The sequence below is a fragment of the Lonchura striata genome, chromosome 33, assembly GCF_046129695.1.
Source record: "Lonchura striata isolate bLonStr1 chromosome 33, bLonStr1.mat, whole genome shotgun sequence".
Lineage (NCBI taxonomy): Eukaryota > Metazoa > Chordata > Aves > Passeriformes > Estrildidae > Lonchura > Lonchura striata.
In genome coordinates, this window is record NC_134635.1 from 3,276,375 (window position 1) to 3,337,322 (window position 60,948).

Consider the following 60,948-nt stretch of genomic DNA (forward strand, 5'->3'; position numbering starts at 1 on the left):
GGGGAATAAATTGGTAATAAAGCTCTCCTGGCTGTGTTTGAAATGTTATGTAGTGTGTGAGGAACAGTGCCAGTGCCCTTAAGGATTGCAGGGTGACGTGGGAATGTGGCATTATTCCGGGGTAGTCACTCTTTCGGGAATTATTATCCCTATGTGGAAGGAAAACAAAGTCGCCCAGGCACTGTAATAATGTATAATTAATGCTGGCGAGCTCTGGAGCAGATGATTAAACCAGATTCTCCCCAACCACATAATCCTTACAAAAGGGAAATCCCCCAAACTTCAAAATCCGGGGGAAAAATCCCCCAAATCTCAAAAGCATTTGTTGTTGGGATTATTTGGGAGTGCATCTTACTTACACTTCTCAAGATGCTCTTTCATGGCCGAAATTGAGATCTGCATTTACCACAAACCAGAAAAATCAGTGAAGTGATGGAATTCTGCCAGTGGGTTTTGATAGAACTATTTTTGATACATTATTATTCATTTTGCTAGAAAAGCCCCTGGTGTGAAGTGTCCTTTCACAGGACTAGAGATACCAGGTGTCTCACTAAGAAGATTCAACGCCTTTTTAAGATAGTAACATTTGCTAAGATCTCTTAGGTTCCCTTAATTATCTTAATCTCTTAATTATTGAGCCTATTTTTTCAGTTTAATGATAATTATGGGTTAACAATATCCATTTAAATATGGCAAATTTTGAAATTCTTGTTTCTCTTGTTGCCATTTTTTTCCTGTTCCACGCCCCACTTTCCCTTCTCCTAAAAGGCTACACTCTTTAACAAATAATTTGAAAATTTAGTCCAGTTTGGGCCATAATCATGTGCCTAACTTCTCATTTGGGACGGGTTTAGTCTTTAGGGAAGATCCTGAGCAGGGAATCTTTGTGCTGGAGGCAGCTCCTGTGGCATCAGCCCTGTGGTCGGTTCCCAAGGGAACATTTAAATGGATAATTCCGCAATGAACACATCTCTGAGTCGGAATGGAATTACAGGAGTTGGTTTTCAGTTATTTAAATTGCCTGGCTGTCGCCTGTTATGATAATATCGCAGCCAGGCCACAATTTCCTCTCACCATCCCCACTTTTCCTGAACCTCAGGACATGGAAGAATTCAGGTTTTAGGATCTGGGAGAGATCAAAGAAGCTGCGGAGGAGCTGATGGTCGGGAACTGGAGCGACAGGAAAGGGGGAATTGGTTCAGACCAAAAGAGGGGAAATTTAGGTTGGATATTGGGAAGGGATTCTTCTATGTGTTCAGACCGAAAGAGGGGAAATTTAGGTTGGATATTGGGAAGGGATTCTTCTATGTGAGGCCCTGGCACAGGATATTCCATGGGTTCCCCATCTCTGGAAGAGTCCCAGGCCAGCTTGGAGCCACCTGGAATGGGATGATCTTTAAGGTCTCTTCACCCACCCAGAACAGGTGTAGGAGAAACTCAAATGTTCCTGAGACATCAGGACAGATCCATGGAGAATGAGCTTTGGTGTTGTCAGCCGATGCTTGGGAGGCCCTGGGAGGGGTCTGGGCTGCAATTCCAGGATGATCTGGCACTTCCTGAATTCTCCTGACGAGCTGGAATGAACGGCTGAGGAAACGTCCCGTCCCTGTTTGGTGACTCCTGCCGCGGGAGCATCTGGGGTGAGGAATTTTGCACTCCAGTGTCTGCAGAAGGTTGACCTGCAGCAGAGGAGGAGATCCTGGGGGTGCCCTGGGTCCCTGGAGCAGAGGGACGCCCTTGGAGCTGTGACATTCAAAGCAGGAAGGGGAAGTGAGGCGGGAGGCAGGTGGCTCCAGGTCAGCGTTGTGGCAGGAGATGACGGTGGGTGACAGGGCTGGGACTGGCAGGAAATCACCACTTGTGGTTCTGTCTCCAGGGAAAGTGCCTTGGGAATGATCCGAGGGGGACGTCAGGAGGGAAGGACATCATAAATGGTGCTGTGCTGGCAACCTTGGGCAAGGATGGAGGTTAAGTGGGGACCAAAGGAGACAGAATTTCACCCAAATCTTTGACTTCCTGGGTTTTATTCCAACTCCCCTCCTGTGCAAGGCTGTCCAAGCCCTTCCACACTCTCCGTGCAGGAAGGAGAAGGCTTTGTGTGCCAGAGGCATCTTGGGGAGATAAGCTGAGCTTGCCGTGCTGGGAGACTCCACCATTTCCTAACGCTTTCCCCGGGGAACCCAGCCCACTTCGCTGCTGACAGCAGAAGGGTTGCAAAACCTCTCTTAAAGGCTTTGCCACTTTCAAAGAGCTGCTCTGATTTACTGGGGCCGTGCTCTGCTTGGGGGGAGGCTCCTCCGTCACCTCCCCTTCCTGGGGCACCCCCGTCTGGAGCTGTCCTGCTCAAACTGGGACACTGAGGAATCAGACCAGACCTCCCTGGTGGCTGGGGCTGCTCCTGCCCAGACAAGGAAATGGAACTCTGGAGCTCATCTCTGCTCCTTGGAGCTGGCTCCAGGTTGGAGTTTTGGGGCAATCAATGACACGATGGAAAGAAATGGATGTTGGGCTGGAGGATCAGCGTTTCTGCTGACTAGGACTGGGTTTCTGACCATGGAATGGCTTCTCCGACCTCCTCCCTTAATTATTTTCTTGAGCCTTTCCTCTGCTTTGCTCTGAGAGCTGGGAAATGCAGAAATGCTTCTGCAGGAGGCCACCATGGCGAGAGGAGAGGTAGCCATGGCTATTTGTAGGAAATCAGCCCAGAGGTGACCCCTCACAGTCACTCCTGCAATAACATTTGTGACTCCTGCTGAGCTCTTTGATGTGGAGCTGGGCTCACGGGGGATCCAGGCAGCTCTGCCTGGGCTCTGCTTGTTGAAACACCTATCATCTTTAGTATTCTAAACCTAAATCGTCTTTAATATTCTAAACCTTAATAATTTTTAATATTAATTTAATATTTTTAATATTCTACATGTAAATAATCTTTAGTATTTGAAGTCTAAATAGTTTTAAACATTATAAATCTAAATAATCCTTAGTATTCAAAACCTAAATAATCCTAATTATTCTAAATCTAAATAATATTTTAGACCTAAATCATCTTTAGCTCTCTAAATCTAAATAATCCTTAATATTTTAGACCTAAATCATCTTTAGCTCTCTAAATCTAAATAATCCTTAATATTTTAGACCTAAATAATCTTTAGCTCTCCAGATCTAAATAATCTTTAATATTTTAGACCTAAATCATCTTTAGCTCTCCAGATCTAAATAATCTGTAATATTTTAGACCTAAATCATCTTTAGCATGCCAAACCCAAGCCAGGGCTCCTGCAGGGGCATGGCAGGGGCTGGCGGGAGCTCCCTGAAGAACCGGTTGCTCCATTTGCAGAGGAGCTGAACCTTCCAGTAGCTGGCCATGTCTTGGTTGCCTTTGGTCTTTTCTCTTGGGTGTCTGTATCACCAATGTTTTTCCTGTTATCACAGGAAAATTTTGGAAAGACTTTTCTGATGGAGTCAGGAATGCAGAGCTCCATGAAAAGCTGATATTCTAAAAGAAATTTAGGGCTGGTAATTCCTACCCATGTTGTCTCAGAAAAAAACCCTGAAGCAGCAGCAAGGTTTTGATCTGTGGCCTCTAATTCCATCAGGAGTTCCACCAATCGGCCTTGGAGATTCCCCCTCAGTCTCTCGTTTTTGTGGTTTACCACCCAAGCACGAACCCCGTTGCTCCAGGAACCTCTCTGGGGGCTACATCAACCGAGTGATGCCTCTTTCTGGTGAAATATTTGGGCAAACCCAAGGTCAAGGGCTAGTTATGGTTTCTTCTTCTGCTGGGGGTAATGAGTCAGGGCAGGAGCCATTGAGATGGAGGTGTGGTGACATCTGGAATCTGGACTGCCCTCTCATTGAAGAGCTCCCGAGGGTGGCTGGGGGTCCCTTTAAAGTGCCCAGACAAAAACAAAGCAGACATTTGTAGCTTCTAACCAGAGTGATTTTATTGGAAATGAGAAGCAGTGAGGATCAGAAAGCAGAGGTTGACAGAGATGCAAAAGGGGCTTTGGCAAGCAGAGCGTTCCCGATGGTGAGGGATGTTTTTCCTGGTGGAAATGGTGGAGTTTGCCAGTTCAAATGTGTTTCTTTCTTCTTCACTGTCAGGTGAGGTGCAGCAGGGACAGAAAACAGGAGCTCTTCTGCTAAAAGTTGACTTTGGTCAGAGTTGAACAAAGATGGATTTTGTTGTAGAAACTCCCACTGCTGTGGCAGCACGAAGTGGCTGCGGATGAACTCAAAAAGCGCTTTCCTCACACCCAAAAGTCTCTTTCTACTCCACCAAAGTGCTCTAAAGATGCCTCAGCCCTTTGAGAGTGACAGTTGGAAAGACAGGAGAACTACAGAGGGTTATACATGGATATCCTACACAGCCTAGCACCCACACACCCCCAGAGCCGGAGACGTGAGTGCTCGGCATTCCTCATCACCAGAACCAAAGCCATGAATCCGTGACCGGCATTTCATCCTGTGGATGCTACCCCTGCTGGCAGCACCTCGGACGATTGTCTCCCCAAACTGAACAGGGGAAACTTACTCCCATGTTTCCAAGTTACCCACACAACCCAGGAACCCAGAGAGCCCTTCGATCTTCCCAACCATCTTCCCAACCATGTCCCCATTGAGGCTGGCATAGACGGTGCCACTCATGCTCCCAGCAGGCTGGCAGACGCCCTTGAAGCCAGACGGGGTCACATCTTGGCACTGGTCCCTGCAGAAGCTGAAGGAGCACCCGGGCCGGAAGTTGGAGCTGCCAAAGCCACCAAAGTTTCCACTGCCACTCTGGAGACAACATGTTTCAGCAATCTTTGAAGGAATTAATCCTTGTTGATTAGGAGAGCCTGGAACACACACCCAGAAACAAAATTTATGGGCTGCTGAGGGCAGAGCAAAGGCTCCGACTCAGTCCCACCTGTGCATTGGCTTCACCCTCTTAATTAACTCGTTTATTTTTGTAATCTCCTCAATCCCAAACAACTTTGCTACTTTTTTTCCACATCAACGTTTGGAAACTGCTGACTAAATGTAGCGAATGAGGGTTTTGCCAGCTGAGAGCTGAGCTTTCCCACCTTAGAAATGAGATAAATGTAATAAATGAAAGAAAAATGCAATAAATATAACCCAGAACTGAAAGTGGCTTCTTACTACAAGACTGTGATAGAAAATTTCCAGTTTTCAGGGCTTTAAAGCCTAATGCTACAGAAACACAGGAAAGAAGAGCAAAAAGCTTTGAGTGGAGCAATTCCTTGAGACTCCAGGGAATTTTGTGTTTGCTGCTGGCTCTAAAATGACAAGAAATTTCTTACAGAATCTCTGTACCTGCACAAAGACACGGGTTTGTATTTTAACATTGTATAAATATATGTCGACAGCAGGACTTATTAAATAAATAAATAAACATGATACATTTAATATATATTCATATTAATATCCATATTCATATTTTCAAAAATAAATTTACTTATAAAGAAATATTTGGAGAAACAAATGCATAAAATAAGAGAGTAGAGTCAGTACAGACCTGTGCTTCACGAAGAGCAGTTGAGAGGAGAAGCTGAGAGGAGCGGATGACTTTTTGGATTCGGGGGTCCATATTTACACCTTCCAAAGTGTGTCACCCGCCTCCTTATTCCTCCAACCTACGTCACAACTATTTTCATCTTTAACCATGTTTGGCGTCGCGGCGCCAACGCAAATCCTTTAGAACTTCTTTCATCTTAAAGCATTTCTAGGGATATTGCCCTGAATTCCTTGTGGCTAAGTGGAGAGATACTTGAGGAATATTTATTAATCTGGGGAGATATTAACTTGGGGAAATATTCGGATTATTAAGGCGTTGGCCTCATAGGTGGTCCATTGGCTTGGCTTTGGCGCCATTGGCTTGGCTTTGGTGCCATTGGCTTGGCTTTGGTGCCATTGCCTTGGCTTTGGCGCCATTGGCTTGGCTTTGGCTCCATTGGCTTGGCTTTGGCGCCATTGCCTTGGCTTTGGCGCCATTGCCTTGGCTTTGGCGCCATTGCCTTGGCTTTGGCGCCATTGCCTTGGCTTTGGCGCCATTGGCTTGGCTTTGGCGCCATTGGCTTGGCTTTGGCGCCTCCGGTGCCGCTCATGGAGGACAAAGTGAGAGGCTTTGCTTTGGTGTGCTGAGGATTGAGGAGCCTCCAGTCAGCATCCCCATGACCTTCGTGGTGGAGGTCTCCCACTGGGTTTGTACCCCAGCTTCTCCAATAACAACCGAAAAACATTTTCCAACCACCCTGTGGGCTTTCCCAAATATTTCTTCCTATTTTAAGTGATTTTTTTGAGATACTTTTTTGGCTTTCATGGAAGAGCATCACCTTAACAAGGCTCAGGAAGCGGAAACCTTGAGGACCTTGACCATATTATTAAATCTGGAGGAGTCTCTTGGTGGAGTACTATTAATATTTAAATCCATCAACACTTTGCAGATTGAAAACATTAATGAGTGTTTATGAAGTGCTTTGGTATTCAAAATTTGGAGGAAGCCTCAGCATCCTGCTTGCTCATTATTACGCTTATTTTATATTCAAATTGATGCCAGAAATTAGGTGAAGGTCACCCAAGGAGCTCTGCCCTAAACTTCAGAGTTCCTCCCTATCGCAACTTCTACACGTGGTGATTCTGTGTGGAAAAAAATACCAGCAGGGTTCTTTTAGAGTTCATTTAATGCTCTTTTAGTGCTAATCCTGATCATTTCTATATTTCCAGATCAAGTTGAGGCTTGAATTCTCCACTTTGCTGTGCTGAACTGGGGTCAAACCCTCCAGTGAATGACTCTGTAAAAAATGCAGTGGGATTTTTGTGAAAAACATCCTTCCTGCTCCTGCAGCAGCATGGCTTTGATTCAGGAGCACTTTGGAATTAAGATTTATTTACAGTTATGTTCCTTTATCCTGAAGTTGATGAGGTTTAATGTAAAGTCCCTACATTTACAATTCCTTTAAATAAAATCCTGTGGTGCTCCTTTCTACCAAGCACAAATACTTTTAAACATGTGGGAATGTCTTCCTTTTTTTACTGAAAATTTTTCTCTCACCAATGACCTTGAGAAATCAGGAACGGCTTTTCTATAATATGAAAAAAATTTTGGATTTGACAACGGAGGCAATAAAATGGTATCAGGAATGTTGCTGGCCCAGAAAGCGTTAAGATGAAAGAAACCTGTAATATATGGGACATACAGGAACACAGTAATAATCCCAAACAATGAGGAAAATTACATTAATTGAAGATATGACGTGTACAGGCAAATTTGTTTGCCAACCAGTAGGGCTCCAAACCTTTTGAATCCACGGGGCGTCTGAGATAAGCCAGGAGGGCAAATCAGGAGTATAAAAAGGGCTTGGAGCTCAGAGCTCCTCATCAGTTCTCCTGCCTTCTCCACCCAGTGAACTCGGTAAGCTTTTCCTCCTTTCTCCTCCTGGACTGGGAATTTTCCTTTCAGAATTTTGGCTGGGGTTTTGGCTCCTCTGAACTGTCAGGTTTTGCTGTTCCTTTTACCTGGGCTTGCTGGGTCCAACTTTTAAAGCTGCAGGTGGAACTTTCCTGGTCCTGTTGGCACCTGGGTTCCCTGATAAGGGATTTTTAGGACAGCAGAGGTAGGAAAGGGCTTCCCCACCATGACTCTTGGTGGGTTTTTCCTTAAATCTCCTATTTCACGTGGGATTTTGGGTCTGTCTGGCTGCACAGAGGTTCTCATGTGTGTCCATGCTCCATGGTTTCTTCTGTGGGCTCTCAGCATTTCCAGGTGCAAATTTAAATGGGTGGAAAGCTCTGAAATGGGCCTTAGAGTGATGGACCCAGAACCTGAGGGGTGTTATCACAGGAAAATTCTGGAAACACTTTCCTGATGGAGTCAGGAATGCAGAGCTCCATGAAAAACTGATATACTAAAAGAAAGTTAGGGTTTCTAATTCCTACCCACATTCTCTCAGGAAAGACCCTGAAGCAGCAGCAAGGTTTTGATCTGTGGCCACTAATTCCATCAGGGGTTCTGCCAGTCTGAGGAATACAGAAATAGTTTAATACGACTATATTGAATCTACATTAATATAGAATATAAAATGATTTAAAGGCAGTGAGTAGATGAGCAGATTATACAAATGGGGCGTAAGGAGGAGCTGAGGTCATTATTTTTCCTCTGCTCTGTTCTCACGGGACCGGTGAGGAAGATTTTGGGCTCTCAGGTTGCTACTACTCCTTGGAGTATTTACTACTCCTCCTTTCCTCCCCGTTGCAGATTTTACCTCCATCTCCCAAAGATGACTTTCCTCCAAGGCCAGTGTGACGATGACTGCTACTACGGGGGTCTCTACGGCTACCGAGGCTACGACTGCGGGAGCCCCTGTGGCTACCGGGGCTACGGGAGCCTCTACGGCTCCCGCGGCCTCTACGGCTGCGGGGACCGCTACGGCTACGGCAACTTGTACGGCTACCGGGGCATCTTCGGCTCTGGGGACTGCTACAGCTCCGGGGGGCTCTATGGGGGCTACCGGGGCTTCTTCGGCTCCGGGGACTGCTATGGATACCCCGGGTACTACTCCGGCCGCTACGGGTACCCCTTCGGCTACCGCTACGGCCAAAGGTTCGGCTTGGGGGGCTGCTACAGCTGCTAAAGGCAGAAGGAGCCACTCCAAAACCCAGCCCGGGTTTGGTGGGATTGATGAAGAGTCCGGCGCCGGCGACCGCGGGTGGGCAGAGTTTTGGGGACTAGAGGCACGGCCGTGGTGCTCCGAGAGCTCCGCGCTGCTGCTGGAGGGCTGGCGGTGATTTGCCTTCATCCCGCTGCCCCGAGTCTCCTCTCGGCCCAGACCTTCTCCTCAATCCTCTGAGCAAACCAAACTCCGTGTTTTTGGCAGTGCTGTACAAAACGTTCCCTCTGACTGGATGATGTGGGTGTGTGGGTGTCATATGACTTTGGGAGTGCGGTCTTTCCGTTCTGTATCCCTTTAAAGTTACCTCTACCTTTCATTCCTATTAAAGGCTTTTTTCTGCATCAATTCAGCATTTCTGGGTTTATTTGTCATTTAAGTTTCTCAAAGAGCTTGAAGTCTTTGGTATCCAAAATCCTGAGGAAGCCTCAGCAACATGTTTGCTCTTTTTTTACGCTTATTTTAAATTTAAATGAACTCCAGGAACTGGGTGGAGGTTGCACAAATATAAATCCTTCTCAGCAAAAGGATTGGGAGACAAAATTATGAACTTTGTGAGTTTAAGGACTGGAGATGTCAAAGGGAACACTGGTGAGGTTGGACCTGAATCCTGTGTCCAGTTCTGGGCCTCTCATGCCAAGGTGGACATGGAGGGGCAGGAGCGTGTCCAGATAAGAGAATGGAGCTGGAGCAGATGGAAAAGGAAAAGGACAATCCTGAGGGAGCTGGGGGGGTTTCAACCTGGAGAAAAGGGGGTTCCAAGGGGAATTTTAGGCTCTTCAAGGGGGAATTTTGGGATCTGATCCCAGGGAACAGAGACAGGACAAGAAGAAATGGTGGTGGCTTTGCTTGTGTGCATATTGGCTTGGAAAACTCAAACTGCGCCCTTGGTCTTCCACACAGAACAGAAGAGAGTCCATTTGAGCTGAATAAAATCCATTTTTAGGGGTGCAGTTGCAATAACACACTAAATCCAAGGTCTAAAAGCCAGAAAATAGGGGGAGAAAGTGGGGGGAAAAAGACAAATACTTCCAAAGACTAAAAACCAATTGAAATGTCCTCATTCCTCTTGGACAGACCCTTCCAAGACCTGACCAGGAGGAAATTTCTCCTTGTGTCCAACCTGAGCCTCCCCTGGCACAGCTTGAGGCTGTTCCCTCTTGTCCTGTCCCCGTTTCCTAGGATCATATACCAAATTCCCCTCTGAAGAGCCCAAAATTTGCCCTGGATCCCCCTTTTTTACCAAGCTGAACCCCCCCAGATCCCTCAGGATTCTCCATTCCCTTTTCCAGCTACTCCAGCCCCGTTCCCTTCCCTGGACATTCTCCAGCCCCTCAATGCCCCCTTGCCATGAGGGACCCAGAGCTGGACACAGATTTGAGCCCAAAATATCCCTTCAGAATTCCACAGCTCCCAGAATATCCACCCAAACCAAGGACACAGGCAAGAAAACAACTGGATCACCAGAGGTTTTTTTTCAAATGCAGAAAGTATTTAATAGAACAAGAAAAAGAGCTGGCACGGATACAGAAAGATTATAGTTTTGGGATGCTGGAGGCAGCTCCGGGAGATGAGTCACTGCACTCCAGAAGATTCCTTTTTGCTGAAGTTGTGTTGTTCATCCTTCAGGTCCTCGTAAACGCAGATCAAAGGCGAGACAGCCGTAACGCTCCCTCACCCAGGGCTGCAGCGCCGTGCTGGAAGTGCTTATTGAAAATGCAGATGACACCAAATCTAATTTCACAGAGGTCCTCCAGCCCCATTGCAGCAACTCTGAGAAGTTTCACATGAATTGCAGATCGCCCCTCCCGTTGCTGAAGGGGCTGTGGGAGGGTTTAAATGCAGAATATCAGGAGAGTTGAGAAAGGCAGGAAGAAGGAGACAGAGACAACAACAAAACCAGAAATTCCAAGAGGTTTCAGAGCACAGCAAAGCCCCCACTCGTGGTGACTTCACCGTGGCGGCTCCACACTTGTGCGAACATCAACTTCGGGCTCATCCGTTCGTCTTCCGTGGGCGCGGGTCCGTTCGTGGGGATTTCCCCGGGATCAGCAGCAGGGGTAGCAGCAGGAGTAGGAGCAGCACGAGGGGTAGCAGTAGCGCGTGGTGCAGCGCCGGGAGGTGCAGCAGCTGCCGTAGGAGCGGCGGTAGCAGCTCAGGATGCGGGAGATGGACGGGGTGCAGCTGTAGGTGCGGGTGCAGGTGCGGTAGCAGGGGGAGCAGCACAGGGTGTAGCAGCACGGGGAGTAGCAGCACGGGGAGTAGCAGCAGGACATGGTGGGGTGCAGGGGTGGAGGTGAGCCTGGAACAGGACGGGAGAAAATGGGGGAGAAAAAAAGGGTTTGTAAGGGCAGAGTCGTGGTGTGAGCGAGGTGTGGTTGGGTGGAATCCCTCAGGTTTGTGGGGGAATTTCATGTCCTAGATTCCCAGAATTCCAGAATCCCAGGATTCCAGAAACCCTGAATTTCAGGATTCCAGAACCTCAGGATTCCAGAATTCCAGGATCTTGGGATCCCAGAACGCCAGGATCCCCGGATTCCAGAACCCCAGCATCCCAAGATCATTGAGGTTGGAAAAGACCTCCAAGATCGAGTCCAACCTGCACCAATCCCCAGCCCAGAGCTCCGAGTGCCACGTCCAGTCCTTCCTTGGGATGGGGACTCCAAACCTCCCTTCCAAATCCCGAAAACCCTTTCCAAGAAAAAAAAAATCCCTGAAGAAGGGATTTGTGTGTGTATGATGTCCAGGCTCCTGGGACAGGCTGAGGTAAATCCCATCTCAGTGAAGGAGTCCCGGTGTCTGACTGGAATCCCTCCCAGCGTTCCTGGAGTTCTTGGAAATGCACAACTCAAGGAGTTCATTAAGTCTCCAGCCTCCCTGTCTGGTTTTAATCTTGGCACATAAACGATTCCTTCTCCTGGGCAACACCGGCTTTGTCAGTGCCAGTTCTAGCAAGGACACTCTGCTGGACAGAGAGGGTTTAAAACCTGCAGCTCAGAGCTGCCCCAGGGACTCCAGAGGGACAAAAACAATTCCTGGGACTTTTCCATGTTCTCCATTGCAACATCCTACCACAAAAAGCCATTTCCTCCTTGCACAACCACTCTGCCCAGGCCTCAAAATTCCAGGTGTCACCACAGGAAAAAAAGAAACCCAGAACTCCAGAACTTCTAACTCAGCTTTCCATCATTCCAAAGACATGGGAATGTCCATGGGTTGATGTCCCCCAGATTGAAAACATCCAGGAGAAAACACCCGTGAGCAAAGGATTCCCCCCAGATTCAAGGATCCTCCAGAAGGGGATCTGGACTTACCGAGTTCAGTGGGAAGAGCAAACCAAGAGGAGCCGTGTGAGGAGCACCGGGCTGGGGAGCATTTTTATATTCCCATTGTGGAGGTTGGAGCAGTTCCCCGAGAGCTCCCCTTAGTCATGGGACAAATTTGGGAAGTACATCAGCAGCCCAATTGCTATAATTGTTTTCCTCCGCATTTAGGACAATTTTGGAATTCCTGGGGTTGAGCACTGTGATTACAGCCGGGGAGATTCTTTCATCTCCAAGCTTTCCAGGACAGAGGGATTTCTGGGAAAGCACCCAGAGGACATCTGGGAATGGGGCTGGAGGCTACACAGAACAGCTCCAGCCCCAATTCCTGGTCAGCTGTGAGCCCACGGATTGGTTCTTTACCTCGTGGCCCCACCAGGGAGGTGGGCACTGCACATTTTGGGGTGACGTAAAACAGCCGGGAAGAGGAGGAGAATTACCCTGAGCACTCCGGGATGTCCGTCACAATTAATGACAGGCATTCCATTGATTCTTTTAGTTTCTTCTGCCTATAATTTATCCTAGGAGATGTGCAGGCCAAGGCATGGGATCAATTAAAGCAGCATCTGAGAAATGTGGTTAATTTTTATGATGTGAGGGTTTTGGGTTTTTTTTCTATTTTTTTTCCCAGATGAAATGATTGGAAAAACTCGTTTGAGCTGTGTCTTGTGATATCATTCAGGTGTCTGATATTTATAAGGTTTATGATGAGATCCGTGGGCATGAGCTGGCGGCGTGAGCTCAGCCCAGAATCCCTCCCTGTCCTGGGCTGCATCCATGGGCAGGGGGTGAGGACGGGGCTTCTCCCCCTCTGCTCTCTCTGGTGGGATCCCACCGGGAATGCTGAGCTCAGTTCTGGTGTCCCCAAAGTAAAATGGACATGGAATCATTGGAGCGAGTCCAGAGGAGACCACGAGGTTGATAAAGGGACCGGAGCCCCTCCCCGATGGATCCAGGCTGGGAATGTTGGGAATGCTGGGGATGTTGGGAATGTTGAGAATGTCTGTGGAGACCCCAGAGCCCCCCCAGGATCTGCAGGGGCTCCAGGGAAGCTGGAGAGGGACTTTTCCTCAGGAACTGCAGGGACAGGACACAGGGAATGGGGTCAGGGGGACAGAGGGGAATTTGGGTGGGATTTTGGGAAGGAATTGTTCCCTGTGGGGGTGTCAGGTTATTCCATGGATTCCCCATCCCTGGAAGGGTCCAAGGCCAGGGTGGACACGGCTTGGAGCAACCTGGGATAGTGGGATATGTGGTCCTTCCAACCCAACCCCTTCCGTGGTTCCATGTCCGTAATAATGAGCCAAAGATCTTCTCTTTTGCCTTAAAAAAACTTCTGGTGTCCTCCTCATCTTTAGGGATGAAATCCAGGTCTCCAAAACTCACAGGAGTTAAAATTGTCAAATTATTTTCCTGCCTCGGGTGGGCTGGAGAGCACAAAGGGCTGGACATTCCCCTCGGGAGGGATTTTCCTGAGGCAGGAATTGCTCCCTGACCTGCTGTGGTGGCATTTTCCAGCAGGATCTCTGTCACTCTGCTCCAAGGGATGGCAGGAATTATAAATAAATATCAATAATTTAAATAAGGAAAACCCTCCCTTGGCCCCGGGGCTCCCTTCCCCGTTCTGCTTGTGATCCTTGAGGAATTCTTTAAACCGGGAGGGTTTAAATAATCCAAACATTGCCAAAGGAAATGCTAATGACTGTTTTGGGACGGCGCTGATACCAGAAATTCTGATGAGGCTCAGCACTTCCCCAGTGTCTGTCATTATCCTCATTTAATATGCAAATGAGGCGTGGCTCACTGCGGGAGAAGGTCATACAGGAAGGTATTTGCTGAATTTTCAAAAAGCCTCTTGATTTGTGCTGGGAAGGGTGAAAATCGGCATTAACAAGATCTGCTGCAAAATGATTTTATCATTTTAACTCCTCGTTAAATTCCCTTGTCTGTTTTGAAATCTGGATTTCATCACTAAAGCTGAGGAGGAGCCAAAAAGATTTCTAAGACAAAAAAAAAATGTGGCTTTTTATGTTTTCAGGTTGAGCTGACAACAGAATAATGACCCTGATGGAGAGGAAACCAATTATTTTAATTGAAGGTGTGACATGGGCAAATAAATTTAATTTTGTTGCTGTTTACATTGGTCAGATAATTTCCGAGTGACCAAAGCACCTCCCAAAGTGCTGAGGGACAGTGAAAGGCCAGGAATTCTCCTGGGAAGTTCAGCAAATGCAGGACATTTCCCAAAGGCCCTTCAATGATCCAAATTAATGCAAAATTTGCGTGTCCCAAACGCTGAAAATGTGAAATTGAGCAGAAACAGGAATTCACTTCTGTGCCTAAAAACACAGGGAAGAACTGAAGAAAGAGTTCGGTCATTAGGTGGAAACCTAATTTATAGCACTTCTTGTTAATTAGAGAAAGATTGAGTGAAATTCCCAAGGAATAATAAATTGAGACATTTAATGAAGGGCTCTGATTCATGGGACGGGTTAAAACCTGCTCATCCCCAGGAAATTTCAGGTTGTGGTTTTGTTGGTTTTTTTTTTGTTTGTTTGTTTTGGCTTTTATTTTAATATTCTATACAAAATTTAAGTCTGAACATTTTGGAAAAGTACATTCCTAAAATACATATCAATTCCAATTGCTTTCAGACTCTGCAACGGGAAAGTTCATTTTCTGCTCCACCAACCCTTAACTCCTTTTAAACTTCTAAACCAACTTCATGCCTAAACCAGAGCAAATTTAAATAAGAAATGAATCCCTTCAGCTGCTGAATTTGCGCGTCATGACCAGCGGAGGGAAACGTTGAATTGCGTTTTTAGTCTGTTTTATCAGATCTGAACTCCCGCAGAAAAAGGAAAGGCCGGAATTCCGGGGCTCTCCCGGGATCTCCTCGGCTCGGGAATCCGTCCCTGGAGCTCCTGGGATCTCCTGGGATCGGGAATCCGTCCCTGGAGCTCCTGGGATCTCCTGGGGTTTTCCTGGGATTGGGAATCCCTCCCCTGAGCTCCTGGGATCTCCTGGGATCGGGAATCCGTCCCTGGAGCACCTGGGGTTCTCCTGGGATCTCCTCGGGTCGGGAATCCCTCCCTGGGGCTCGTGGGGTGCTCCCAGGATTGGGAATCCCTCCCTGGAGCACCAGGAATCTCCTGGGATCTCCTCAGCACGGGAATCCCTCCCTGGGATCTCCTGGAATCTCCTGGGATCTCCTCGGCTCGGGAATCTCTCCCTGGAGCTCCTGGAATCTCCTGGGATCTCCTCGGAGCTCCTGGAATTTCCTGGGATCGGGAATCCCTCCCTGGGGCTCCTGGGGTGCTCCCAGGATTGGGAATCCCTCCCTGGAGCTCCTGGGACCTCCTGGGATCTCCTCAGCTCGGGAATCCCTCCCTGGAGCTCCTGGAATCTCCTGGGATCTCCTCGGCTCGGGAATCTCTCCCTGGAGCTCCTGGAATCTCCTGGGATCTCCTCGGCTTGGGAATCTCTCCCTGGAGCTCCTGGAATCTCCTGGGAATCTCCTCGGCTTGTGAATCCCTCCTCGGAGCTCCTGGAATTTCCTGGTATCGGGAATCCCTCCCTGGGGCTCCTGGGGTGCTCCCAGGATTGGGAATCCCTCCCTGGAGCTCCTGGGACCTCCTGGGATCTCCTCAGCTCGGGAATCCCTCCCTGGAGCTCCTGGAATCTCCTGGGATCTCCTCGGCTCGGGAATCCCTCCCTGGAGCTCCTGGGATCTCCTGGGATCTCCTCGGCTCGGGAATCTCTCCTCGGAGCTCCTGGAATTTCCTGGGATCGGGAATCCCTCCCTGGGGCTCCTGGGGTGCTCCCAGGATTGGGAATCCCTCCCTGGAGCTCCTGGGATCTCCTGGGATCGGGAATCCGTCCCTGGAGCACCTGGGGTTCTCCTGGCATCTCCTCAGCTCAGGAATCCCTCCCTGGAGCTCCTGGAATCTCCTGGGATCTCCTCGGCTTGGGAATCCCTCCCTGGAATCTCCTGGAATCTCCTGGGATCGGGAATCCCTCCCTGGAGCTCCTGGGATCTCCTGGGGTTTTCCTGGGATCGGGAATCCCTCCCTGGAGCTCCTGGAATCTCCTGGGATCTCCTCAGCTCAGGAATCCCTCCCTGACCTCCACAAGCTCCTCCTGAGCTGCTCAAAGCCGCTTCTCGACCGCCTGGGCGGGAGGTGGAGCTGCGGAAAGAGAGGGACTCTGGAATTCGGTGTGGCTGAACATCCTGGAGCCACAAATGGGGCTGAATTTGGGCTGGAAATGTCGCCTGATTCAGTTCCTGATTTGTTTTTCCTAAATCTTCGCATTTTTCAGCTCGTGCTTTGGAAACAGGAATGGTTCTGGTGGAAGAGGAGCAGAGTTAGGATGTAGCAAATGTGAATTTTGGAGCAGACAGAAATTGAAGTGCTCAGTGCGCCCTCAGACCCCTCAGATTCTGCTAAAATTCACAGATCTGAGAAACTGTCACTCTTCTTGATTTTCTATTTCCTATGTGTGCCAAATAAATAATTAACAAAGTCAAATATAATATTAAAAAGAACATTAGGACACAACAGAAGGCAGCGGTGTGATGCAAGAACTTTTAATGAGAGCAAGAAGTTACAGCTGGTAGTAGCACAGGAGGTTCACACCATCATACACTGAGGAGTAGCTACTCTCCAGAGCAGAGGTGTGGGGAGTAAAGCTGGTGTTGGAGAGGAGCGGAGCTGTCAGCACAGCCAGACGAGGCTCCCGCTCCTCGGCACAAACCAAAACCTCATCCCGAAAGACTGACAAGGAACAGCCAAAAAAAGCCAATTAATCAGAGTTACAGCAGGCATGGAAGGGATCCCAAACCCTCAGCGACCCGCAGCCGCCGCCGCAGCTGAGCCGGAGCAAAATCCACCCGGGAGCAAAATCCACCCGGGAGCAAAATCCATCCCGGAGCCGTCCGGGCGGGTCTGGGGGCTCCTCCCGGCCGGGCTGCGCTCAGCACTGGTAGCAGGGGTAGCAGCTGCCGTAGGAGTATCTCTGGAAGTAGCGCGAGGAGTAGGGGGAGCAGTAGCGGGGGCTGAAGGTCGGGCAGTAGTCGCGGTAGCCACAGAGCCTCCCGTAGTAGCCCTGGTAGCCGCAGGGGCTGCCGCAGTCGTAGCTGCGGGAGCTGTAGACGGTCCCGTAGCTGCAGGGGGAGTAGCAGGAATCCTCACACTGCCGCTGGTAGCAGAAAGTCATCTTGGGGCTGGAGGGAGCCGAGGAAGGGCTGCAAGGCAGGGAAAGGGGAATGGGAGGATTGGGGGATGGTTTGGGTTGGGAGGATTAGAGCTCATCCCGTGCCACGGGCAGCCACGGGTCTCAACGCTTCCAGGGATGCGGGATCCCTGGAATATCCCGAATTTCGGGCCGCCCCGCCCTTCCAGGGCTGCTCCCTGCAGTTTGAAAGGCGAGCTCGGAGAGGGATCGAGCAGGAATTTCCACGGGAGGACGGAAAACGGAGAGCCGAAAGGATGAACCCAAGGGAACCTCTCCACCCATGGCCACCCTCTGCGGGAAGAGCCTTGCCCCGATGTCCCGCCTCAACCTCCCTGGCACAGCTAATTAGCAATAAATTAGCAATAAATCCTGAAGTAATCCATAATGTCCTCAAAGAAAGTATTTCTCATAGGCCGTGTCTAGATAAGCCAAATTTCTACGCTTGATAGCATACTAAATGTAGAAATTAAAATTTAATTTTATATCTATATAAGCCCATATTACAAAATGGGGTATTAACCCATATATATATATGTATATATATATGGTTTCATGGCCATGAAGTCGGGGTATTTGTTAAAAACAGGGTATTAACCCCGTTATATTATATTATATATATATATATATATATATATATACACACACATACATATATACATATATATGTATATATATATACATATATATGTAAGAAATATATATTTTAAATATATAAAATATATATTTATATATTAATGTTATTAAACATATATTTTAAATATATAAAAGATATTTTTATGAAATATATACATACACACACACACACACATATATATATATATATCACGCACACACACACACACAGACACACACACACACACACATATATATATATATATAATGTGTTAATACCCCATTTTAAACAAATATCCCAAACTGCACGGCCACAATTTCCAAGTTCTACCCCGCCAGGACAAAACCCAGCAGCAACCCAGCCGCAGAGCCCCTCAAGCCCGACTTACCACGCTGAGCAAGGCCGAGGCTGGAGGAGCGAATGCCGAGCTTGGATTTGGTTCCCTTTTATACATTTATCTGCCCCAGCCTGCGATGCTTTCAAGTGCTTCTCATCGCATCCCAAACTCGCCCCGCACGTCATCCCCGCAGCGGCTGGGGTTGTTTTCCTGCTCCGGGATCCTTACTCAGCTCCCGGCTGCCACAAGGATGACTTCGCGCTGCTCCTGCCTTTCATCTCCAGAATTCCCGGCTCAATTACAAACGGGGAGCGAGGGTGGCGAAATCTGAGTTGTAGCAGGAAAAGGAAGGAAGGATATTGAGAGCTGAATTAATGGATGCTCGCAATCCTAATTTGGGATGAATGGACAAATGTTAATATGTGAAACCTGCAATGACTCTGGAGAAAGAATTCAAATTATTTTTCAAAATTAAAATCCCCGGAAATCATTTAGTGTTTGGGTCTATTTCAAAATCGCATTTTTAGGCCAGAATATTTATATTATTTTCATTTATATTTTTAAAAATGATTATGAAGTAATTTGACCCAACTGTGACAAACTCCAGAGTTGTAGAAAGAAATGGGGATCCTTTTCCTTGCAAGACTGGAAATACATTTGAATAAAACCAGACATCATTGACTTAAATGAAGCTTAGAGCAGATAGAAACCCCCATCAAATCTAAATTATTTCAGGCAGAAATAACCATATTTGAAATATCCAAGTTTATTTTATGGTATTTGAAATCACCGGGAGTGTTTTATGAAATCCACTCGAGAACTGAATTTCCTGCAGAGCCATCCCAAAGAGAATTTCTCTGGCTCCAAAAAGATCTGCTTGGTGTTTGTTTTCCCTTGGATCAGAAAACGATTCGCTCGGGGGTTCCTGACAAGGGCAAAGAGTAAAAAAAACAGGGATTTATCTCTATAACGACCTCAGTTTTCCCGAGAAACCCCACAAATTCCAAATACAGTTTAATGTAAATTCTTCTTCATATAGTTGAGGTGTTTAATTCACCCTAATGAAGGTGAATAATGCTGGGGTGACCTTCACCTCCAAACCCTGTTTTGCTGTTTACTCCCATCCCAAGGGAGGATAATGACAGGCAGCACGTCAGGAGTTCTGGGCCTTTCTCTAAATTTGGAATATCAAAGCTTTCATTAACACTTATTAAATATTTTCGGGCACAAAGAGATTTATTATTTCAATATTAACAGCACTTTGCTACGCCCCACTGTTATGTAACACCCGCTGCAAAAACGTGGATTGGGGTGTCCTGTTTCCTGGCTTTATTAAAATTGTAATTTATAGCTTCGGAATTGGGTCTCAAGGAGATTTTTCCCCCCTCTAAAAATACCTCCTGGACGTGCCATTTCAATGCTTGCAGGCCAATTTTCTGGCTGAATCAATACTATCCGGCTGAATCAATAATATCCGCAGGCACGGCAGCTCCAAATCAAAGAGCCGCTCCGTGCCCCTTGGAAATCGCAGGAAATGTTGGCAGGGATGCCCCACGTGTCATTAGGAGTGATGAAATTCATAAAAAACACAGGCTGTGCGTTCCTTCCACGACTATTCCGGGGGGAAAAAGCACAGCCAAGCACATTCAGCCTCCCAAAGCTGCCGCGTTCGGAATTCCGCGGGGCTTTGCTGATCCCGAGGAGTCGCCGCTGTCCCCAAAAGCGCAAATTCAGCGCGATGATGGCGAGGCTTAATTGCGCTGAGTGGTTTTGGGATGAAAGGGCCGTGACGGGCGGAGCCTCCCGGTGACGGTGCTGGACCCCGGGGAGCATCGGGGGATCGATGAGGGGAGGAAAAGGGGCCGGGAACTGGGGCTGAGCCGGACGCGGGTGGGGTGCGCGGGGCGGCAGCGGCAGCTCCATAAAAGCCCCGCATCCCTGCGGAGAAACCATTCCCTGCTCCGGCCTTCTCCTCCTTGCGGCCCAGGGTAAGTGGCAGCAGATTTGGGAAATCCCAGTGGATGACGAAGGGACGGATTTGGGACTGTTCCCCCTCCTTTTTTTTTTTTTTTTTTTTTAATACTGCTAATCTACAAATGCTGCAGCCAAGAATTGAGGTGGTGATTTAGGGGCAACCCCCGTGCAAAACAATCTTCCCCCCCATGGATTTTGAATGTCTGAGCGTTTGAAACAGCCTCAGTCCTGCACGGATCCCCTTTTCCCCTCGGGTCGTTCTCTCCGCGCAGCTCTGAGGATTTTCCAGCCCTGCTTTGCCTCAGGGTCGCTGTTCACAGCCCCATTTTCAGCCGCGCTGTGTGGGAAGGCTGGGGATGGAGGATTGGGGGGGAGAACTGGCCCTAAATTCGGGATGGAGCGATGGATGAGGGCACCGGGCAGTGGCTTGCTGCCTCTCACTTCCCTGCAGCGCTTACTCGGGGTTTACTCACTGTCGGGACTCACCTCATGGGCTTTCCCTGCCTTGCAGCCCTTCCTCGGCTCCCTCCAGCCCCAAGATGACTTTCTGCTACCAGCGGCAGTGTGAGGATTCCTGCTACTCCCCCTGCAGCTACGGGACCGTCTACAGCTCCCGCAGCTACGACTGCGGCAGCCCCTGCGGCTACCAGGGCTACTACGGGAGGCTCTGTGGCTACCGCGACTACTGCCCGACCTTCAGCGCCCGCTACTGCTCCCCCTACTCCTCGCGCTACTTCCAGAGATACTCCTACGGCAGCTGCTACCCCTGCTACCAGTGCTGAGCGCAGCCCGGCCGGGAGGAGCCCCCAGACCCGCCCGGACGGCTCCGGGATGGATTTTGCTCCCGGGTGGATTTTGCTCCCGGGTGGATTTTGCTCCGGCTCAGCTGCGGCGGCGGCTGCGGGTCGCTGAGGGTTTGGGATCCCGTCCATGCCTGCTGTAACTCTGATTAATTGGCTTTTTTTGGCTGTTCCTTGTCAGTCTTTCGGGATGAGGTTTTGGTTTGTGCCGAGGAGCGGGAGCCTCGTCTGGCTGTGCTGACAGCTCCGCTCCTCTCCAACACCAGCTTTACTCCCCACACCTCCAAAACTCTTTTCCGCCCTTTTTTTTTTTCTGCTGTGTCTCTTAGCCGTCCCTGTGTTTGGTGGTGTAAAGGAAACTTGAGTTTAATATTTATTTTATAGCTCTTTCCCATCTCCGTTTAGTGAAACCTGGAGCGTGCTTGTCCTAGGGATGAATTTTTGACTTAACTGCCTTTGAAACTGTGACAAAAAAAAAAAAAAAAAAAAAAAAAAAAAAAAAAAAAAAAAAAAATATCCCAAAATCATCCAATCAGCTCCGTTTCGTTGGGCTGGAAACAAGTGGAAAACTCTGAAAACAGAAAATCCACAGCTAAAGTTGTACCAATGAAACCGGGGGATTTCCTGCACATAAATCCCTGAATTCTTTCTGCTCTCTGTGCTATTTTAGATTGTGATTGTGAGCTTTACTCCTATTAAAAACGCTGTAGCATCATGAAATGGCCCTGGTTTGCTTTTTCTGGCTTTCTGCTTTTCCCGGACACAGAATTTTGTCAGCAGCTCGATGTTTTACGGGGTCACACAGCTGGACCCGCGCACGCATTGTGCAAACCAAGAGCGACGCAGTCGAACCTCAGAAAATGAGCTCCAAATCCCGAATTTCCTAGGCAATATTTGGAAATATTCCTTTAAATTTGTTTTCGCGTCCCAGCGGGTGTGCAGGCATTAGACACAACAGCAGCTGTGAATGACTGAGGCACGGACCAGCTGGTAATTAATTGAATTTTGGGGATAACACCAGAAATTGAGGGGAAATCCCCTTTTTCTGCCGTGCTTTTGTGCTCGCCCTGCCTGTGATTTTCCCATCTTTCCGGATGGAGAGACCCGATCTGTTACACAACAGAAAAATTCAGTTTTCAGAGCGGAAAATGCCACTTTCCAGGGCAGAAAATGTGACTTTCCCTCCACTCCAGGCTCTGTTGGAATGACAATGGAAGTGTGAAGTTCCCAGATTTTCCACCGCGTCCTGGGGAGGAGGAGCGGCTCCAATTATTCATCACCGAGGTGTCTCAGAGTCTGGGCACAAAAGAGCTTGGAAAGCTCAATTAAACCCTCGAACCGTCATTGTGAGCGTAATTGCCGCCCTTTGAACAGGCAGAGGCAATCCCGGCATCCCCGAATCCCAAAATTGGGGTGGGGAGGGACCTCTGGAGACGTCTCCGGGCACAGTCCTGCCAAGGGAACAGAGCTGGATTGGGCTCAGCGCAAAATATGAGCGCAAAACCCATGGAAAACCTTTCCCAGTAAAACTGGGGCTTGTATTCCCAGTAAATTTCGGGCTGGAGCTTTCCTAAGGTGAATTTTGTGGAATTTATCCATTCAGAAGCCCAGCTCAAGTTGCTGTTCGAGCTGTATCCTCTAAATTCAGCTGCAAGTGGTCATAATTTCAATTTTATTTCTCTAACTCTAATCAATAAAGTCCCGGGAGTTATAGACAAATTCCCGAATAAAAACTGGAAAGCTTTATGTGTCTCAGGGTGCACCAGTGAGACCACGTGAGAATAAAATAAATTCTGCTGTCTCAGCCCTACAGACGGATTTAGCTAGTTTAACAAGGGTCCGGTTAAAGAAAGAGTTAAAATACATCATGGAATTTTAGCATGTATTTTGTATTTAACTTGTATTTTGTTCACTCCAGGAAGTCTAAGGATAAAACTAGAAATAAATCCAGATTTGGAGGATGAGGAGAAAAAGCAGTTCATTGTCGTGGCTGTTCGTGTGGAGCCACAATTGAGTGGAAAGTTTGAAAGGTATAAAATAAATTCTGACTAAAGCAAAAATTGAACTGCCTCAACTCGTACCTTTGGAGTGACTCTTTTTCAATAATGAAGCAGCTGAGAAGAGAATTGTGTTTTAAATAGATTAATAACAGTTTATAAATACATAAAACAGTTATGGGCGTCTGTGAGGTGCTTTGAACTGCCAAAATAATCTACTGTGGGGAAAAGTGAAGATATTGTAAATTTTGCTGAAGGACCACAAAAGAAGAAATAAAGTACTTTATACTTTTCCCTTCAAGCCTGTTCCTTAGAATAGGGATAACTCAATTTCATCCTATGTGTGCTCTCAAAAAACACAGGCCCTGTTCATTAATGAGCCATTGATGGATATTGGGCTTTGAGCTTCATCTGGGGAAGAATTTCTTAGGGAAGGGTGGTCAGGACTGGAAGGGGCTGCCCAGGGAGGTTTGGAGTCCCCACCCCTGGAATTGCTCAAGGCACAAGTGGAAATGGCACTCGGAGCCCTGGGCTGGGTGATGGGTCAAAAACTGGATGAACTCGGAAGATTTTAAAACCTGAATGATTCTGAGATCCCGTGGAGATATCCCAGCTCAACAGGGACAATCAGGGGAGCAAACCCATAAAAACCAAGCAAAATCCAAGCGATTGCAGCAATGCAGATTCTTTATTGTGGATGCAAAGGCCACAGGCGGTGTCAGCGAGAGACAAACCAGCAACAAGGCGTTGGAAACACGACAATCCCAAGGCAGCGGCGAGGCCCAGCCCAGGGCTGTGGTGCAGAGGTTGCCCCTGCCCAGGGCGAGCTGGGGGCTCGGAGCGGGGCAGAGCAGGGCAGAGCCTCAGCCCGGGCTCGGCACGGCTGGCGGGGCTGGCAGAGAGGGGACAGCTTTTGGGGGCAGCGCGGGGAGCCCCGAAGGCGCCGGCCGAGGCTCCGCAGGGGCACCGGGCAGTGCCGGGGACGCTGCAGCTCCCGGGGCTGCCGGGCCGGCCCCGAGCAGCGGCGGCAGCTCCAGCCCGGCCCCGGTGGCACGGGGCAGCGGGGGCAGCTGGAGGAGCCCGCGGGCAGGGGCAGCGCTGAACCCCGCCGGGATTCGGGCTTTAGCAGGGCCCACAGGAGCCCCCCAGGGACCTGGAACCGCGGCCACAGATCCCAGAGCCCCCGAAACCCCCAAAGCCGCCGTAACCCCCAAAACCTCCGTAGCCCCCAAAGCCCCCGTAGCCCCCGAGGGCCCCGTAGCCCCCACGGCTGCCAAAGGCGCCCCCGGAGCCGGCTCCCACGTAGGGAGCTCCGGCCGAGCCCACGGCGCTCTGCTGTGGGAAGGAGCTGAGGATGGGCCCGGGGAAGGTGACCACCGAGGCCGGGGGCTGGATGACCACCGTGGAGTCGGGGCACTGCCGCACGCAGGGCTCGTTGGTGGTGTCAGCCACGGGGGCCGGGGTGGCCACCCCGCAGCTGGGGACGCACAGGCTGGAGCAGGACATCCTTCGGCTCGGCTGGCAGAGCTGCAAGACAAGGCACAGCCACGGCTCACGCTGAGGACTCGGTCCAAACCCCACTGCTCTCTCCCACCCACTCCCCGTGGCCCAGGACTGGCTCAGGATCATCCCTGGCCTTCCCAGGAAAGCCCTGGCACGGCTGGCACGGCTCCTGCAATGCCCGGCTGCCTGTGGCAATGAAGGAAAACTCCCTCACCCAAAGCGCCAGGCTCCCGAGGCCTGGAGCCCATGGTGGAACCCCGAGCCCCCCAAGCCTGCCCTGGCACAGCCGCGGCAGCGCGGGCACAGAGACCCCTCGGGAAATATGCGGCAAAGGTTCCCTGGGAAGGAGAGAGGAGCGAGGGAGGACGCAGGGAAGGCTCGGACTCACCACAGCGATCAATGAGCAGAGTCAAGTGGGGAGAGCTGGATGGAGCCCTGTGGAGCCCTCGGACCTTTTATACACCCCAGAGTGCCTGGGGCACCGTCAGGGGGTGGGGGCAAAACCGAGTAATTAGGAATTCAAGCAGACAAGTAAAATTACACAGCTAATGATGGGGGGGGGGGGTAGTTCTTTGTCATCCCCTTTTTGCAGATATTGGTGTTCAAACGTGTCTGGACCGATGAGAGGAACAGTCATGGCCCGTCATTACGTGACAGGCATGGTGCTGCTGGAGCTCAGCTCACAGCCCCAATAAACCCTGCTCTGCACCTAATCCCTCACTTTGCTGACAAAGAATCCTGAGAATCCTTTGGGACACGGCTGTGCCCAGCCCCGCCAGCCTGTACCCCACTGTGGTCATGCCCTTGAGCCGGCCGTGCCCAGCTGGGCCTGTCCTGGGCCAGGCCAGGGCCAGCCTGGCTCTGGGGGCTCGGGAACAGCCCCTGGGCATCCCTCGGGGCCAGCTGGGCAGTGCAACCCCTCCAGGAGGGCTCGGCCAGGACCCGCGGGCAGAGCCGGGCGGGAGGAGCCGCAGGGACCCGGCCCCGCCGCTGCCCTTCGGCCCGGCCGTGCTGTCCCCTCTGTCACGGCTCTCCCGGGCTCTGTCCCGCCGCTCTCCCCCTTCCCTGGGGGTCTGGGGGCTGCCCACCATGGGCTCTGCCCCCTCTGCTCTTTGCGCGACCATCAGGGGAGACTGGGACATGGAAACCCCAATGTCCTGCAGTACCTCAGAGCGGCAATTCACTGACGTGTCCGGGGACACCAAAACCGTGTAATGAACATTTCTGCTGGCACTGGCAGTGGGTGGGATTAGGGAGACACCCCGAGAGTCGCTTCTCCTTCACCCAAGCTGCTGCTGCCTCTGTTTACCAGCCCGTAAAAGGGTGGTAATGATAGGGGTGATGGCTGGGGCAGCGTTTCCAAGCTGCTGCAAGATGCCGGGAATTGTTCCCTGTAAGCAAAGTGAGGGATTAGGGACAGAGCAGGGTTTATTGGTTGTCTGAGCTCCAGCAGCACCGTGCCTGTCACGTAATGATGGGCCACGGCCGTCCCTGCAAGCGCCTCTCTCTTGTCCACTCATGTTCACACCAATGTCCACAATGGGGGGATGACAGAATTTGTCCGCGTCCCCTCAATTTATGAAGTTTCTCAGCGTGAATGCATAATTACTGGAGGGGGGGTCTGCCCGCACCCCCTTTCCTGAAGCCCCAGGCTCTCTGGGCTGTATAAAAGGCCCGAGCTCCTTGCACAGCTCCATCCACACTCCTGCACTTGACTCCTCTCATCACCCGGGTAAGTGCAGCTCTGCGAAGGCTCTTGGGGATCTCTCTCAGCACAACTCCTCCCTCACACCTTTGCCTCTTTCCCGGGTGTTTTCCAGAAGCCTTTACCAGTCTCCAGGATGTCTTGCGGAATCCCCAGCTGCGGCGTGGCCTCCCCGGCCCCTCTGGCTGACACCTGCAACCAGCCCTGCGTGCGGCAGTGCCCCGACTCCACGGTGGTCATCCAGCCCCCGGCCTCGGTGGTCACCTTCCCCGGGCCCATCCTCAGCTCCTTCCCGCAGCAGAGCGCCGTGGGCTCGGCCGGAGCTCCCTACGTCGGAGGCGGCTTCGGCGGCTCCTCCGGACGCCGTGGGGGCTCCGGCGGCTCCGGGGGCTTTGGGGGATTTGGAGGTTTTGGGGGATTCGGAGGTTCTGGGGGATTTGGAGGTTTTGGAGGCAGCTGCGGCGGCTCCAGAGGCTGCGGGCCCTGCTAAGCTCCAGCCCTGCCCAGAGCCGGGAGAGCTCCAGCAACGCCCCCGGCCCATCCCCGCTCGATGAGGACCGACTGAAGGACAGACCGACAGACATCCCCCGGCTCGCCCCGCCGCCTTCCAGCCGCGCTCGGATCCCGCAGCGATCGCTGCGCGCTCCCGGCACGGCCCCAGCTCGGCTGCCGCTCTGCCCGCGGCCGGGACACGCGGGGAGCCCCCGGCCCGGGCCCCGCTCCGCTGCCGACGCCCCTGCCCCGCACGGCAATAAAAGCTGGCTCGCATTGCAAGGCTCTCCGGCTCCCGACTGCTCTTTGCTCCGCACCCGTTCCCAGCCCGGGCCGTTCCCCAGCGGGCTCCGGCCGGCCCCGCTCGGACACGGCACACGAGGAGCCCCGGCACTGCCCGGGCTCCTCCTGCCCGTCCTGGGGCAGCCCAGCCCCGCAGCAGAGACCCCCGACCCGGAGCCCGCCCGGCCCTGCGCCGGGGCCTCTCCGTGTCCCTGCCCGGCTCCTGCCCGCTCCGGGCTCCTCTCGGCAGCCCCACAGCAGCCCCGGGCCCCACCGCCAGCCCCCTGCCCGTGGGACGCCGCCCGAGGGCCCCGGAGCCCCGGGGCGCCGGGACTGCCCGGGGGTGAGCGGAGCCCGCGAGGGAGCCGGCCCCGCTCGGGGCTCCGCTGGGAGAGCGAGAACAGCCCCGGCACCGCTCCCGCTGCCCCCGCATCCCTCCGACATCCCCGCCCCGCCACCGCCTCCTGCTCCCGCTGCTCCCGGCCATTCCCCCGCGGCTCCTCGCAGCGCTGCCGGCCCCGCCGCGCCCCCGCGGCGGCTGCGGGACCCCTCCGGGCACCCCCGGCCTCGCCCACCCCTCGCCAGGGACACGGCTCTGCCCAGAGCCGCAGCAGAACTTCCCACAGCCCCGGGCCAATGGGGCAAACTGGCGTGGGCATTGACGGCCCTGGTAACACAGAATTACATGGCCAACATTAAAATATATTTATTAGATTGGAAATATCATATACATGGGAACTATTGCCTAAGATGGACAGAACATGGAATAATATTGCCTAAAAGTGATCCATGTGAACATAACCAAATGTGGAATCCCAGACCCAGGGAAATTGTGGTGTTTATTTGACCTGAGGAAGAAACTTTCAGACACATCAATAGACAAAGGAAGGGGGCTCGTGGGGGTGGGAACTCCAAGCTCCTGCTCCAAGAGCTCCGCGGGATTGAACCCTGGGGTCTTTCCATGGTGTGGAGAGGACACGGGGCAAGATCTGCTCGGGTCTGTCTCCTCCCTTCCCTGCTGCCATCACTTCAAGGCGGACAGGCCAGAACACCTGGGACGTGTCGCGCTCATCCTGCATTTCCCTGCACCTCCCCATGTGCCCGAGGAACTCCAGCCCAGTGCAAGAAAGTTTTTACAGCGATTCCTGTGATCTAGAGAAAAGTTTGAGAAGAGGATCCATGTTCCCGTCTGAAAGAATTTCCTACCGAGGTCATGGACAGTAAAACCAAGAAGGAGAAATAAGGGAAACCTGCAGCTGTGTCTTCTAGTGAGAAATTCGCTTGTCTTTCCCAGCCAAAGAGTAAAGTGTAAATGTATGAGTTTTGTAAGAATGTATAAAATCATCCATGCTATAATAAAACTGGGTTTGAAGCACTCTGAAGATGGGGTGTGTTGCTCAGTGGTGTGACCGTCTCAAGTCTGACAGCCCAGTCCCAGAGGTGGTGTCAGCTTTGGCACTTTGGCTGAGCATTGGGAAGAGTTTCTGCAGGAGCCTCGTGGTCCTTTTTCATCACCACGAGGGCTTTGGGGATGTCCTGAGGCTGCTGCTGCTGGGAGAGCACGGGGAGCTGGGGGGATGCGCTGCCCAGAGGCAGCGGGCTCTGACCTGCCCAGCTGGGACACCCGGAGCCAGCTGTGCCCGGGCTCCGGGGCACTGCCCAGGGCGATTGCAGAGCCCAGCAGGCAGCCGGGAGATTGGGGCCGCGGGAAAAGGGGGGAAGAAGGAAAACCAGGAGTCAACATTGCAATGCAAGAGAGCTTTTATTGCAGGGGGAGGGCAGGAGGGGCTGGGCACGAGAGCAGGGCCGTGGCCAAGGGCTTGCCGTGGGCTGGCCCTGGGCACAGCCGGGCGAGCAGGAGCAGCAGCCCCGGGCGAGTCTCTAGGAGCGGGGCAGCAGGAGCCCCGTGGCGATGCTCAGCAAGGGCAGGGACGAGGCAGAGCTGGTTCCCAAGCTGGCACGAGGCTCCCGAGCTGCGGAGCCCGGCCGTGCCCGAGGGGTTTTGGTCCGCAGAGCGTCGGGTCGGGGTGTGCCAGGGTTTCTCCTGCAGCTCTTCTGGGTCAGAGGCCGCACTGGGGCTGGCGCTTAGCAGGGCCAGCAGTTGCCATTGAGGTAGCGGTGGCCACTGCTCCAGCCGCCGTAGCCACAGCTGCCGTAGCCCCCATAGCCGCCGTAGCCACCATAGCCTCCACAGCCCCAGCCGCCGTAGAGCCCACGGCCTCCATAGCCCCAGCCTCCGTAGCCACCACGGCCTCCAAAGCCCCAGCCTCCGTAACCTCCGTAGCCCCCAAGGGCCCCGTAGCCCGCACGGCTGCCAAAGGCGCCCCCGGAGCCGGCTCCCACGTAGGGAGCTCCGGCCGAGCCCACGGCGCTCTGCTGCGGGAAGGAGCTCAGGATGGGCCCGGGGAAGGTGACCACCGAGGCCGGGGGCTGGATGACCACCGTGGAGTCGGGGCACTGCCGCACGCAGGGCTCGTTGCAGCTGTCAGCCAGAGGGGCCGGGGTGGCCACCCCGCAGCTGGGGACGCACAGGCTGGAGCAGGACATCCTTCGGCTCGGCTGGCAGAGCTGCAAGACAAGGCACAGCCACGGTTCACGCTGAGGACTCGGTCCAAACCCCTCTGTTCTTGCCCACCCACTGCCCGTGGCCCAGGACTCGCTCGGGATCATCCCAGCCCTTTTGAACACAGCCCCGTTCCATCGGAATGCCTGCTCACGTCCCTCGCTCCCCTCACCATTCCCGAGCCTTGCTTGCCCATGGCAGTGGAGAAGACTTGGCCATGGGAAGGAGCAAAGTCCTCAAGGTTCCAAAAGCCCTGAGTGCCCTGGTACAGCCCCAACCATCTCAACTCTGCACTGGCAGAGCAAGAGGAGCACAGAACCAAAGGTTCCCCCAGAAAGCTCCAAAGATTCCTTGGGAACCCCACGGATGGAGAAGGAAGGAGGAGGAAATGCTGGACTTACCAAGTTGACAAGGCGAGTCAAGCAGTGGAAGGTGAATGGAGCTCTGTGGAACCTTTGGGCCTTTTATACACCTCCCAAAGAGCCTGGGGCATCAGGAAAGGGAGCGGTGGCAACAAAAATCCAGGTAATTAGGAATTCCAGCTGACAAGCTTCATCAAAGAGATAATGACGCAATACAATTATAGACATCAACATTGGGGAGATTGGTGTGGAAACGTGCCCTGGACTGATTGGAGGAACAGCCATGGCTCATTATTACATGACAGCCAGGGTGCTGCTGGAGCTCAGCTCACAGCCCCAATAAACCCTGCTCTGTCCCTAATCCCTGACCTTGCTGACAAAGGATCCCGAGCATCCTTTGGGACACGGCTGTGCCCAGCCCCGCCAGCCCAAGGTCAAGTGCTGCCGTGCCCTTGAGCCGGCCGTGCCCAGCTGGGCCTGTCGTGGGCCAGGCCAGGGCCAGCCTGGCTCTGGGGGCTCGGGAACAGCCCCTGGGCATCCCTCGGGGCCAGCTGGGCAGTGCAGCCCCTCCAGGAGGGCTCGGCCAGGACCCGCGGGCAGAGCCGGGGCGGGAGGAGCCGCAGGGACCCGGCCCCGCCGCTGCCCTTCGGCCCGGCCGTGCTGTCCCCTCTGTCACGGCTCTCCCGGGCTCTGTCCCGCCGCTCTCCCCCTTCCCTGGGGGTCTGGGGGCTGCCCACCGTGGACTCTGCCCCCTCTGCTCTTTGTGCGACCATCAGGGGAGACTGGGACATGGAAACCCCAATGTCCTGCAGAACCTCAGAGCGGCAATTCACTGACGTGTCCGGGGACACCAAAACCGTGCAATGAACATTTCTGCTGGCACTGGCATTTGGTGGGATTAGGGAGACACCCCGAGTGTCGCTTCTCCTTTGCCCAACGTGCCGTTGCCTCTGTTTACTAGCCCGTAAAAGGGTGGTAATGACGGGGGTGAGGGCTGGAGCAGCGTTTCCAAGCTGCTGCAAGATGCCGGGAATTGTTCCCTGTAAGCAAAGTGAGGGATTAGGGACAGAGCAGGGTTTATTTGGGCTGTGAGCTGAGCTCCAGCAGCACCCTGGCTATCAACTAATGCTGGGTCAGGGCTGTCCCTCCCATTACTTCTGTCATGTCCAGGTCACGTTTTCACACCTGTGTCCCCAGTGAGGGGATGCCATGGAATTATCTTGCAACATTATCTCATTGAAGAGGGTTGTCAGCCTGATTTCTTAATTACTCAGGTTTTTTGTCACCACCCCCTTTCCTGAAGCCCCAGGCTCTCTGGGGTGTATAAAAGGGCTGAGCTCCTTCCAGAGCGCCATCCGCACTTTTCCACTTGACTCCTCTCATCACCTGGGTAAGTGCAGCTCTTCAAAGGCTCTTGGAAATCTCTCTCTGTCCCATTCCAGGAAATTCCTTCCTCATATCTTTGCTTGTTCCTGTGGTGTTTTCCAGAAGCCGTCACCAGTCCCAAGGATGTCCTGCTCCAGCCTGTGCGTCCCCAGCTGCGGGGTGGCCACCCCGGCCCCTCTGGCTGACAGCTGCAACGAGCCCTGCGTGCGGCAGTGCCCCGACTCCACGGTGGTCATCCAGCCCCCGGCCTCGGTGGTCACCTTCCCCGGGCCCATCCTCAGCTCCTTCCCGCAGCAGAGCGCCGTGGGCTCGGCCGGAGCTCCCTACGTGGGAGCCGGCTCCGGGGGCGCCTTTGGCAGCCGTGCGGGCTACGGGGCCCTTGGGGGCTACGGAGGTTACGGAGGCTGGGGCTTTGGAGGCCGTGGTGGCTACGGAGGCTGGGGCTATGGAGGCCGTGGGCTCTACGGCGGGTGGGGCTGTGGAGGCTATGGCGGCTACGGCGGCTATGGGGGCTACGGCAGCTGTGGCTACGGCGGCTGGAGCAGTGGCCACCGCTACCTCAATGGCAACTGCTGGCCCTGCTAAGCGCCAGCCCCAGTGCGGCCTCTGTCCCAGAAGAGCTGCAGGAGAAACCCTGGCACACCCCGACCCGACGCTCTGCGGACCAAAACCCCTCGGGCACGGCCGGGCTCCGCACCTCGGGAGCCTCGTGCCAGCTTGGGAACCAGCTCTGCCTCGTCCCTGCCCTTGCTGAGCATCCCCGCGGGGCTCCTGCTGCCCCGCTCCTAGAGACTCGCCCGGGGCTGCTGCTCCTGCTCGCCCGGCTGTGCCCAGGACCAGCCCACGGCAAGCCCTTGGCCACGGCCCTGCTCTCGTGCCCAGCCCCTCCTGCCCTCCCCCTGCAATAAAAGCTCTCTTGCATTGCAATGTTGACTCCTGGTTTTCCTTCTTCCCCCCTTTTCCCGCGGCCCCAATCTCCCGGCTGCCTGCTGGGCTCTGCAATCGCCCTGGGCAGTGCCCCGGAGCCCGGGCACAGCTGGCTCCGGGTGTCCCAGCTGGGCAGGTCAGAGCCCGCTGCCTCTGGGCAGCACATCCCCCCAGCTCCCCGTGCTCTCCCAGCAGCAGCAGCCGCAGGACATCCCCAAAGCCCTCGTGGTGATGAAAAAGGACCACGAGGCTCCTGCAGAAACTCTTCCCAATGCTCAGCCAAAGTGCCAAAGCTGACACCACCTCTGGGACTGGGCTGTCGGACTTGAGGCGGTCGTAACACTGAGCAACATCTTCAGAAGGCTTCAAACCCAGTTTTATTATAGCATGGATGATTTTATACATTCTTACAAAACTCATACTTTTACTCATTGGCTGGGAAACACAAGCAAATTTCTCAGTAGAAGACGCAGCTGAAGGTTTCTCTTATTTTTCCTTCTTACCTTCTTCGTTTTGCTGTCCATGACCTCGGTAGGAAATTCTTTCAGAGGGGAACACGGATCCTCCTCTCAAACTTCTCTCTGGCTCACAGGAGTTGCTGTAGAACCTCTCCCACACTGGACTGGGGTTCCTCGGGCTCATGGGGAGGTGCAGGGAAATGCAGGATGAGCGCTGAATGTCCCGGGTGCTCTGGCCTTTCCGCCTTGAGCTGGTGGCAGCTCGGAAAAGCCAGACTCGAGCAGATCTTGCCCCGTGCCCTCTCCACACCATGGAAGGACCCCAGGGTTCAATCCCGCGGAGCTCTTGGAGCAGAAGCTTGCAGTTCCCACCGCCACGAGGCCCCTTCCTTTCTCTATTGATCTGTCTGAATTTTTCTTCCTCATGTCAAATAAACACCAAAAGCTCCCTGGCTTTTGGATTCCATATTTAAGTTCACATGGATCCAATTTAGACCATATTATTTCATGTTCTGTCCATCTCACGGCAGTAGTTCCTATGTATCTAATATTACCAATCTAATAAATAATATTTTAATGTTGGCGATGTAATTCCGTGTCACCAGGGCCGTCAAAGCCCACGCCAGTTTGCCCCATTGGCCCGGGGCTGCGGGAAGTTCTGCTGCGGCTCTGGGCAGAGCCGTGTCCCTGGCGAGGGGTGGGCGAGGCCGGGGGTGCCCGGAGGGGTCCCGCAGCCGCAGCGGGGGCGCGGCGGGGCCGGCAGCGCTGCGAGGAGCCGCGGGGGAATGGCCGGGAGCAGCGGGAGCAGGAGGCGGTGGCGGGCGGGGATGTCGGAGGGATGCGGGGGCAGCGGGAGCGGTGCCGGGGCTGTTCTCGCTCTCCCAGCGGAGCCGGGCGGAGAAGGAGGATTTCCAAGGTTCCAGAAACATCCAGGGACATTCCATATCCCAAATCCCAATGATTTCCAGTGCCAGCAGAAATGTTCATTGCACGGTTTTGGTGTCCCCTGACACGTCAGTGAATTGCCGCTCTGAGGTTCTGCAGGATATTGGGGTTTCCATGTCCCAGTCTCCCCTGATGGTCGCACAAAGAGCAGAGGGGGCAGAGCCCATGGTGGGCAGCCCCCAGACCCCCAGGGAAGGGGGAGAGCGGCGGGACAGAGCCCGGGAGAGCCGTGACAGAGGGGACAGCACGGCCGGGGCCGAAGGGCAGCGGCGGGGCCGGGTCCCTGCGGCTCCTCCCGCCCCGGCTCTGCCCGCGGGTCCTGGCCGAGCCCTCCTGGAGGGGCTGCACTGCCCAGCTGGCCCCGAGGGATGCCCAGGGGCTGTTGGCCGAGCCCCCCAGAGCCAGGCTGGCCCTGGCCTGGCCCAGGACAGGCCCAGCTGGGCACGGCCGGCTCAAGGGCACGGCAGCACTTGACCTTGGGCTGGCGGGGCTGGGCACAGCCGTGTCCCAAAGGATGCTCGGGATCCTTTGTCAGCAAGGTCAGGGATTAGGGACAGAGCAGGGTTTATTGGGGCTGTGAGCTGAGCTCCAGCGGCACCCTGGCTGTCATGTAATGATGAGCCATGGCTGTTCCTCCAATCAGTCCAGGGCACGTTTCCACACCAATCTCCCCAATGTTGATGTCTATAATTGTATTGCGTCATTATCTCTTTGATGAAGCTTGTCAGCTGGAATTCCTAATTACCTGGATTTTTGTTGCCACCGCTCCCTTTCCTGATGCCCCAGGCCCTTTGGGAGGTGTATAAAAGGCCCAAAGGTTCCACAGAGCTCCATCCACCTTCCACTGCTTGACTCGCCTTGTCAACTTGGTAAGTCCAGCATTTCCTCCTCCTTCCTTCTCCATCTCTGCGGTTCCCAAGGAATCTTTGGAGCTTTCTGGGGGAACCTTTGGTTCTGTGCTCCTCTTGCTCTGCCTGTGCAGGCTGGGATGGTTGGGGCTGTACCAGGGCACTCAGGGCTTTTGGAAGCTTGAAGACTTTGCTCCCTTGGATGTCCAAGTCTTCTCCATTGCCATGGGCAAGCAAGGCTCGGGGATGGTGAGGGCAGCAAGGGACGTGAGCAGGCATTCCGATGGAACGGGGCTGTGTTCAGAAGGGCTGGGATGATCCCGAGCGAGTCCTAGGCCACGGGGAGTGGGTGGGCGAGAGCAGCGGGGCTTTGGACCGAGTCCTCAGCGTGAGCCGTGGCTGTGCCTTGTCTTGCAGCTCTGCCAGCCGAGCCGAAGGATGTCCTGCTCCAGCCTGTGCGTCCCCAGCTGCGGGGTGGCCACCCCGGCCCCCGTGGCTGACACCACCAACGAGCCCTGCGTGCGGCAGTGCCCCGACTCCACGGTGGTCATCCAGCCCCCGGCCTCGGTGGTCACCTTCCCCGGGCCCATCCTCAGCTCCTTCCCGCAGCAGAGCGCCGTGGGCTCGGCCGGAGCTCCCTACGTGGGAGCCGGCTCCGGGGGCGCCTTTGGCAGCCGTGCGGGCTACGGGGCCCTTGGGGGCTACGGAGGTTACGGAGGCTGGGGCTTTGGAGGCCGTGGTGGCTACGGAGGCTGGGGCTATGGAGGCCGTGGGCTCTACGGCGGGTGGGGCTGTGGAGGCTATGGCGGCTACGGCGGCTATGGGGGCTACGGCAGCTGTGGCTACGGCGGCTGGAGCAGTGGCCACCGCTACCTCAATGGCAACTGCTGGCCCTGCTAAGCGCCAGCCCCAGTGCGGCCTCTGACCCAGAAGAGCTGCAGGAGAAACCCCGGCACACCCCGACCCGACGCTCTGCGGACCAAAACCCCTCGGGCACGGCCGGGCTCCGCAGCTCGGGAGCCTCGTGCCAGCTTGGGAACCAGCTCTGCCTCGTCCCTGCCCTTGCTGAGCATCCCCGCGGGGCTCCTGCTGCCCCGCTCCTAGAGACTCGCCCGGGGCTGCTGCTCCTGCTCGCCCGGCTGTGCCCAGGGCCAGCCCACGGCAAGCCCTTGGCCACGGCCCTGCTCTCGTGCCCAGCCCCTCCTGCCCTCCCCCTGCAATAAAAGCTCTCTTGCATTGCAATGTTGACTCCTGGTTTTCCTTCTTCCTCCCTTTTCCCGCGGCCCCAATCTCCCGGCTGCCTGCTGGGCTCTGCAATCGCCCTGGGCAGTGCCCCGGAGCCCGGGCACAGCTGGCTCCGGGTGTCCCAGCTGGGCAGGTCAGAGCCCGCTGCCTCTGGGCAGCACATCCCCCCAGCTCCCCGTGCTCTCCCAGCAGCAGCAGCCGCAGGACATCCCCAAAGCCCTCGTGGTGATGAAAAAGGACCACGAGGCTCCTGCAGAAACTCTTCCCAATGCTCAGCCAAAGTGCCAAAGCTGACACCACCTCTGGGACTGGGCTGTCGGACTTGAGGCGGTCGTAACACTGAGCAACATCTTCAGAAGGCTTCAAACCCAGTTTTATTATAGCATGGATGATTTTATACATTCTTACAAAACTCATACTTTTACTCATTGGCTGGGAAACACAAGCAAATTTCTCAGTAGAAGACGCAGCTGAAGGTTTCTCTTATTTTTCCTTCTTACCTTCTTCGTTTTGCTGTCCATGACCTCGGTAGGAAATTCTTTCAGAGGTGAACATGGATCCTCCTCTCAAACTTCTCTCTGGCTCACAGGAGTTGCTGTAGAACCTCTCCCACACTGGACTGGGGTTCCTCGGGCTCATGGGGAGGTGCAGGGAAATGCAGGATGAGCGCTGAATGTCCCGGGTGCTCTGGCCTGTCTGCCTTGAGCTGGTGGCAGCTGGGAAAAGCCAGACTCGAGCAGATCTTGCCCCGTGCCCTCTCCACACCATGGAAGGACCCCAGGGTTCAATCCCGCGGAGCTCTTGGAGCAGAAGCTTGCAGTTCCCACCGCCACGAGGCCCCTTCCTTTCTCTATTGATCTGTCTGAATTTTTCTTCCTCATGTCAAATAAACACCAAAAGCTCCCTGGCTTTCGGATTCCATATTTAAGTTCACATGGATCCAATTTAGACCATATTATTTCATGTTCTGTCCATCTCACGGCAGTAGTTCCTATGTATCTAATATTACCAATCTAATAAATAATATTTTGATGTTGGCGATGTAATTCCGTGTCACCAGGGCCGTCAAAGCCCACGCCAGTTTGCCCCATTGGCCCGGGGCTGCGGGAAGTTCTGCTGCGGCTCTGGGCAGAGCCGTGTCCCTGGCGAGGGGTGGGCGAGGCCGGGGGTGCCCGGAGGGGTCCCGCAGCCGCAGCGGGGGCGCGGCGGGGCCGGCAGCGCTGCGAGGAGCCGCGGGGGAATGGCCGGGAGCAGCGGGAGCAGGAGGCGGTGGCGGGCGGGGATGTCGGAGGGATGCGGGGGCAGCGGGAGCGGTGCCGGGGCTGTTCTCGCTCTCCCAGCCGAGCCGGGCTGAGAAGGGGGATTTCCAAGGTTCCAGGAACATTCAAAGGTTCCAGGAACATCCAGGGACATTCCATATCCCAAATCCCAATGATTTCCAGTGCCAGTAGGAATGTTCATTGCACGGTTTTGGTGTCCCCGGACACGTCAGTGAATTGCCGCTCTGAGGTTCTGCAGGACATTGGGGTTTCCATGTCCCAGTCTCCCCTGATGGTCGCACAAAGAGCAGAGGGGGCAGAGCCCATGGTGGGCAGCCCCCAGACCCCCAGGGAAGGGGGAGAGCGGCGGGACAGAGCCCGGGAGAGCCGTGACAGAGGGGACAGCACGGCCGGGGCCGAAGGGCAGCGGCGGGGCCGGGTCCCTGCGGCTCCTCCCGCCCCGGCTCTGCCCGCGGGTCCTGGCCGAGCCCTCCTGGAGGGGCTGCACTGCCCAGCTGGCCCCGAGGGATGCCCAGGGGCTGTTGGCCGAGCCCCCCAGAGCCAGGCTGGCCCTGGCCTGGCCCACGACAGGCCCAGCTGGGCACGGCCGGCTCAAGGGCACAGCAGCACTTGACCTTGGGCTGGCGGGGCTGGGCACAGCCGTGTCCCAAAGGATGCTCGGGATCCTTTGTCAGCAAGGTCAGGGATTAGGGACAGAGCAGGGTTTATTGGGGCTGTGAGCTGAGCTCCAGCGGCACTCTGGCTGTCATGTAATGATGAGCCATGGCTGTTCCTCCAATCAGTCCAGGGCACGTTTCCACACCAATCTCCCCAATGTTGATGTCTATAATTGTATTGCGTCATTATCTCTTTGATGAAGCTTGTCAGCTGGAATTCCTAATTACCTGGATTTTTGTTGCCACCGCTCCCTTTCCTGATGCCCCAGGCTCTTTGGGAGGTGTATAAAAGGCCCAAAGGTTCCACAGAGCTCCATTCACCTTCCACTGCTTGACTCGCCTTGTCAACTTGGTAAGTCCAGCATTTCCTCCTCCTTCCTTCTCCATCACTGCGGTTCCCAAGGAATCTTTGGAGCTTTCTGGGGGAACCTTTGGTTCTGTGCTCCTCTTGCTCTGCCAGTGCAGGCTGGGATGGTTGGGGCTGTAGCAGGGCACTCAGGGCTTTTGGAAGCTTGAAGACTTTGCTCCCTTGGATGTCCAAGTCTTCTCCATTGCCATGGGCAAGCAAGGCTCGGGGATGGTGAGGGCAGCGAGGGACGTGAGCAGGCATTCCGATGGAACGGGGCTGTGTTCAGAAGGGCTGGGATGATCCCGAGCGAGTCCTGGGCCACGGGGAGTGGGTGGGAGAGAGCAGCGGGGCTTTGGACCGAGTCCTCAGCGTGAGCCGTGGCTGTGCCTTGTCTTGCAGCTCTGCCAGCCAAGCCGAAGGATGTCCTGCTCCAGCCTGTGCGTCCCCAGCTGCGGGGTGGCCACCCCGGCCCCCGTGGCTGACACCACCAACGAGCCCTGCGTGCGGCAGTGCCCCGACTCCACGGTGGTCATCCAGCCCCCGGCCTCGGTGGTCACCTTCCCCGGGCCCATCCTCAGCTCCTTCCCGCAGCAGAGCGCCGTGGGCTCGGCCGGAGCTCCCTACGTGGGAGCCGGCTCCGGGGGCGCCTTTGGCAGCCGTGCGGGCTACGGGGCCCTTGGGGGCTACGGAGGTTACGGAGGCTGGGGCTTTGGAGGCCGTGGTGGCTACGGAGGCTGGGGCTATGGAGGCCGTGGGCTCTACGGCGGGTGGGGCTGTGGAGGCTATGGCGGCTACGGCGGCTATGGGGGCTACGGCAGCTGTGGCTACGGCGGCTGGAGCAGTGGCCACCGCTACCTCAATGGCAACTGCTGGCCCTGCTAAGCGCCAGCCCCAGTGCGGCCTCTGACCCAGAAGAGCTGCAGGAGAAACCCCGGCACACCCCGACCCGACGCTCTGCGGACCACAACCCCTCGGGCACGGCCGGGCTCCGCACCTCGGGAGCCTCGTGCCAGCTTGGGAACCAGCTCTGCCTCGTCCCTGCCCTTGCTGAGCATCCCCGCGGGGCTCCTGCTGCCCCGCTCCTAGAGACTCGCCCGGGGCTGCTGCTCCTGCTCGCCCGGCTGTGCCCAGGGCCAGCCCACGGCAAGCCCTTGGCCACGGCCCTGCTCTCGTGCCCAGCCCTTCCTGCCCTCCCCCTGCAATAAAAGCTCTCTTGCATTGTAATGTTGACTCCTGGTTTTCCTTCTTCCTCCCTTTTCCCGCGGCCCCAATCTCCCGGCTGCCTGCTGGGCTCTGCAATCGCCCTGGGCAGTGCCCCGGAGCCCGGGCACAGCTGGCTCCGGGTGTCCCAGCTGGGCAGGTCAGAGCCCGCTGCCTCTGGGCAGCACATCCCCCCAGCTCCCCGTGCTCTCCCAGCAGCAGCAGCCGCAGGACATCCCCAAAGCCCTCGTGGCGATGGGAAAGGACCACGAGGCTCCTGCAGAAACTCTTCCCAATGCTCAGCCAAAGCAGCAAAGCTGACACCACCTCTTGGACTGGGCTGTCGGACTTGAGACGGTCGTAACACTGAGCAACACGGCACAATATGAGAATGCTTCAAGCCTGGTATTATTCGCACATGCATGCTATTTATACATTTTCCAAAACTGGTACATTTACACTTTACTCTTTGGCTGGGAAAGACAAAGTTCTCATTAGAATAGGCAGTTATAGGTTTCTCTTATTTTTCCTTCTTTCCTTCTTGGTTTCTCTGTCAAAGACCTCGGTAGGAAATTCTTTCAGAGGTGACCATGGATGCTCTTCTCCAACTTCTCTCTGGCTCACAGGAGTTGCTGTAGAACCTCTCCCACACTGGGCTGGGGTTCCTCGGGCTCATGGGGAGGTGCAGGGAAATGCAGGATGAGCGATGCATGTCCCGGGTGCTCTGGCCTGTCCGCCTTGAACTGGTGGCAGCTGGGAAAATCCAGACTCGAGCAGATCTTGTCCCGTGTCCTCTCCACACCATGGAACGACCCCAGGGTTCAATCGCGTGGAGCTCTTGGAGCAGAAGCTTGGAGTTCCCACCCCCACGAGGCCCCTTGTCTGTCTATTGATCTGTCTGAAGTTTCTTCCTCCAGTCAAATAAGCACCAAAAGCTCCCTGGCTTTGGGATTCCATATTTGTTTTAAGTTCACATGAATCAGTTTTAGACAATATTATTTCATGTTCTGTCCATCTTAGGCAATAGTTCCTATGTATCTAATATTACCCATCTGATAAATAATATTTTAATGTTGGCCATGTAATTCTGTGTCACCAGGGCCGTCAAAGCCCACGCCAGTTTGCCCCATTGGCCCGGGGCTGTGGGAAGTTCTGCTGCGGCTCTGGGCAGAGCCGTGTCCCTGGCGAGGGGTGGGCGAGGCCGGGGGTGCCCGGAGGGGTCCCGCAGCCGCCGCGGGGGCGCGGCGGGGCCGGCAGCGCTGCGAGGAGCCGCGGGGGAATGGCCGGGAGCAGCGGGAGCAGGAGGCGGTGGCGGGGCGGGGATGTCGGAGGGATGCGGGGGCAGCGGGAGCGGTGCCGGGGCTGTTCTCGCTCTCCCAGCCGAGCCCCGAGCGGGGCCGGCTCCCTCGGGGGCTCCGCTCGCCCCCGGGCGGTGCCCGGCGCCCCGGGGCTCCGGGGCCCTCGGGCGGCGTCCCACGGGCAGGGGGCTGGCGGTGGGGCCCGGGGCTGCTGTGGGGCTGCCGAGAGGAGCCCGGAGCGGGCAGGAGCCGGGCAGGGACACCGAGAGGCCCCGGCGCAGGGCCGGGCGGGCTCCGGGTCGGGGGTCTCTGCTGCGGGGCTGGGCTGCCCCAGGACGGGCAGGAGGAGCCCGGGCAGTGCCGGGGCTCCTCGTGTGCCGTGTCCGAGCGGGGCTGGCCGGAGCCCGCTGGAGAACGGCCCGGGCTGGGAACGGGTGCGGAGCAAAGAGCAGTCGGGAGCCGGAGAGCCTTGCAATGCGAGCCAGCTTTTATTGCCGTGCGGGGCAGGGGCGTCGGCAGCGGAGCGGGGCCCGGGCCGGGGGCTCCCCGCGTGTCCCGGCCGCGGGCAGAGCGGCAGCCGAGCTGGGGCCGTGCCGGGAGCGCGCAGCGATCGCTGCGGGCTCCGAGCGCGCCTGGAAGGCGGCGGGGCGAGCCGGGGGATGTCTGTCGGTCTGTCCTTCAGTCGGTCCTCATCGAACGGGGATGGGCCGGGGGCGTTCCTGGAGCTCTCCCGGCTCTGGGCAGGGCTGGAGCTTAGCAGGGCCCGCAGCCTCTGGAGCCGCCGCAGCTGCCTCCAAAACCTCCAAATCCCCCAGAACCTCCGAATCCCCCAAAACCTCCAAATCCCCCAAAGCCCCCGGAGCCGCCGGAGCCCCCACGGCGTCCGGAGGAGCCGCCGAAGCCGCCTCCGACGTAGGGAGCTCCGGCCGAGCCCACGGCGCTCTGCTGCGGGAAGGAGCTGAGGATGGGCCCGGGGAAGGTGACCACCGAGGCCGGGGGCTGGATGACCACCGTGGAGTCGGGGCACTGCCGCACGCAGGGCTGGTTGCAGGTGTCAGCCAGAGGGGCCGGGGAGGCCACGCCGCAGCTGGGGATTCCGCAGGACATCCTGGAGACTGGTAAAGGCTTCTGGAAAACACCCGGGAAAGAGGCAAAGGTGTGAGGGAGGAGTTGTGCTGAGAGAGATCCCCAAGAGCCTTCGGAGAGCTGCACTTACCCGGGTGATGAGAGGAGTCAAGTGCAGGAGTGTGGATGGAGCTGTGCAAGGAGCTCGGGCCTTTTATACAGCCCAGAGAGCCTGGGGCTTCAGGAAAGGGGGTGCGGGCAGACCCCCCCTCCAGTAATTATGCATTCACGCTGAGAAACTTCATAAATTGAGGGGACGCGGACAAATTCTGTCATAAATTGAGGGGACGCGGACAAATTCTGTCATCCCCCCATTGTGGACATTGGTGTGAACATGAGTGGACAAGAGAGAGGCGCTTGCAGGGACGGCCGTGGCCCATCATTACGTGACAGGCACGGTGCTGCTGGAGCTCAGACAACCAATAAACCCTGCTCTGTCCCTAATCCCTCACCTTGCTGACAAAGCATCCCAAGCCTCCTTTTGGACACAACCGTGCCCAGCCCTGCCAGCCCGAGCCCCAGTGCCACCATGCCCTTGAGCCAGCCGTGCCCAGCTGGGCCTGTCCTGGGCCAGGCCAGGGCCAGACTGGCTCGGGGGGGCTCGGCCTACAGCCCCTGGGCATCCCTTGGAGTCAGCTGGGCAATCAGATGTGCACTCGGCCCAGGCTGGAAGGTCTGAGGGGTTCTTGGTCCTTTCTCTGCTTTCCTTGCTCCTCTCTGTTTGTGTCCCCTTACTCGTTTATCCAACTCCTGGTCCCACCTGAGTCATGCCTACATCCATGCTGAGGTGGATCTTTGTTGAAGATTCATCTGGCACGGGATCTCCCCCTCTTTTCACACCACCATCAGGGGAATCAGGGGTTTAACAAATCCCCCAGCCGCAAAAATGTCTCTTAGTGATTCTGCCTCCCAGAGCTCTCTGTACCCAGCCCTGTGCCGGGTGGGGTGACCCCCCTGGGGTGGAGATGGGGGCTGCTGTCCCCCTGTGTTCCCCCACTCCGGGACTCTGCTCCTGCCACGTTTGGCGTTTGGGATGTGCTCCGAGTGGGTGGGATGGCTTCTCCCTCCCGGCGTCCCTATTTAGCAGCTCGTAAAAAGGAATTAATGACAGATGTACCGGCTGTGCCCAGCCTTTCAAAGTGCTCCTGAGTGATTCTCAAAACTCCTGTGCATGAGCAAAGTGGGGGATTAGTGACAAATCAAGGTTTATTGGAGCTGTGAGCTTGGCTTCAGCAAAAAACGATCTTACACACAGCGATTGGTCACGGTCTGTCCCTTCAGGGCCTGGTGGCTCTCCAGGGCACTTTTACTCGTTCCTAGTGCCAATTAGGATGGATGCAATTACTCCACGATTCAGTTTGTGTCATGAGGTTTGTCCGCTTGATTCCATGGTTCGCTGGGGCTCCAATCATCACTCCCATGGACGGTGCCCCAGGCACTCTGGGGTGTATAAAAGGTCCGAGGGCTCCACAGGGCTCCATCCAGCTCTCCCCACTTGACTCTGCTCATTGATCGCTGTGGTGAGTCCGAGCCTTCCCTGCATCCTCCCTCGCTCCTCTCTCCTTCCCAGGGAACCTTTGCCGCACATTTCCCGAGGGGTCTCTGTGCCCGCGCTGCCGCGGCTGTGCCAGGGCAGGCTTGGGGGGCTCGGGGTTCCACCATGGGCTCCAGGCCTCGGGAGCCTGGCGCTTTGGGTGAGGGAGTTTTCCTTCATTGCCACAGGCAGCTGGGCATTGCAGGAGCCGTGCCAGCTGTGCAGGGCTTTCCTGGGAAGGCCAGGGATTATCCCGAGCCAGTCCTGGGCCACGGGGAGTGGGTGGGCGAGAGCAGTGGGGTTTGGACCGAGTCCTCAGCGTGAGCCGTGGCTGTGCCTTGTCTTGCAGCTCTACCAGCCGAGCCGAAGGATGTCCTGCTCCAGCCTGTGCGTCCCCAGCTGCGGGGTGGCCACCCCGGCCCCCGTGGCTGACACCACCAACGAGCCCTGCGTGCGGCAGTGCCCCGACTCCACGGTGGTCATCCAGCCCCCGGCCTCGGTGGTCACCTTCCCCGGGCCCATCCTCAGCTCCTTCCCGCAGCAGAGCGCCGTGGGCTCGGCCGGAGCTCCCTACGTGGGAGCCGGCTCCGGGGGCGCCTTTGGCAGCCGTGGGGGCTACGGGGCCCTTGGGGGCTACGGGGGCTTTGGGGGCTACGGAGGTTTTGGGGGTTACGGTGGCTTTGGGGGTTTCGGGGGCTCTGGGATCTGTGGCCGCGGTTCCAGGTCCCTGGGGGGCTCCTGTGGGCCCTGCTAAAGCCCGAATCCCGGCGGGGTTCAGCGCTGCCCCTGCCCGCGGGCTCCTCCAGCTGCCCCCGCTGCCCCGTGCCACCGGGGCCGGGCTGGAGCTGCCGCCGCTGCTTGGGGCCGGCCCGGCAGCCCCGGGAGCTGCAGCGTCCCCGGCACTGCCCGGTGCCCCTGCGGAGCCTCGGCCGGCGCCTTCGGGGCTCCCCGCGCTGCCCCCAAAAGCTGTCCCCTCTCTGCCAGCCCCGCCAGCCGTGCCGAGCCCGGGCTGAGGCTCTGCCCTGCTCTGCCCCGCTCCGAGCCCCCAGCTCGCCCTGGGCAGGGGCAACCTCTGCACCACAGCCCTGGGCTGGGCCTCGCCGCTGCCTTGGGATTGCCGTGTTTCCAACGCCTTGCTGCTGGTTTGTCTCTCACTGACACCGCCTGTGGCCTTTGCATCCACAATAAAGAATCTGCATTGCACAAACGATTTCTTTTGGTATGGATTTCTTCATCCTGGCTGTAAATGATTCTCCAACTGAGTGATGGTGTGGAATGTCCCATTGTGGAATCACAGGATGGTTTGGGTTGGGAGGGACCTTAGAACTCATTTTGTTCCACCCCGTGCTATGGGCTGGGACACTTTCCACTGTCCCAGGGTGCTCCAAGCCCTGTCCAACCTGGCCTTGGGCACTGCCAGAGAAGGGGCAGCCCCAGCCTCTCTGGGAAATCCATCCCAGGGGCTCTCCATCCTTGCCGGGGACAATTCTTGCCCCGTGTTCCACCTAACCCCTCTCCACGGGTCTGAGCCCATTCTCCCTTGTCCTGGCACCCCATCCCTTGGGAATTTCTCTCCCCTTGGTCCTCAAAGCCCCTTCAGGTCCTGCAAGGCCACAATTGAGTCACCCCAAAGCTTCTCGAGGGTGAACATTCCCAGCTCTCCCAGCAGAGCTGCTCCATCCCTCAGATCCGTCCTGGAGCCTCCTCTGGGCTCTCTTCTCTCCCTGAAGTTGTTTTCCAAACATTCCTGGAGCTCTGGTAGCCCTTGGGCCGTGCCCATTCCCTGGGGAGTTTGGGCAGTGCCCAGCGCCCTCTGGGGGAAATTTTCCCTGATCTCCCACCCAAACCTCCCCTTTTTATTTTATTTATTTTTTAAAATGTGATAAAGGAAAACAGAAAATGTATTTCGTTAGAGAAAATTTATTTGGAAAGTGAAGCTTTCCTACAACTGTGGAACAAAACTGTACAGGAAACAAAGAGCATCGTTCCAGAGGTTCAGCGAGGCTCTGGCAAATCACCAGCATCCGTGATGCCGCCTGTGAAAATGGGGAATTTCCCTTTTTGGCAGCGTTGCCCGTACAATTCCGAGCATTTCAAGTCACCTCTCTAAGCTCAGTGCCAGTAAAAAAATCCGGGATAAGCCAAAGCACGGCGGAAGCAGACGACTGCGCTGCAAAGCTGCGGGAGAACAGCTCTAAACTAAGGGAAAACAAACCGAGGAATCGCACCACGAGCCCGCCTGCCCCGGGGCTGAGCTCCCGCGGCTCTCGGGAGGAGCCGGAGCAGCCCCGGGGCCGCCGCCGCAGCTGCCCCGCGAGCGGCAGCTCGCATTTCACCCGGAGTTTCCCCTGCTGCCCGTCCCGGCGCTCAGCACGCCCAGCGCTTCCCGGAGCGGTAGGAATTGCAGGGGTGAGTCCATTGCGAGGAGTAGCTGTAGGAGTATTTGGGGGCGCAGCGCGGCTCGGCACGGGCCAGCACCGGCGCCGCCGCTTTGTCCCCCGCCGCCTCCAGCCTGGCCGCGACCTCGGCGGGCAGCGCGGCCGCGGCCGGCGGCTCGCCCAGGGCCACCTCCGAGGGCTCCGAGGCTCCCACCACGGTTTGCTGCGGGTACGTGGTGAGGATGGGCCCCGGGAAGGTGACCACCACGGGCGGGGGGTAGATGATGACCCGCGAGTCGCCGCAGGCCACCACGCAGGGCTCGTTGGTGCTGCTGGCCAGCGGCTGCGGACACTTGGGCTCGCAGGGAGGGGGACAGGCCAGCTGGGTGGAAGCCATCGCCCGGCGGTGCTGGGAGAGAGCCTGCGGGGTGAAAAAAAACAGACAAAGCTCCAAAAGCGAAACGAACGGCTCCTGGCAGCTCTTGGCTGCCGGCGTTTGGGTCTAAAAGATCATCAGTGGAAATTGGGATAGAGACAGAAATGGAGCGCGGGTTTATTGGCGTTTGGGTCTAAAAGATCATCAGAGGAAACTGGGATAGAGACAGAAATGGAGCGCGGGTTTATTGGCGTTTGGGTCTAAAAGATCATCAGTGGAAATTGGGATAGAGACAGAAATGAAGCGCTGTTTATTGGCGTTTGGGTCTAAAAGATCATCAGAGGAAACTGGGATAGAGACAGAAATGAAGCGCTGTTTATTGGCGTTTGGGTCTAAAAGATCATCAGAGGAAACTGGGATAGAGACAGAAATGGAGCGAGGGTTTATTGGCGTTTGGGTCTAAAAGATCATCAGAGGAAACTGGGATAGAGACAGAAATGGAGCGCGGGTTTATTGGCGTTTGGGTCTAAAAGATCATCAGAGGAAACTGGGATAGAGACAGAAATGAAGCGCTGTTTATTGGCGTTTGGGTCTAAAAGATCATCAGAGGAAACTGGGATAGAGACAGAAATGGAGCGCGGGTTTATTGGTGTTTGGGTCTAAAAGATCATCAGTGGAAATTGGGATAGAGACAGAAATGGAGCGCTGTTTATTGGCGTTTGGGTCTAAAAGATCATCAGTGGAAATTGGGATAGAGACAGAAATTAAGCGCTGTTTATTGGCGTTTGGGTCTAAAAGATCATCAGAGGAAATTGGGATAGAAACAACTGGAGCTCTTGTTTATTGGCATTTGGCTCTAAGGGTCCTTAGAGATAATCGATTTCAAGACACGAGCCGAGCGCTGGTTTATTGGCATTTGACTCTAAGTGGTTTTTAGAGATCATCGAGATCTCTCTAAAAGGATATTGAGCTCCAAACTCGGGAAAAGACAAGAGCAGAGCACCCGGTTATTGACATTCTAAGAGATAACTCGGGTAAGAACAAGAGCCGATCGCTTGTTTGCTGACCTTTGGCTCTAAGACCTTGTCAGAAATAACTGAGATAAAAAAACAGAATTGCTCTCTTGGCTATTGACATTTCCTTTTAGGATCTTGTTAGGGATAATTGAGAAAAAGACAAGAATTGATCTCTTGGCTATTGATATTTCTTTTTAAGATCTTGTTAGGGATAACAGAGATAAAAATCAGATTTGATCTCTCCTCTATTGACATTTGTCTTTAAGAGATCCTGGGAGGTAATCTATGTATAGTTTTATCTCCCACCTTTAACTTCCCCGCCCCGATTTGCTCTGAATTCCTGTTATATTTTCCTTTTCTCCTCTTCCACGGGAGCAGAACTCCTCCTCTTTCCTTCCGTGCCACCTCCGAGCCCCGGCCCTGCCCTGAACCCTCCCGGCCCTTTGGAGGAATTCCCGAGGACGCGCTCGAACTGGTTCCCACAGCGCCTCTGTTCCTCCCACGCGGGGAAAAAACAAAAAACAAAAAACACCCGGAATTTCCACGTATTTCAGCGTGGGATAATCACCTTAGCACCCTGCTTAAATTTTTATTACTTTCCTTGCAGATTCCTGTTGTTTTCAAGCAGGAAAATATTCTGCTAAAACACAGGGTGGGAAAAGCAAAAGGCTGAGAATAAGTGGGAGTGTTAAGTGCTCGTTTAATTAATGAAACGTATAATTAAAATATTTATATAAAATAAGATATATATTAAAATATTTCTGTAGTGATATAGTCAAGCCAAATAAGAAAATTACATTTTCACCTAGGGAAAATTAATTAAGTAATATTTGTTTCTTCAGGTTAAATTCTCACATAAAATGCTGGTGCAGCATCAGAATATTTTTTTAAGGTTGTAAATCAAATTTATCTTTTTGATTATTAAAAAACCCATGCAGGGCATTTTCCTCCAAATTCCCTCAAGTTAGAACGCAGCACTGACCTAGAGAAATGCTGAATTTAATCTCTGTGAAAGCGCTTTAGGATTGTAAATCAGTTTTAAGAGTTAGAAATGAAAGTTATTGGCACAGTTACATTAATAGTCCATAATAATCGCTTGGTGTAGTGGCTCCAATTAAATTAAGGATGAGCTGATCCAAGCAGCAGCAGAGCTGCACCGAGCTCACTTCCAAGCCGGATTTTCCAGAGTTTTCCATGAATCCCACCGCCCTGGCGATGTTAAATCAATTCCTGAAACTTTCCCAAATATTTCTGTAGGATCAAGAGACTGAATCCCTCATTCTCCCATAAATTCCAAACCCCGGGAAAGCCCCGCTTTGATTTTGGCACCCTTCTCCCAGCACGGAAAGCACCAGCAGGACAGCGCCCCTAAATCCCTCAGAACCAGAACTCCTGCAGCCCCGATTTTGAGGAGAAATCCACGCAAGAGCAGAGGGAATCTGGAGGGGTTTAGAGCCCAGACTTACTCAGAGAGGCGGAGAGGAGGAGTCGGGAGAGGCAGGGAGGAGATGCGGCTGCAGAGGGGTTTTATATCCTGCCCCGTGGCCGGGGGCGGCTGAGCCAGCCTTTGCTAAAGCGCTTTAATGACTCGGGAGCGCAGCCCGGCGCTCGGATCGCTCCTGGAGCCGCAGGAATTGTTTTGCTCGCTGTTTATGATTATCTAAAAACCGCGTTGGGCAATAACCCCAAAAACGCAGGTGGCAATCCGCCAGGTCTTTTCATCTCGGAATTTCCTGCTTTTCCCCTCCCGGTCTCATTAAGGGGTGAAAATGCAGCGAGAATTAATGAGGTTTTTTTAGCTTATCTTGGCTAAAAGCTGGAGTGCGCGGGGAGTCTTGGAGTGCCAGGGTGATTTTCCTTATGGGAGCAAAACCTGACACAGGGAATCGTGTCCGTGCCTCGTTTATCAAACCAGGGATTCTTTCCCATAATATTGGTGGGATTTACAGATGCGCTCCGAAGTCAGGGGAAGGATCTGGCGCAAATCTGAAGAGCAAAGCTCGGGGTTATCTTTGGAATAAAAACGAAGCCGTTCATGAATTATGCCAACCGGGGAAGTTTAAAATGAGGAGTTTGATGGAACACTTTCCATAATTTATTCTTTGTGAGCTCACAGCAGCCCGGATCCTCTAAGATGTCATTACCGTGATTACCAGGAACTGTTTTCCCTGGATGACAAACTCGCAGAGGTTTTGAGATCCTCTTTGAAATCTCATTTTCTGATGTCTCCGGAATATTCCCGATAAGCCTTGCGGGATCTCTGGAGCTGCCTCATAAAATCAGAATAATTCCTGGCATGCCACAAAGCTTGGGATGGTTTTACCTCGTCTCAAGGTGGGCATTTCCAGGCTCAAAAGTTCCCTCCGGAGGGAAGAGGGAGTGAAAAGAGAAAAGAGCACCGAGATTTTGGGAAGATCCTCCCAGTGGCTTCTTTGTGAACAGGGAAGAGTTGGGACCGTGTGGGTCCTCTTGGGATCACGTCCATGGCAGAGGAATCCTGTTTATTTTTCCCCCCAGGATTTAATCCTAACGAGGTTGGATGGACGTTGCCTATGAGGAGGAGCCCAAAATCCTGCCCTAAACCCGTCCATTTTCTTTTCCTCCTGAAATCTCCCGTGTTTTTGTTATCACCTTTTGGAATTTCTTGCTCCAACACCTCCTCCCCCTTCCCAAAATTTCTGCTCCAGCCTAGGAGGATTAAAGCACAAGGAGAAAGTGTGGAATTCATCCCTCGGAAAGGATTCCAGCTCTCCTCAGTTTATCCCTGTGGCATTTGGGAATTCCCAAGCCGGGAACCGAATCCTGGCTGGCAAAATCAGTCCCTGGAGCACAACGGGATCAACTTCTCCCCAAACCCCTCGAAATGCAGAAATCTGGTGAGGAATTTTCTCTTTTCCACCCGCGTTTTGTGTTTTTCTCCAGTGCCTGGATTTGGTTCGTCAGGAATTTTGGAGTCAGGGATGGATCCAGGCTGAAGGAAGGGGAGGTTTAGGGGGGATCTGGGAAGGAATTTTGTGAGAGTGGGGAGGCCCTGGCACAGCTTTTCCAGGGAATTTCTGGGAAAATACATTCTCAAAACTCCCCCAAATCGGGTTTTTTTCAGAATTAAGAGACTGAAATACCTCATTCTTCCATAAATTCAAAAGTCTTGGAAAAGCCCCCACTTTGATTTTTGCACTCTTTACCCGGCACAGAAAGCAGAGCAGGAAAGCGCCCCAAAATCCTTCAGAGCCAGAATATTTATGCAAAGTTCAGCCCCAACTTTGAGGAGAAATCCGCCAAAAGGAAGAAATGTCCGAGTCCAGGCTGGAAGGAGCCGGCACCGCGGCAGGGCTGGAACTGGGCGAGTTTTAAGGCCCCTTCCAGCCCAAACCGCCCCGTGAGTAACAAAGGGAACAAAGAGCGAGGGCAGACTGCAAACCCCACAACACAGAGCCTTAATATCCATTCATCCCAAATCGCTGCCGAAAATTACATCCTTGAGCAGGGCAGGGGCAGCTTGAACGCCGGTTAATTCGGGTTTTGTGCCCGGACCGGTTCGGCGGGGCTGCGGAGCCGCGGGGCTCGCTGCTGCGGCTGAGTCAGGAGCGCTGCCTCACGCAGGAGTCATCAAAGGCAGCAAAGATTTGGGGTGGGAGCGCTGCTCCCCGAGCTTGGCAGCCCCGGCCGTGCCCGCTTCAAAGCGGCTCTGCCCGCGGAGCTCAGCGGCACAAAGCTCGCGTCAGCAGCAATTCCGCCCATCGGGCGGGAGGAGCTGCCCAGAGGGTGATTAACGCAATTAACGCAATTAACGCCCCGCTCCCCGCGCGCTCTGCGCTCTCAGGAGCTCGGGTTCCGCAGCGAAAGACGGAGAACCCCAAAATCCAGGCGGGGACCCCCGGCCCGTTCAGGGCAGGGAGAGACCTCGGTCGGTTTTGGGGTGCTGCCCAAGAGGCGGCGGCTCCCGGGGTGGGGATAAATCCCCAAATCCGCCCAGGGAAGGGGTTTGGGGTCGGTGGAACCCCGAGCACACCCGGGGTGTCTCAGCCTGCTCCAGGAAATCCTCCCCGATCCCAATTTCCTGCGCTGGGGAGGGCTGGAGCAAACGGCAGCTCCTGGATCGATTAATGTATCATTTATATATGATAAATACGATATTTATATTGCCCGTGGGGCGGGTGCGAGGCAGGGATGCTCCGCTCCAAAAAGATCTGTCTGGTCACGGGAGCTGAGCCTTTCCTGGAGGTTTTTTGGCTGATAAAAAAAGGGATATTTTTTCTTTTAGGATGGTCCAGCCTTGCCAGGACCCCGAAGTGTGGGGGATTCTGAGGCTCACTGGGGTTTTTTAGTCTTTCCAGGGCTTCGCAGAGCAGCTGAACCCCCTGAATTCAGCAGGGGGACCCAGGATTTCTGCTTTTTGTTCGCTTCTAACTGGGATTAAACCAGATTTCAAATCCTGAAAAAATAACAAAAGGATAAATTCAGGGAATTAAATGTTGGAGGAGTGCAAAAAGGAAAGGGAATGAAGGGAGGAGGCAGAAGAAAAACATCTCCCATTACAAGTGCTGACCAGAGCTGTACTGAGGTAGAATATATATAAATATATAAAACAATTACAAACATCATACAAATAAATAGAAATATTATAGAAATAAATAGAAATATGATATAAACAGTATACTTATTCTACAGTTGTTATGTAAATATATGCAAATGAGACACCCTATATGTAAATATTTTCTATGAATATTATACATAAACATCATACATAAATATCATAGATTTATATACTAGTATATAATTGCAAGAAAATGGAAATGCCAGGTTGGCAGGGCAGAAAAGCAAATCCAATGATATAAATTATATATATAATTATATAAATGCTATAAAATTATATAAATGATATAAAATCTGCTCAGAGCACACCTGAATTCCCTTCTGCTTGTTTTGGGGTTTTTTTTTGTTTGTTTTTATTTTTAAAAATTAATTCTGGTTCTTGGTGTTTGGCTGGAGCTCCAGATCCGAGCTCCCTCGGTGACTTCGCGTCTCCCTCTGCTTGCCCCAGCTGGCATTGCACAACCTGCCTCAGTTTCCCCACAAAACCCGAGACTTTTCTGCTCTCAGCCGCCCCAAACTTTTCTTTTTTCGGCATAAAAGGGGCACCAGGAAAGGCACCAGGGAATCTGGAGAGGGACTTTTCCTCAGGAACCGCAGCGCCAGGACACGGGAATGGGGTCGGGGGGGAATTTGGGTGGGATTTTGGGTTGGAATTGTTCCCTGTGAGGGTCCCAGGTTACTCCATGGATTTCCCACCCCTGGAATGTCCCAGGCCAGGCTGGAGCCACCTGGGATCATGGAATGAGCTGATTTTTTCTCGTTCCTGCCCATGGAAGGAGAGGATTTCCGAGCTCTACTCCAATCCAAACCATTCCAAAATTCCAAAGTTCTGTGCTGCCCTGAAATTCAGTGGATTTATAAATGTGGATGCCCAAGGTGCTGCTCATTTTCCTGCAGTCAGGCAAGGATGAATCCCAGACTGGTTTGGGTTGGGAAGATCTGAAATCCCGTCCCATTCCACCATCCCAAACCCCAGAGACCGATCTGGGCTTGGTGTTCCTCAGCTTTGTCACATGAAGACTAAGTAAAACCAAATAAAATAAAATAAAACTCAATAAAACAAATAAAAGTAATAAAAACAAATAAAACCAAACCAAAGAAAACCAAACAAATCCAAATAAAACCAAATAAAAACAGATAAAACAAATTAAATCAAATAAAAAAAAATTCTAAAACTGAAACAAAATTAAAACAAATTTTACAAAATAAAAACAAGGCCTGCCCCACCCTGGCTGTGACAAAACAACCCCAGGGATGATCCCTGAGCATTCCTGGGATAATTTGGCCTGGGAGAAGGGGCTGGAGGAGCTGTTGGCACCATCAGGGCAGGAATGGATGGGTAAAAATAAAAACCGAGCTGTCAAAGCCTGAACATCCCTGATTTGTGATGTGGGGCCTGAAAATGCCTTCCAAAGTTCTTTGGAATTATTGCCACCTGATTTTAGAGTTATTCCCTCCTGATTTTGGAATTTTGTCCTGTAGGTTTTGGAATTATTCCCACTTGATTTTGGAATTTTTCCCACTCGATATTGGAATGATTCCCTCTTGATTTTAGAATTATTCCCACTTGATTTTGGAATTATTCCCTCTCAATTTTGGAATTTTTCCCTCTTGATTTTGGAATTTTTCCCACCTGATTTTAGAATTATTCCCGCTCAGTTTTAGAATGATTCCCACCTGATTTTGAAATTATTCTTTCTCGGTTTTGGGATTTTTCCCCACTCGATTTCGGCATTATTCCCTCATGATTTTGGAATTTTTCCCCACTCGGTTTTGGAATTTTTCCCAGCAGGATGGACCCCTCCCGCTGCCCACATTCTCCGGAGGGTTTAGGGCAGGGAAAGCCGGGGTTGTTTAATGGGAATAAACCACAGGAATGCAAAAATGGCTGCGGGGGGCGGAGCCGGCTGTTTTTAGCAACCTCTGGGCGTGGCAGCGCTCGGAGCCACCCTGGTCCTCCCGGGGTGGCCCCGGGGTGACAAATTCCGGCCTCTGCTGCCACCAACCTTCCCCCGGGCTCAATTTAATGGAAATTCAATCCCCCGGGGGCTGGAGTATTAGCGAAGCGTCATTAATGAAGATTTCTGTTTAATTGAGTGACGTCATCACCCGATATTTGAGCATTTGGAGTGTGATAAGGCGTGGTTTGATTAATCCCGGTTTTTTTGTCCCGATGTTTAGTGTAGGAAAAGCAAAAATAGGGGAAAGATTTGGGATTTGTTTACTCTAAATATCCGTAAATGTTCCTGCTTGTTCCTAAATATCTGTAAATATTTATTCTAAATATATGTACATTTGTCTATTCTAAATATATGTATTTCAAAAAAGTTGTTTATTCTAAATATCTGTATTTTTAAAATATTGTTTATTCTAAATATCTGTAAATGTTCTTGCCAGTTCTTAAATATCTGTAAATGTTTATTCTAAATATCTGTAAATGTTCTGTAAATTTCCTGGGAGGATATTTGGGATATTTGGGGATTTTGAGCCAGTCCAGACACTCAAAATCCCCAAACATCCCAAATTTCCTCCCAGTGAAACCCCGGGCGATGCAGCCGCACCCTTGAAGGGAGGCGAAGTTTGGCTCCCACCTCGGAATTTCCGCCAATTCCTTCACCCAGCCCCGGAGCGATTCACTAAAAATCCCAAACCAGCTCCTGCCCCAAAATAACCCAAAATAACCCTCCCGAAAAATGCCGCTCCCAACGCCCATCCTCGTGCAGCTGTTGCCCAACATCTGGATGTCCAAATCCGAATTTTCGTGTCGCAAGGCTTGTGCACGGAGATAATTAATGTTTGCGCAGCGCTCCAGCCCTCTGTCAGCACGGGAAGGGGCTGGTTTGTGGAAAAAGCCGATTTGCACATTTCCTTTGAGGATTAGAGGAAATTAAGTGGATTGGTGTGGACAGAACACCCCGGCGGGGGTTGAGGGAGGATTTTGGAAACGTGATTCCCTGGAAATTCCAGTGGGGGATCGTCAGCTCGTTAATTCTCAGCTTGATCACTCGTTACTCCTACCTATTACCAAATATCAGCTAATACATACATCATCCTTAATATTTATATTTATTTCTTTCACATCTTATGGTGCACATCCCTACGCTGATCATCCTTGCCTATAATATATAATATTTATATTTATCTCTTTCACACGTTGCAGATTTTCCTTGCCCATAATAGATAATATTTATATTATGTCTTTCATATGTTGCAGATGGTCCTTGCCCATAATATCGAATATTTATATTTGTTTCTTTCACATTTTAAGCTGCACATCAGATGGTCCTTTCCTGTAATATAGAATATTTATATTTATTTATTTCACAGGTTGCAGATCACCCTTGCCCAGCTTGTTCTAACCCCAGGGAGGGTGACAGTGCCCAGCTCCTGCCTGTACACACTTGGCCCAGGATTTTTGTCCTATTTTTGGGGAACAGCCTGAGTCGGCTGGAAAATTCAACCCAGGGCTTCAATTAATTAAATAAATCTTCATTTTTGTGCTGGGCCCGGCACCCAGAGGCAGCAGCATTTCACCCCAAAATCCAGGCTGGATGAACTCTGGGAAAAAGGCAAAATGTCATTAGTTTTGCTTGGTGAGTTGGTTAATGCTGATGTGGGGGGTGCTGAACCTCAGGAAAAGTCCCAAAGTCACTTCTGGGACCAAAAGCGTTCAAAAGAAAATGTGGAGGAGAAAGTTTTCCGCCAGAGCTGGAGTGACTGGACAGGGGGGTGGGTGCAGACTGAAAAAGGAGGAGTTTGGGTGGGATTTTGGGGAGGAATTGCTCCCTGTGAGGGTCCCAGGTTATTCCATGGATTTCCCATCCCTGGGAGTGCCCAAGGCCAGGCTGGGACCACCTGGGATAGGGGAAGGTCCCTGCCCATGGAACTGGGGTGGGATTTTTGGGGATTTAAGGTTCCTTCCCATGCCAAACCATTCCAGAATTCCGTGGGCTGGTTTAGATGGGATTTTAGGGATCAATCCTTCCCTGGCCCAGGTGCTTCCATGGATTCCCCATCCCTGGGAGTGTCCAGGGCCAGGCTGGATCCACCTGGGCCAGGGGAACGTCCCTGCCCATGGCAGGGGTGGCACAGGATGATTTTTGGGGTCCCTTCCACCCCAAACCATCCTAAAAAAGCAGAATCCAAAAGTGCATCTGCATGACAGCATTTAATGGGAACGAGAAGCTGAATTTACAAGTGCAAAACTCACTGGAAAGGATAAAATCAAAGAATTCCAGGAGGATCCACAACAAATCCCCACTCCCATGATTTTCATAGATTCTAGCAGAAGGATTTTGCAGAGAGATTTGCTCTTACAATTGCTGTATATATTTTGATTTTGTGGGGGTTTTTTCCCCTGTCTTGTATCAAATGAGATAAAGAAAGGCAAAGAAGCTGGGAGAGTGGTACACAGTGGGGCTAAGCAGGAATAAAGCACAGCAAGGAGCTACAAATTCCTAATTTTCAGAAATGCCAAGTACAGCTGATTTATTTATTTCTTTTAAAATGCCGGTTCAACAAAATTTGCAAATGAGGAGGAATTTGGGTAAAATTTAATTTTGGAACCCAAGATTTTCAGTCATATTGTTTGGGTGGATTTTGTAATTTTTTTTATTTTGAGATAAATTTATAATAAAACATCCATGTCGGCATAAAAACGAATTTATTGACACACAGCTTTTAGGAAACCAAAAAAAAAAAAAAAAAAAAAAGATATATATATTTTTTTAATTCTTGGAAAATTTTGGGCTTTGGTTTGCCCTAATTTGGAATGAAGTCAATAGAGAAATTTCAGTTTTCTCGTAGTTTGGAAATTCTAGTCCTCGGGCAGGTCTAGTTCCAGGAGTCCCTGGATTTATGGACTCCATGGGAACCTCGGGAGCTCGGCACTTCTACAATCCATTATCCATAAACTTTAGTCGGGCTCTGTCTGACCGCTCAGTTGTGTTTTCAGTCTATCCACAGATATCCAGGCAGGGTTTAGGTTGGCCTGCAAGTTCCACAACAAAACTGGGATAAGTGAGGAGGAAAAGGATTAAAACTCCCCGGAGCGCCCCGGAAGGAGGCGTTCACACCTGAGCCCAAAGCGCACCTACCCCCGAACCCATGGAATCCCTGGGAGCCCAGGAAGCTCCTGATGTCCAGCAGGGCCGTGGAGCCCACCAGGGTCTGCTGGGGGAAGGTGGTCAGCGTGGGCCCGGGGTAGATGACGGAGTAGGGGGGAAAGTCGGGCTCCACGATGTCCACCACGGTGTCGGGGTACTTGATGACGCAGGTGTCGCTGCGGGTCACGGCGAAGGGCTCGGGGCACGCCAGGCCCACGGGCAGGCAGCACTCGTGGAAGGGAGACATGGGGCAGGGCAGAGCTGGAAATGAGCAGGGAAAGAGGGAAAAATGAGAAACAAACATCCTCGGTGTGCCGGGAAATATCTGGGATAAATATCGGGGTGTTGGTAACGCGGTTATGGGGATTTACGGCAAATTGGGAGCCCAGGTGGGAGTTGAATTTTGCAGGAATTGAGCAGGAATTCAGGTAGCAGTTGAATTTAGCCTGAAATTGAGCAAGGAAAGAAGGAAAAATAAGAAAAAACATCCTCAGTGTGGCGGGAAATACCTGGGATAAATATCAGGGTTTTTGTAACGCGGTTATGGGGATTTACGGCAAATTGGGAGCTCAGGTGGGAGTTGAATTTGGCCTGGAATTGAGCAGGAATTCAGGTAGCAGTTGAATTTAGCCTGAAATTGAGCAAGGAAAGAGGGAAAAATAAGAAAAAACATCCTCAGTGTGGCGGGAAATACCTGGGATAAATATCAGGGTTTTTGTAACGCGGTTATGGGGATTTACGGCAAATTGGGAGCTCAGGTGGGAGTTGAATTTGGCAGGAATGGAGCAGGAATTCAGGTGGGAGTTGTAATTCAGGAATTGACCTGGAATTGATCAGGAAAAGAGGGAAAAATGAGAAAAACCCATCCTCGGTGTGGCAGGAAATATCTGGGATAAATATCAGGGTTTTCGTAACACAGTTATGGGGATTTATGGCAAATTGGCAGCTCAGGTGGGAGTTGGATTTGGCCTGGAATTGAGAAAGGAAAAATGGAAAAATGAGAAAAAATTGTCCTTGGCATGGTGAGAAATATCTGGGATAAATATTGGGGTGTTGGTAACACGGTTATGGGGATTTACGGGAAATTGGGAATTACAGAGAGCTCGGATGGGAGCTGAATTTGTCCAGTTTAGTTTTCTAGCCAGGAACCCCTTTTCTTCCTGATTGATTTTGTGCTTTTCAATAGAATGATATTTTCCAGACCATCATCATTTTAACGCCAAAAAGCTTTTATCCTGCTGCTTCTCTTCCCAGGATTATCGCTGCGTCCATCCCACTCTTATTGCCAGCGGAAAACCACGACCCCCAGCTCAAACCCAGAGTTTAAACTCGGGTTTTAATCCTCGTTTCAACCCCCAGTGTGGAGGCTGGAGCTCGTGTCCTCCTCCCACCCTGTTCCAAGTGGAGCAGTGAGATCCACCCATCTTTTATGGGTCTCATTAGGGACCAGCTGGATATTTGAAATCCCAGATCGCTTTAAGCCCAGCCTGATATCGAGGCCAGATTTTTTTGGGCATGGTTTAATTATGGATTGAAGGCTGTGCTTGCCCTGGATTGTGCCCACACGGATTGGGCAAGGAAAACATGGAGGGAGAACAGATAATTTTCCGCATTTTCCTCATTTTACCTCTGTGGAGCTGCTGGGGGAGAAATTAAGGGCTGGCAAAGTTGGGGCTTGAGGTCATTCCCTAAATAAGTCCCCACTTCACTCCAGGAATCTCTGGGGGAGACAACATCCAGGGGGGATTTCTCATGTCTCCACCTGAACATCCCATTTTAACCTTTCTGAGTTAAAATATCTGTTTTTTTTTTTTTTCCCCAGCTGATTCAAGTCAAATCTCCTTAGACTTGAAAGTGAAGAAAAGGCAATCACCGGGGATTTTTCCAGCTCAAAAGCTGGATGTGGAATGGCTGATTTTGGCTTTGGGAAAAGAAGATTGGTCTGGGGGTTGGGATCTTTGGGTGATTCCACATGATTTCTAAAGTCTCATCCCAGAACTCCTGAAAGGAGGTGAAAAAAGGAGCGCTTGGATGTTCCTGCTACATTTGGAATTCAATACTATAAATATATTTTAACCTAAGCCAGCAGTAAAGTAGATTTTGAGTAAGGAAAATCTGTGTTCTGCTCTCTGAAGGATTGGGAAAATATTTAGGGCAAGTTCTCCAACTTAACACCGGAGCCTCCTGGAAGACAGCTGAGGGTGAGAACATTGTAGAAATTAAAATGATAATTTCTTTAATGACACTGACTCTTTAGAATATGAAAAGAGCACCATGGAATTATTGAGACTCTTTAGGGATTCAGAGGGAGTTTTCTGTGCCCTCCCTAATTTCCATGAGCTGAGTGTAAAACTTCAATTAACTCCAAACTAAAGGATAATAAAAAGGCTTTTTCTGTCAAAACACCCCCTTGTCCTTTCACGAGCTCTCCCTGTCATTTGATATTCAGATAGCAACAATAACAATAATAATAATACAAAATAATTGATTTAAAATTCAATAATTGACTCAAAATTGACTTACCCGGATCACCCAAGGAGGAGAGGAAAAGAAAAGTGATTAGGGAGGCTTCTACGTAGCAAATGCTTTTATACACGTCCCCAAAGCGCCTGGAGGATGTGACACCCTCTTTGCATGAAGTCTTAATTAGTTGCAAAACAAACTTTGCTGCCTGCATAACTTCTGCGAGTAATGAAACTGTTTTGCTCCCTGTTTGTGTTTGTTCCCTCCCGGAGCTTCCCAGAGCGTGCTACGCCCTCCGGGCAGGATTCACTTTGTCCTTTCAAGGGCCAAAAATAGGGCTCGATCTGCTGCTAATTAACCACATTTCAGTTATTTCGGGGCCTGATCAAGGGTTCTTTTATTGGCATCGGGTTTTCCCTCTCAGGTTCTGTGAAAGGGAGCTGCAGTGGCATCATTTCCTATCAGGGAGCAGCATTGTTTTTATAATTTCCCAGTGCGGATGGGATTTTTTATTATTCCCAAAACACTCCCGGGGGCATCAGCTGTACCCCTGCACAGCCGGACACCCACGGAAAAGGAGAAAGAATAAATTCACAACTCCAGAATTCTCGATAAACCCCACGAATTCTCAAGAAATCTTCAATTCCACGGCGTCAGTAAACACCTGAACAGTGAACAACCCGCGGGGAAAGCTCAGCCTTATCTTCATCCGCTCCTTCCAAATCCTGGGATGGGGTTTAAGAGGAGCAGCTGGATTTGCTCCCGGGATTTGCTCCCGGGATTTGAGGGGTTTGACCCCAGCGCAATTAAAGGCACCCAAATCCCACCCACGGTTCTGGCTCCTGACTCAAGGTGAAATCACCGAGCCTCACTCGGGCTTGGTTTTGTTTGTTGGTGCTTTTTTCCCCCCTTCTCCCCCAGTTTTTTGGGTTGGAAAGGATAAAATCGTGGGAAAGGGAAAGTTGGAACCACCCAGATTTTCTGGGACGGAATTAAGGTGGGGGGCAAAAGTAGGCAAGAAATTGTTCTGTCCTGATGAAAACTTAATTTAACACAAATTAGGGATGTGAGTTTAATATAAAACCATTAAAATACTGGAGAAAATGGCGGTGGGTAGTTTATCAACTTTTTTGAGTGAACCAGACATGGATTTAAAATGTTTTTATTAAGATTCTAAAGAGGAAATCAACGACAGAAAAATCATATTAAAGACACAAATCAGGATTCCCAGAGAAAGAGATTTCTGAGCGAGGCAGGAACGTTTTGGGATAACAGTCCCCAGACGGTTTTATTTCTTTACTACATAAAAGCTGTCCTAGATTGAAATCCTATTGGAATACCGGGATGGGACGCACTTAAATATTCGGGGACACTCTTAAAAGTACAATTCCACCTCCGTGTTGTGTCCCTGACGCCCAAATCTGCACAAATCCCTTGGGATCAGCACGAACCTTTTTGTTCCCGAGTGCCCACAAATGCTTTTGCCTTAGGACCCCTCTCCGGCTGCAGATAATTTATGCTGGGAGGGAAAATGGAGAGTAAATAATAATTAGGAACGAAGGGAGGCAGCTCAACTTCCTGGCACCTCGCTTGGGATATGAATCCTGGGAAAGAGGAATGAGAATTGTGGATATCCCATCCCTGGAAGTGTCCAAGGCAGGTGGGAATGCCCCAGGATTTAACTCCAATTAACCAGCCTTAGGTTATATGAAAGCTGTTCCACAAAATTAATTCAGTTGAAGATATAAAGGGACGCTAATGCATATTTTTATATTTTAATATTTTAAAAAATAGTTTTAATTTATAAATGTTTTAATTTTTATTTTTATTGCCTATAATTACATCTATATCTAGGATATATATTTATATTTTTATATTTTTTATTTCTGTATGTATATATTTTTGGGG

General features: G+C 52.8%; 7 protein-coding genes and 1 long non-coding RNA gene across 9 annotated transcripts; 5 read left to right on the top strand and 3 right to left on the bottom strand.

Annotated features, from left to right (window-relative positions):
* Positions 1–19,928: 19,928 nt before the first annotated feature.
* On the top strand, positions 19,929–20,968 carry LOC144247799 (uncharacterized). Its single transcript, XR_013341326.1, has 2 exons — positions 19,929–20,165; positions 20,663–20,968. It is a non-coding gene; the product is annotated as an uncharacterized LOC144247799 (long non-coding RNA).
* A 3,102-nt stretch (positions 20,969–24,070) lies between these two features.
* LOC110476792 (claw keratin-like) lies at positions 24,071–24,454 on the bottom strand. Its single transcript, XM_021542054.2, has one exon. The coding sequence runs from the start codon at positions 24,452–24,454 to the stop codon at positions 24,071–24,073; it is 384 nt and encodes a 127-aa protein (XP_021397729.2).
* Positions 24,455–29,015: 4,561 nt separating this feature from the next.
* LOC144247798 (claw keratin-like) lies at positions 29,016–29,515 on the bottom strand. Its single transcript, XM_077789426.1, has one exon. It carries the CDS (start codon positions 29,475–29,477, stop codon positions 29,016–29,018), a length of 462 nt encoding a protein of 153 aa, XP_077645552.1. The 5' UTR covers positions 29,478–29,515.
* Positions 29,516–31,364: 1,849 nt separating this feature from the next.
* Positions 31,365–31,826, top strand: LOC144247796 (claw keratin-like). Of its 2 annotated transcripts, XM_077789424.1 has the most exons (2): positions 31,365–31,677; positions 31,726–31,826. In XM_077789424.1, the coding sequence occupies exons 1-2, from the start codon at positions 31,365–31,367 to the stop codon at positions 31,824–31,826; spliced, it is 414 nt and encodes a 137-aa protein (XP_077645550.1). The 2 variants fall into 2 exon arrangements, with proteins under 2 accessions (XP_077645550.1, XP_077645549.1); XM_077789423.1 differs by having other exon boundaries at positions 31,365–31,826.
* A 3,031-nt stretch (positions 31,827–34,857) lies between these two features.
* Positions 34,858–35,444, top strand: LOC144247797 (claw keratin-like). Its single transcript, XM_077789425.1, has one exon. The coding sequence runs from the start codon at positions 34,858–34,860 to the stop codon at positions 35,317–35,319; it is 462 nt and encodes a 153-aa protein (XP_077645551.1). The 3' UTR covers positions 35,320–35,444.
* Positions 35,445–38,369: 2,925 nt separating this feature from the next.
* LOC144247771 (claw keratin-like) lies at positions 38,370–38,956 on the top strand. The gene has a single exon (XM_077789352.1). The coding sequence runs from the start codon at positions 38,370–38,372 to the stop codon at positions 38,829–38,831; it is 462 nt and encodes a 153-aa protein (XP_077645478.1). The 3' UTR covers positions 38,832–38,956.
* A 4,520-nt stretch (positions 38,957–43,476) lies between these two features.
* On the top strand, positions 43,477–43,860 carry LOC110476921 (claw keratin). Its single transcript, XM_021542216.3, has one exon. It carries the CDS (start codon positions 43,477–43,479, stop codon positions 43,858–43,860), a length of 384 nt encoding a protein of 127 aa, XP_021397891.2.
* A 12,323-nt stretch (positions 43,861–56,183) lies between these two features.
* LOC110476920 (feather beta keratin-like) lies at positions 56,184–59,129 on the bottom strand. Its single transcript, XM_021542215.3, has 3 exons — positions 59,101–59,129; positions 56,569–56,838; positions 56,184–56,462 (listed from the first exon to the last, which is right to left on the bottom strand). The coding sequence occupies exons 2-3, from the start codon at positions 56,822–56,824 to the stop codon at positions 56,428–56,430; spliced, it is 291 nt and encodes a 96-aa protein (XP_021397890.2). The 5' UTR covers positions 56,825–56,838; positions 59,101–59,129; the 3' UTR covers positions 56,184–56,427.
* Between the last annotated feature and the right edge of the window lie 1,819 nt (positions 59,130–60,948).

Bases quoted from the DNA above. Each gene is read 5' to 3' on its own strand.
- LOC144247798 (XM_077789426.1), bottom strand. From the start codon at position 29,477: ATGTCCTGCTCCAGCCTGTGCGTCCCCAGCTGCGGGGTGGCCACCCCG.
- LOC110476921 (XM_021542216.3), top strand. From the start codon at position 43,477: ATGTCCTGCTCCAGCCTGTGCGTCCCCAGCTGCGGGGTGGCCACCCCG.
- LOC144247771 (XM_077789352.1), top strand. From the start codon at position 38,370: ATGTCCTGCTCCAGCCTGTGCGTCCCCAGCTGCGGGGTGGCCACCCCG.
- LOC144247796 (XM_077789423.1), top strand. From the start codon at position 31,365: ATGTCCTGCTCCAGCCTGTGCGTCCCCAGCTGCGGGGTGGCCACCCCG.
- LOC110476920 (XM_021542215.3), bottom strand. From the start codon at position 56,824: ATGTCTCCCTTCCACGAGTGCTGCCTGCCCGTGGGCCTGGCGTGCCCC. The intron at 56,463-56,568 runs GTAGGTGCGCTT...TGGAACTTGCAG, and splicing joins GGGATTCCATGGGTTCGGGG to GCCAACCTAAACCCTGCCTG.
- LOC144247797 (XM_077789425.1), top strand. From the start codon at position 34,858: ATGTCCTGCTCCAGCCTGTGCGTCCCCAGCTGCGGGGTGGCCACCCCG.
- LOC110476792 (XM_021542054.2), bottom strand. From the start codon at position 24,454: ATGTCCTGCTCCAGCCTGTGCGTCCCCAGCTGCGGGGTGGCCACCCCG.